Source organism: Physcomitrium patens, chromosome 6 (genome assembly GCF_059467195.1).
Source record: "Physcomitrium patens ecotype Gransden chromosome 6, ASM5946719v1, whole genome shotgun sequence".
NCBI lineage: Eukaryota > Viridiplantae > Streptophyta > Bryopsida > Funariales > Funariaceae > Physcomitrium > Physcomitrium patens.
In genome coordinates this window covers 14,746,439-14,815,302 of record NC_143415.1, presented here as the reverse complement: position 1 = coordinate 14,815,302, position 68,864 = coordinate 14,746,439, and the positions used below count along the sequence as shown (strand labels likewise).

Genomic DNA, 68,864 nt, shown 5'->3' with positions numbered 1-68,864 from the left:
TGACATATTGACTTCTTTGGCAACCTTGCCCCTCATTTTTTGATCACATTACTTCTTTTGATAACGTTGAATAATATGTTTAGCTTATCCATAATATAAGTACAAATCCATTTGATGATGTTAAGTCTTTTTTTGCTTAATGAAAGATTTAATACATATTATATGAATTAGTATTGCTTTTGATCTTAATGAATAAATTTCTAAAAGCTTAAGAGTTGAAATTATTACTTAACTTATTTCTCTCCAATCACATCTTTATTATTGATGTCTTTCAAGTAGTCAATTGTCACATGCAATGGCTTGAGCAATAAATTGTTCTAAAGAATTTATTTTTGGCATTATTAATAATAAATCTTTGATGTTATCCTTCAACCTATATCAAATTTATTGATAAGAACTTTATCATTCTAATCCACATTACAAGCAAGGTTTTAGAATTCACCAATATATATCGTAATTGATTGTGGTCCTTATTTTAAAGATAAGAATTTGATCTTTGCTACTTTTTCTTGATTGTTTTTTCTAAATGTGGCTGTAAATGCTTCTAAGGATGAATTCAAATCATAAAATAATTTTAAATTATTTTCTATCAAAGATAAAAATTAAGACAAAGTACTTCTAAAAAAAATACATTATAAATCCAACTTGAGTAAATCTATCAATGTATTAGAAAAGATGCAACCTTAAATAGAGCTTAACTTATTGTAAAAATCCTCAAAATTTTGATCTTGTTCTATCAAACTTCTTAAGCATACTAATCTTTGCCTTCCTTATGCTTGTAGAAGCAAGGTTTTTTGAATTTGGTTTAAAAGCTGATCTATTTGTATTTCTCAATTGTACAACTTTTTGGTATAGATTCTTAATTTTTTCTATAAGTATAAAATAGTACTTTCATGATTGGCATTAATGATGTATAAAATTTCTACCTTAAGAGTGTTAAGAAGCTTGTAATATTTGAAATAGTTACAAATTTATTCTTACTTCCACTAAGTATAGCATCCATGATTTTTTCATATATTTCAAACAACTTAGTAGATTGACAAGTCAAATTAGAGAAAAATAATCCACAACTTCTAATATTAAATGAAAATTTTTATAAAGTAGGGTGATCTATTTTTTTAAAGAAAAAATCAGCTTTAGAAAACTAAATGATTTGTTTAAATGTGGATAGTCTATAACCTTCAAAACATAACAATAGAAGTGAAATAATCCACTCACTTCTAAAACAAGACAAGAAGAATGAGTTAGTACTCTTGTCAAATTATGAAGGACATAAAACTTGAAGAGTCGAAAGATCATGGCACTCTTATGTCACTCAAAAAGACTAAATAATTATTTAAAATTGATATAATGTTAAACTAGAATTATTATTGCTTAAGATAAGAAGACTAAAAAGTCTTGAAATAAGATTAAAGATAGAAAGTTGTTGACAAGAATGAAGAAGGCTTCATTCTTACCTCCATATATACTACCTAACTAGGAGTTATATGGCAATATTCTATAGGACCTCCAATATGTGTTGGCTTTGCTAGATACATGTCTTAAATTACAAGGTAAGTTTTTCATATGTGTACCACATAGTTAGCTTGTTTTACAAGCTATCAATACATATGATACATGGTTTATTTTTTGTCCAAGTTTTTAACCCATGAATTAACTACAAACACTTATAAAGTCAAAACACCATCTATGAAGCTTCTAGGAAGATTTTCTATAAGATATTATAAAATTAATCTATTTTTACTTACTTCTATGTATTCATATAAGTAATTATTGAAATAAATATGTGTATCTATGACATCTATTTTATTTAGATGGATGCTTATATATTCTAGAAAGCAAAGTACAATTACGTTTTTTTCAAGCTCGTGATAACTTCTTTGTAGCAAATTATTTCAAATATATCAAGTCTTTGAAGCTAATATCTAAAGATTTTTAGTGGCTTTAAATATGGAAGGCAATTAAAGACTTTGTACAATCATATGACATTCATTCAAGATCAAAAACTCCTTGTCAACAATTATATGGACTTTTTCAATCATTACCTATTTTAAAACAATCATTGTCATTTATTCCTATAAATTTTATTACAAAACTTTTCATCTCAGGTTTTTATGATTCTATATTTATAACAAAAGATTATTTCACCAAAATGGCATATTTTTTATTATATATAAGATCTATCATAGGTGAAGAAATAGCTAAGTTTTTTCTTACCAATATCTATTATTATTATAGATTGTTCAAAGATATCATTTTGAATATGAAGACTCAATTTGTATTAAGATTTTGAAGACCTCTTTTTAAAATTCTTAAGGTAGATACAAAAATATCTCCAACTTTTTGTTCTCAAATTGCTAAACACACAAAATACATAAATTAAATTTTGGAGCAATATTTAATTTATACTATCAACTATCAATAAAATGATTGAACAACTCTTTTGCCATTGATAATATTTTCTTATAATAATATGATACATTCTTTTATGTAACAAATATCTTTTTAATAATTATAGTTATCATTCACAACTTAATGATTTTGACTTTTCAAAAGTTAATAATCCTATAGTGAAAGATTTGGCAATTTGTTTATTTGAGCTACATACAACAATGAAGACACATTTAAAAGAAACTCAAGAATAATAAAATACTAATGCGGATGCTTATTGCAAAGAGCAACTTCAATTCTATGTTGGCAATAAGGTGTCGTTACTTTGTCATAATATTAAGACTAGTTGTCTTTGTAATAAGTTAGATTATCATAGATTTGGACCATTTCTTATTTGTAAATAAGTCGATTCTATTGCTTATTGATTACATCTATCAAAATCTATGAAGATCCATCATTTATTTCACGTAGTCATATTTCGTGAAGCCTTGCTTAAGAATGCACCAAGCACCTAATTATCAAAGGTAGAAAGAGTATTGCAACAATAAGATTCTAATTTTAATAGAATCCTAAAAAATTCTAACTTAACCTTAATAATGTCAATCAAGCTTTAACCAAATTCAAAAAATCTTAAAAGAAATTATAAAAGAAGCATTAAAAAATCCTAAAGAAATTCAAATGAAGTATCAAAATAAAACCTTAAATATATTTTAAATAAATTCCAACTGAATCTTAATTTAATCTTAGTTAAAAATCTAATAATCCTTACTTAAATCCTAAGTTAAATTCTAATTAAATCCTAAAAAATCTTAAATACTAAACAAAACTTAAATCCTAACTAATTTCTAAATTCTAAATCAAATCCTAATCAAATTAACTTATTTCTAAGGTAGTTTAGAATCTCAATCTTTATCAATTATACCATTGATTTTGCTTAAGATTTTACACATCTCTTAATAATTTAGTTGGCAACAAGCACACAAATTTTGAAGAAGATCAAACTTAATAAATAGACGATCAAACCTAAATTTTATTTGGGTATTCGACGGCTTCCTATTCCAATCTGAATGTTGAACTTCTAGTACCAATATTTCTTTTTTGAACCATTGAATTGCCTTCAAAATATACTTAAATTATTAGAAGTCAAGTCTAATCTCTATGTAAAATCATTTTACTTTAATCCATTAACTGATTATTAAAGATCTTAAAAATACTCACTAACCCTTAAATTCCAATTTTTAAGACCTCAACCTACAAAAACCTTTAGACACTTTGATCTAATTGTTTGATTGACCTCAAAATTTGCATACATAATAAAAAAAAATTAAACACTAATACATTGCCCAAAATTCACTTATATATTCATTACAAAACTCAAGATATCTTTAATTTTGTAAATATAATTTTATTTTTAAGAATCTAATCCAATCAAGAACATTATTAATTTTGAAAATCTATCAAAAATTAAACATCATCTTGATTGATATGAAACTAATGCTCAAAAATCTCTTTAAAAGTTTTTTCTCAATTTTTGTTGTTAGATCTATCAAATATCTCTAAAATTATTGTAGGTATGTAATTTTATTCCTTGATTTTGATTTTAATCCATATTAATAATTGGTCCTCTTCAAATATCAATATTTGATAATTTGAGGTAATTTTTACTTGAATCTATTGGTAATTCTATTTTAAATATGTCTATATTAACTACTTATCTCATTTACTTTAATTTGAGGCTTTTATGTCCCTACAAAGGAAATAAAAGCCTCTTCTCTAAAGCACAGCATTAAAGCTAAACTTTTTATTACCTTCCTATCATTTATCTTTATTTTTCTATCACATCTTTCTACTCGGCTCTTCTATAACAACATCCATGTTTCTATTTTTTGCCATATAATTGTATTACTATAAGACAATGTATTTTTTTTGAGCCATATAAGACTAGGAATACCTTAAGAAGAAGAAAAATGCTACTTCTTCCTATATAAGTATATAATAACCAAGAATTTGAACTGGAAGAAGTCTTAGATTCAAGGCGTATCAAAATAAATTGAAATATCTTATTCAATGGTATAGATATGATATTAAAGAACATACATGAGAGCTAACAAAGAATCTTGTAAACGCAACAAAGAAAGTTGAGGCTTTTCATTGATGATATCTATTAGAACCAAAATGAAGAATAGAAAAATCCATGAAAGATGATGACCACTACTCATGGAATTCATTTCTAAAAGAAAAAATAATATCATAAACATATATATTTATTTTAATAATTATTTATGTGATTAGATAGAAATAGATAAAAACAGATTAATTTTATAATATCTTTTAGAGAAGCTTCTTAAAAGCTTCATAGACACAATTTTGACTTTACACGTATTTGTAGTTAATTGATAGATTAAAAACTTGGTCAACAAATTAATTATGTATTATACATATTGTTACTTATAGAACAAGCTAATTATATGACACACATATAGAAAGCTTGCCTTCCAAATTAAAATATGTCTTACAGAGTTAATATGTTGTCGTGTTCTAACACGACTATATGGTGAAAGTTGATAATATGGATCTTATTATAGAAGAGCCAAGTTAGAAGAAAAGGTAGAAAAATATGGATAAAAGATAGGAAGTTAGTAAAACTTTTAGTAGTAATGCTGCCCTTTTAGAAAAAATAGCTTCTACTTACTTTGTAGGACCAAAAATAAGGCAAAATAAGATAGATTAGAAAAATAAATGATATAGTTATCTTTAGAAAGAAGTTAAGAGTAAATTCTAGTAAAGATTACTTAAAAAAAACTAGATGTTGATATCCGGAGAGGGCCGGTTATGAACTAGGGTCGAAATCAGACCCTGATGCACAAAACCGAGTCTTGATGACGACTCCAGGACTCTTTGGTACATCGAAGAGTGGGATTTGATAGCAGATTGGATAGGGTTTCTGTAGGCATTGATTTTAGATGATTTGGAGTTGTTATGACTTTGAAAGAGCTTTGCAAAATCAAGGTTTGTTTTGGATGACTTGGGTTTTATAAAAGAAAATAGGGTTTATGTTTTGGGTGATTTCGAAAGTTTTGTAGCAAATCTATGGGTGAAATTTTGTAGATATATGGTTATAGTTGTGTTCAATATGTGTTGTGAATTTGAGTTCGATCTAACGGTTGAATTGAAGGATATTGAGGTTTAAGTGGGTCAAGGTCTCAGAAAGTCGAATTTTAGGTCTAGTGAGGGATTTTAAGATTTCTTGCAATCTACTTGTTGAATTGGAGTGAAACTTATGTGAGAAGATATTAGACTTATTTTCTTATGTGCATGAGAATTTTGAGATCAATCGAATGGTGCAAAGGAGAGATATTGGCTTTGGAAGATTGGCATCAAGATTGGAGAAGGAGGCCTGCCAATACCCGAGCATATTTTTGAAGTTAACATCAATTTGGTGAATCCGATCCTTTTAAATTTTTTTGTGCTTGTTTTTAATTTAATTTTTAAGAAGTGCACAAAATTTGAGTTAAGATCAACGGTTTATTCATTAGTTATTGAGGTTTAAATCTATTATAGGAATTACTAGGATTTTATTAGAGTTTGGTTTAGGATTTAGGATTTAGATTAGGGTTTGATTTAGGGTTTAGGATTTGGTTTAGGATTTAGGGTTTGGTTAGGATTTGGTTTAGGATTTAGGTTTTAGTTAGGATTTGGTTTAGGATTTAGGGTTTATATTAGGATTTGGTTTAGGATTTGGTTAGGATTTGATTTAGGTTTTAGGATTAGATTTAGGATTTGGTTAGGATTTGGTTTAGGATTTGGTTGGGGTTTGGTTTAAGATTTGTTTAGGATTTGATTTAGGATTTGGTTTAGGGATTGGTTAGGATTTTATTTAAGTTTTGGTTTAGGGTTTAGAATTTGGATTAGGATTTGGTTAGGATTTGATTTAGGGTTTAGGGTTTGGTTTAGGATTTGGTTAGGGTTTGGTTAGGATTTGGTTTAGGATTTGATTGGAGTTTGGTTTAAGGTTTGTCTAGGGTTTGATTTAGGGTTTAGGATTTTATTAGGATTTAAGATTTAATTAGATTTGGCCTAAAGTTTGAATGAAGTTCAATAAGATTTTAACTAGAATTAAATTAGGATTGAATTGAGATGTATTTGAGTGATATTTGTGATCCTTTTAATATTTCTTTAAGAATTCTTATTGTTTGTTTGAAATTTCTTGAGGTTTTTTTGAATTTGATTGAAGCTTACTTAGCATTATTATGATCTAATTAGAGTTTAATTAGTATTCTATTAGAATCAAGATTTTTTTGTTGCAATTTCCATTCTTCTTTCTACAGCCACGTACCTAGAGCATTCTCAAGCAAGACTTCACATATTACGACAACGTGTTAGAGATCTTATAGAACATCACCATATAGCTTTTAGTTAGATAGTATATATAGAAGCAAGAATAAAACCTTCTTCACTCTTATGACTGCCTTTTTAGTCTTTAGTCTTGTTTCAAGTCTTTCTAATATTTTTGTCTTAAGCTATAGCAATTTTAATTCAATATATTATCATCTTTGATTGATTTTGTAGTCTTTTTGAATGACATAGGATGTATTGAGATCCTTTTTTTTTAAGATTCATATCTTTGACACATATATATTTACTTCAATAATTACTTAGATAATATAAATAGGTAGAAATAAGTAAAAGTATATTAATTTGATAATAACTTATAAAAAAACTTCTTAGAAGCTACATAGATGCAGTCTCTCATCTTCTTCTCTCATCTTCAAATTAAATAAATAATGCATCAAATGTATTTTATTAGAGGCACAAGGCTTTTTATACATGTTAGATAGCATTGTTATGAAATTTATTATAATCTTCTTGTTGATAATGTTGAATGCAATATTTAAGAAATGTATGTTAAAATAAAGAATTATCTATAAATAAAAAATACTTATAAAAAAATCACACATTTTTAAATGTTATTTTATATTAGAATTTAATTTAAGTTATAAGTCTAAAATTATAATATTTCTAAAATATAGCATGAAAAATAAAATAAATATGACATAGTATCAAATTTTGTAATATTGTATTTATAACATATTCTATATTAAATACAAAAATACAAAAAAAAAAAAAAAAAAAAAAAAACTACCCTTATATATCTTTGCTATCAATAATACTAATTTTTTTTTACTTGGATAATTTGAAGTTAAAAACCATTGTAGATTCAATAATCTTAGATGTGAATAATTTTAATTTTGTTATATTAAAAAATACATTTAAATATATTTATATTTTTTAATTATTTGCTAAATAATCAATTTAATCATTCAAAAAATATAAAGTATAAGTACTAAATATAAATATTTTAAAAATAAACTATTAAAGAATATATAAAATTAGTGTTCATACTTAAATCTAAAAAGATGAAATTAATATAATAATTAAGCTTTTTAGACTATATATATATATATATATATATATATATATATATAAGTCATTAGGAGGTTAAAATTTTGAATAATAAGTTGGCCACATGTCACATATTTTAGCCACTTGTATTAGAAATTGGTATTATCAAATTACCAATACTAATGAAAATAAGAAGATTTAGATAGAAGTAAGTATATTTAATGATATCTTATAGAGAAGCCTCTTAAAAGCTTTATATATATGAATTTGACTTTATAAATTTTTATAGATGATTGATTGGATGAAAATTTAGCTAATAAATTGGCGGTATGTTTCATATATTGAAAACTTATTGAGCAAGTTAGCTATGTGGCGTAAATATTAGAAATTAGCTTTAGAAGTTAGAAACATGTTGTATATATTGACCATATATAAGATGATCCATAGAACATTGCCACATAGCTTCTTATTTAGGTAATATATATCTATGCAATTATGAGACCTTCATTGCTTTTTTCAATATTTTTTTTGTATTCCATTCATACTCTAAAAATTTCCAATTTATTTTTATTTAACAATAGCTATTTTAATATCTGTCTTATATCTATCTTTGATTTGTCTATATTATTTTTTAAGTATTACAAGAATGCATTATTTTTTTAAGAATTTTATTATACTTCATATCCTTAATAATTTCACAAGAATATTAATTTATTATACTTGTTTTGATTTTAGAAGTGAGTAGAATATTTTACTATTTATTAGTATATTTAATAGATTGTAGACTATCTACTTTTGAACTAATGGTTTTGTTTTCTAACATTAATTTTTTTTTTAAATGAACTACTTTTCTTTATAGACATTTTTATTTCATATTAGAGATTGCACATTACTCTCTTCTAATTTGACTTGTAAATTTGCTAAATTTTTCCATTGTCAAAAAAAAAAATAAAAAAATAAAAAAAATAACTTTAGATACTACATCTTATAGAAGTAAGAATAGACTTGCAACCATTTCAAATCTTCACAAACTTGTTAACATTCTTAAATCAAAATTTTTATGTATTACCAAAGTAAATTATCAAAGTATTATTTCTATGGCTATAGAAGAAGAAAACAATGAAATTTAATGCCTATGCCAAGAAGTTATCCAATTGAAAAAATCAAGTAGATCCATCTCATAAGAAAATTCAAAAATATTCCTACTGCAAATATCAAGGAGATAAAGATTAGTATGCCAAAGAATTTTAATAGAATAAAATTTAATTTCAACAATTTCCTCAACAAGTCAAGTCTTATTTAAAATTATATCTTTCTCAATAATCTAGTAGACTTATTCAAGTTAGATTTATAGCACTTTTATTTGAAAATGCTCTCTTTTAGTTTGTAAATTTAATAGAAAATGGTTCATAATTCTTATATAATCTAAATTCATTCTTGGAAGTATTTATGACCACATGTGGAGAATGGGATTGAAAAATGATAAAAAAAAAAAAAAAAAAAAATCTATATTTTTATGACATGAATCACAATTAATTATTATATATATTGCTAAATTTTAAAGACTTACTTGCAATGCCAACTAGAATAATAAGGTCCTTATAAATCAATTTTAATATGATTTAAAAGATAATATCAAAAATTTATTATTAATAATATTGGAAGAAAATTCATTAAAATAATCTATTCTTTAAGCTATTACATGTAAAAATTGACTCTTTGAAAAGTACCAAAAATAAAAAACTTCTTAGAAGAAAATAAATCAAGTCTTGAAAAAAGCTCTTAAATTTTTAGAAACTTATTTATCAAAACTAGAATCTATGCAAGTTATTGCAACATGTTTTAAATCTCTTATTAAGCAAGAAAAGACTAAAAATCAAGAAAAAGGATTGTGTTTATATTAAAAAAAATCTAAATATATTATTTAATATTATCCAAAAAAGTAAGACAACTACAAAATAAAAAAGTATGGCTATCAATATGAATAATGTTTGGGAAAAAAATCTTAGTTGGCCATTTTAAGAATCAATCTAATATAAAAACTATCAAGACATAATTAAGAAGAAAATTCAGGTATTCTTTGAAAACATTATTCTTATGATTGCTCAATTTATCTTTAAGAAGAAGCTCAACCATCATTTAGATCAAACTATAGCTTATTACAAAATAAGTTAGCTTCATTTAAAAAATACGTTATAGAAAATTTAGCCATAAATCTCATATACCATTCAAAATCTCCAACAAGAGCTCATATTTTGTTTGTGAAGTAAAAAGACAAATCACTACAAATGTGTGTGAATTATTAAGGAACCAAAAAAATTATTATAAAATTAAGTAACTTCTACCTTTAATATCAAGACTTCTTGATCAAATAAATCAAACAAATATCTATTCAAAAATAGATCTACAAGAAGCATTTAATTTATTATATATTAAAAAATGACATAAATAGAGGACTTTATCTTTAATTAAGAATGAATATTTTTAATATAATTTTACATCTTTTGGACCTATAAATGTACTAGTTGCTTTTAACATCTAATAAATGATTTTTTAAGGATTTTTTAGATGATTTTATTAATTATTATATATATAATATTTAAATCTATTTTAAAAACAAAAAAGAATATAAATTTCATATTCATTGTATGCTATAAAAACTTAAATGTGTAAGACTTTATGCCAATATGGAAAAGTATATATTTCATATAATTAAGGTTAATTTCTTAGGATATGTTATTTGAAATGATAGTCTTATGATAAATCATAAGAAATTTTAAAATATCATGGATTAGACGATTTTTAAGATAATAAAAGATATTTAATATTTTTTTAGAATTTACTAATTTCTATAAGATTAACAATAAGTTTTTTTTTCAAGTTGCAACTTTATTTACACGTTTGACTTATAAAGACAAATTTGAATGGAATAAAAAAGCTAAAGAAAAATTTAAAGCTTTAAAGATAGGTTTTACAATATCACTAAACTTGCATCATATTTATTTATATAAGATATTTTTTTATCAAAACAAAAGTATTGGACTTTTTTATAGATGTAGTATTATTACAAATAGAAGTGGATAATAAATTTTAAGTACTTTATGTTAATATGCATTTAAAATCATTGCCAAGCTTGATAGAGTATTTTTTTTGTCAAGAATCATATTCAATATCATTTAATGGCAAAAATAATAAAAAAAAAGGTTTATTAAATGTTCTTTAAAAAAATTCTTATCTTATACCAAAAAAAAAATCTAAGTATTGATTAATAATAAATTATTCTTTTGAAATAAGAGTAATTTTATGTTTAAAAAATAAATTTAATATTAATTTTTAGATCAATATTTTTTTAAATAAGTTTAATTTAATATATCATTAAATTTTTTTTATATAAGATACTAAGAATAAACCTTTTGAATCTCATAAAAAATTTAAGCTGATTTTAAAATATATATATATATATATTTCAAGAAATACATTGTATTTTTTTAAAAATGAAATAAAATTAAGTATTCTTTAAGCTTGTCACAATTTTCTAAGTGAAGTACATTTTGAATATATTAAGGTATTGAAGATAATCTCGAGAGATTTTTGGTTTTTGAAAATGTGAAAGGAAGTTTTAGACTTTGTACCATTATATGGTACAAAAACTATGTTTAAGATCAAAAACTCCTCATCACAAATTTTATTAACTTTTCTAACTACTATGTGTCACAAACATACATATTTATTCTAATATTTATCTATATGATTAAGTAGAAATAGATAAAATTAGTTTCTTTTCATAATATTTTCTAAAAAAGATTATTAGAAATTTTATAGACATTACTTTGACTTTACATGTGTTTGTAGTTGATTGATAGGCTAAAAACTTGATCGACAAGTTAACCATGTGTATTATATGACATTGCCACATAGCTCTTAGTTAAGAGTATATATGGAGGCAAGAATGAAGCCTTCTCTACTCTTCTCAATGCCTTTCTAGTCTATACTCTTCTGTTAAGACTTTTTAGTCTTTTTGTCTTTTGCAATAATCATTTTAGTTTAATACTATATCATCTTTGATTGATTTTCTAATCCTTCTGAGTGATATAAAAATGTATTAAGGATTTCTTTCTTTGAGATTCATGTCCTTGATACTATGTATATCAAAAAAACCATGATTATTTATTTCTATGAATTTTATTATAAATTTTTTAATCTTAAATTTTTTTATAATTTATAATTATAATCATACATCAATTCACTAAGATAATACATTTTGTATAATGTATAAAACTATTATAGGTAAAGAAAGAGCTAGACTCTTTCTTAAAAATATTTATTATTATAATCAATTGCCATGAGATATTATGTATAAATTTAGTTACATATTAATTACACCTATTATAATTTATGAAGATCTATATTGTGATCTATGTCTCTCTTCTTGAGCCATATAAGATAGTAGATATATCAAGAAGAAGACAAATACCACCTCTTTTTATAGAAATTGACTATAATCAAGAAATTAAAATAGAAGATGTTTTAAACTCAAGGCGGCATTAAAATATGTTGGAATATCTTATTTATTAGCACAAATATGATAATAGTGAATGCATATGAGATTCATCTATAAATCTTACAAATACAACAAAAAAGTTGATGCTTTTTATCAATAATATATATATAAAAATCTATATGAAGAGTCAAAAAATTCTTTGTTATAAAAAAAAAAATATGTACAATAAAAATTTCATTCTATCTTCTATCTTGTATTTGAAAGCTTTGACAATCTCAATGGCTTATTTAAAATTCTTAATTTGAATCTTCATATCTTGAAAATAATATGTTTTTACTTAAATAGATAGAAGACACAATATGATTGATATAAAAACCTTAAAAGAGACTCTTGATGTTTAATGATATAATTGGAGGTTAAAACCATTCTTGATGATATTTCATATATTTTATTTGAGGAATATTATAACGGCCTAAAAAATGATCAAATTATAAGGTAATCTTCTTATTATAATATAAGACACTATTGGTGGTTGAGAAGACCTATCAACTACTTTTGAGGAGAATAAAGATCATTGTCTTTTACAAATGTAGTTTGTTGCTTTTTGGAATTTGTCAACATGTGATTACTTTTCCTCATAAAACTCATAACTAAAAGGTTCTAATTTCACAAACATACCAATATTAATGAAAATAAGAAGAGTTACATAGAAGTAAATAAAAGTAAGTAATTTTTATAAGATCTTGTAATAAAGCTTTTTAGAAGCTTTTTAGATACAAATTTGATTTAATAAGAGTTTGTAGGTAATTAATAGATTAAAAACTTGACTAAAAAATTGGCTATATGTTACACATATTGACCCTTGCTTTACAAGTTGGCCATATAGTGCATATGTTAGAAACATGTCTTATATATTAGACACATATTAAATAATATGTAGAATGTTATCACATACTTTCTTAATTAGATATTATATATCAATATAAGAGTGAGGCCTTCTTTGCTTTTATAAATACCTTGTTTGTGTTCTAGTCTTAATCTAAAAATTTCTAATCTCATTATATTTAGTAATAGCTATCTAATTTCTATTTTATATTTATCTTTGGTTTGTCTATTTTTTCTCTTTTAGTAATTCAAAAGTGTATTTTTTTTTTTCAAAATTGTGTTAAGGTTTATATCCTTGACATTATTAACTATGGTTAAAGATTATAAAACTAAATTTATAATAAAAAAATAAAAAAGATTATTTTTTATATACTTTTATAAGAATATTTTGTATATTTATTAATTTTAATTATCAATTAAATTTATCAACATAAAATCATATAAAATGGTTATTTTGCATAAAATTTTGATATATTTTTGGATTTCAAACATATTTTTAAAAAATATTATGATATATAGAAATAAAATTTATATTGTATCTAGATACAATTCTAGCTATAGGAATTATATTTGTGATTGTATTTACATCCACTTTGCATTTAGAAGCTCTTAAATAAATCCTTAGAGATATTTTCTTCATTGTTTAGGAAAATCAACCAACAATCTCTAATAAGAGAAGTTAAAAAAAGATCCTAATTACAAAATATTATTAATTGAAAAAAGCAACAACTTCAATATATTTTATACATTGTAATGAGGCTTTGAAGAAGTATGCCTCTTCTTATATCTAATAATAAGTATTAGCTGATTGTTGTAGGTTAATAATTAAACGACATAGGTGCAAATAAAATTATTAAATTATTCTATCAAAATTTGAGAATTGTGAAGAAATCTTGCTTAAGGAGCCTATGTAAGAATTTATCTTAAAAGAAATTTTCTACTTTAAGTAGATCCATAATAAGAGTTTATTCAACAAAAGGATTTCTAGTACAATTCTATGTATCGATTTTTTAAATTTCAGCTTTTAGGACTTGGCATTCTCTAAACTACAATTATCACTGTAGACAGTTTTTATCCAATTGTTTTATTTTATTTTATTTTGTAAAATTGTAAATTGTAATAATGTGTATCCAAATTTGGAGGCAATTTTTGGTAGACCTTATGACTTTCTAACTTTTAATAATTTTGTGTTGACATTCTCTACTAAAATTGCATTCATTTATTTGACGTCCTTAATAGAAGTCTATGATGGAGTTATCATTTGTCTGGGAATTAACATTAAAATCTTCATCGCTGTTTAAGCAGATGCACAGCCTACTGGGCCGAGAGACATTCGGACTCTCGGTTCCAGAATTTCTCGTAACTGTGAGACCGTCGCGCTAGCCAACTATGCCACCGCCTCTTCAACGAGATATTACGTTGAATATCAATATTTAAATTATCAATAAGCGCAGATGTTCTGTTTCCTGAACCAACGCAGGAAGAAAACTTTTAGTTTCCGCACACCACGGCATTTTTGTCAGTGTCGCTTGTCGTCTTTGCGGGGTCTGCTAGACTTTATCGAAAAGAAGGAAACTGTTTTGAATAATACTCCCTTGAACAGGACCTTTAGAATTAGCATCTACAAGGCAAGCATCAGAACCGTTTTCGGATATCAAAATTAACGTAGGAATCAAGGGAGTGCTATCATGGAGTACGATGGGTTTTGAAATTGGGAAGATCAGGTCTTTGATTTATTTCAGCTGAAAAATGTTTGCGAGGAGCATTAATCAGCATGCCCTCTCCGACTTCTGCATGCATTGCAATGCTCACAATTTGAGGAAATAAGGAAAGTGATAAACATATTTATATTTCAGAGTGTGACTCCCATGAACTGTCCGTAAAGAGTACTCATTTACTCTTCTGCAGCTACCCAATTCGTTCTACAACCAGCATGTAAGGTCCGACCCGCATGAACACACGATTACTTCAATACACTTGAACTGTGTGAGGCAACTAAGAAACAAAGTGCCTGAAGGTAAAGATACCGAATGGGTTAAGAGGTGACAACATCTTCCTTCCCTAAGCTTGTTTTGTTACTCCCTTTCTCTCTCACGGTGTCGCCAGCTCCTTTCACGGTTTCCCCTACTTTTTCCACCGTCTCGTTGTCTGTGGAGTCTGTAATTGCCTTGCCTGCATCCTTTATTTTCTCCCCAAATGCACCCATAGCTTGCTTGGCTTTCTCCTTCACTCCGGGCTCTGGTCCACCCTCGGGCTCCTCCAGTTCGTCTCTCACCCACGTATCAACATGCATCTCTTCACCAATATCCCCTGACGATGTTGTGGTCTTGACAGCTCCTGTCACGTCATCAGCACTGTCGGGTTGGTCTTTGGTGGTATAGCCTCGAGAATATCCTGCAAAAATCTCCTTTCAATGGTCCAATCGCCTAGAATTCTCACACATTTAGCAGGAGTATGTTCAAAGAAATTAACTGAGATTTAATCAATGAAATTCATTTTTCAACAATGGTGTGATCACATCAGAAACCTGATTCAGTATGGAGCTAGCGCAAGATAAAATAGAAAAATTAAACGGGTAATCAAACAACCAAACAGTCTTCCTGGGAATGATCAATTAGATTATCTGCATGAGCTCCATTGCCTGACTGCGAGACTTTTTATTTATACGACACATGCACAGACCACATCTATGACCGAATCCTCTCGAACCTTGGTATACACCAACTTAAATCACATCACAACGCAGTGTACGCAACAACCCTAAATTCACATGATTTCGTTCTTCCCGTGACTATGCAACGAGTTCTCAAGCATATTTACATGAATTATGTCTTTGAATCTATTGTCTCGCAACTTGCGAAACATTTGACGATCTTGATCTGGTCACATTAAATCGCAAGCATGTACTACAACATATATTTGAGAACACTTCTTTTCAGAGTAAAAGTATTGACAAGTACCATACCTGATACTGTGTCGCGGCACCATGCTGGATATATCACACCCAAATTCTGCCAAGACTTTCCTGCTGAAAATACACTTGAACTGGAGGTAATCTGCCCTCGGTCATACAGAGCTTGAGTAACAGTTCGAAACCCTGCAACATTGTTGTGCTGTCTGGCTGCACAAATCAGCATCATCCGAGTCCTCGTCGCCCGAGCTACTGCTGCCATTGTAAGAGCTTCTCAATTAACAGTGATTTAAAACAGGGCTCCAATCGGGTGAAATAATATTTTAAACGTCCAGAGACCCAAAATTGACCTCAAAAGCCCTTGAAACTCAAAAGTGTCATTAACTGACTAAAATCTTCTCTCAGCAATTCTTGTCAATAATGATTCCCAAACCACATCTACAACAAAGACCCTTCTTCGCAGAATTATCTCAATCACGAGGTCATCTAAATCTCGCAACTCTTACACTTACAGGACTAATGCTGCAACGAAACTTGGTAGAACTATAAACCCTGCAAAGAGTTTCAGAAACCTTCAGAATGAGACAACGTCCCATCGAGGAATGTGCTTTTCCTTCCATGGTCACCATCCCATGAGTCGAGGATCCATTTGCAGAAAAGCATCTTCATTCATGCAGTGAACACATGGATGTTGGCGAAGGAGCAACTAATAAGGAAATGAGTTCCGCGAGTCCTGCCAAGTGGCGGGTGAGGCGTGACAGATCATGCTACCCCTTCTGCCGATTCACCAACCTCATGCAATCCCTGCCAGCAAGCCCTATTCTACGGAAATTCCAACTAACTAATGCAAATCTTTCAGAATCAAATTTAAATTATTCACTCTCTACAAACATTAATTTACACAATCAAAATATGTGTTCCACACATTACAGTTCTAGGATTTTCTCAGAGTGATGCACAAATTAAGCATCTCTCACTTTTGATGGGGAGTTTATGATAGATCATATTGAGAAAAACCACAAGTGCAATTCAGAAGTGCTTTCTAAATATTCACATGTCCACACGATGTCTTATTACATGATGCCTCTACAACCTGAAGCTAACAGAATGGTAGTTCAAGATCTGGGCTGTAGCGTAATTGTTTGAGGAGTGGTTGCGGCACATATTCGCAACGTCTCGCTGAAGGCTCTCTGGGCCTGAAGCTAACACTCCAACATTCTCATTCGTATATCTTTCAAGTACTGCATCAAGAACTTCTGAAAGAATTGGCCGACCTTTACGTAAGGTCGTGTAAGATTGGTGGCAAAGTGTCCGAGCACCCAATTCCAGATCATCGCAACCTGGGAACTGATGAGGTTGATATAGTACATTTTCCTGCAATTGAAACTCTGTCTCATTGCTCACGACACTCGCACTTGAATTTCTTTTGTAGCGGAATGTTTTACTCCAACATGTGATGAGAAATCCTCCCATTCCACCTATTCCAATCGCCAAACTACAGAAGAAGAGACTCGCCTGTATCCATGAAGGAATTTTTTCTCCAAATCCATTCTTTTGTCTTTTGAGGGCATGGTGTTGTAGGATCGCAAACAAGGTGATGGAAATTAGAACTGTGCCGAGAATGAGACATGCCATGTGTAGATTGTGTCTAATGGACATAGTTTCTACCAATGAGGGTTCCACATCAGCTGAGTTTCTGGCAACTGATAAGCTTGGTTCAAACTCAGGACGAATTGCATTGTCTCTGGTCACATAAACATCCACCACAATCGTGAGATTGCTGGACTGTAACTGAGGAAAAATGGATGTTGGCGCCAGCTGTTGCAGAATGTGGAGGTCTGCGGATGTTGGCACAATCCAAGTGAAATGGACATGCTGTGGCAAATATGTGTGTGCCGCTTCATAGCGATGCAAAATATCCGAAATCATGGCCAAAAAGGGTGTGATACCGATTCCACCTGCTACAAGAAGCAATGTCTTATACCGCAAGAAAAAATTGGATTCATGTCCGTAAGGACCTTCCATGGAAAACTTTTGGGCAAATGGGCACCCGGACCCATTCTTCTTCGTCGATCTTGTGACCAAGGTGTGCAAGTGTTGGGTCCAGCTAGTGATGCCGAAAGGCTTTACGTAAAGGGTGATTGCTGTCTCATCCAAAGGACTTGACGCCACGCTGAATGGGTGCCATTCAAGAGGTGATATACTCGGAATGTTGATAAATATGAAGCTCAAAGCACTGTGCTCCATAGACGGTAGTTTTGGGATCTTTAACTCCACGACGTCATTCGAAAGAATCTTTGCACTTGAAATCAGCATCTTCTTCCTGGATTGATGAACCCGGAAGAATCTGTCAAGCAGATAGAGAAACACACCACCGATGTAGTATCCTGCCGTCGTCACCCCGACATGATACACCAGAAACGCGAAAAATAGTATATACAATTGGTGCGTATAGTAAAATGCATTGAAAAAACGTCTTCGTATGAGAGGGAGAGCTGTGATCCACATGAGTGATCCAGCAACGAAAGCAATTAATCCAGCTAGGTATGAGACTCCCGTAGGTGGCCATGTGACCAATTTCACCATATGGTGTTTATAGGCAAAGATTCCAATGAAGATGCTCACATGTCCCAAAAGCATAGCCATAGTCAGGTGCCCCAACCATATATGATACTTCACCGCTTGCTCAAAGGGGATGTCAATTGCGCGTAGAATTGGTGACGATCGCGAGACGGGAATGAGCAACAGGGAAATGGGCAAAACGGCCACTCGTCCCAATACAACCCCTATGGGCTTCCACTTCAACAAACCCGCCATAGGATTACCATGCAGCGAACGAAGTTGAGGCAAAAGCTCATTCAAAACCATCCACAGAACCACGAAAATGGTGCTAAGGATGACAAGAAGATCGAAACCGTTTAAAACGCCCAGGAATTCGTTCACCACCAACGGGCGAGTCCACAGTAACCTACAAAAGCGTCGAAACCACGACGCGCGAAGGTCTGATGGATACTGCTGCTTGATTGCTAAATAAGCTGTGGCGATGATCGTCAAAACAATGACGGGCATGGAATACAACACGAACATACCCAGAATGTCGCCGATTCTAGCGCCGACAAAGGTCGTGAACTGATACCCCCGGATTGTAGATGTGTAACACCACATAGTGACGTCGAAAACAATAACAACAATTGCAGTGATTATGAGTCCAATCTCCATAGTTTCCGCCACTAGCTTCCCCATCTTTGCTATAACGAATGCAAATCCTAATTATTCAGTGTACAGTACTCTAATCACTAGTTATTGCTCCCGAAACATTTGAGACCCCCTTGATGGAATAAGGTTTAGATTTGTGGTTTTATGTATAGACGATGTCAAGTTTATGTTGTAAGGATAACTTGAGAAAATAAGAACAGAAGACTGTAGTTGGAGGTCTAATTAACTTTAATTAACTCTAGTTTAATTTACTTTGGAACTATAAAAGCACAAATTGAATTTCTGATGGAGGTCCCCATGCAATAGATAAGAACCACGGGGATGGATGGATGGAAGTATTAATGTATGTATTAATGTATGGATGATGAAGTTTATGTCGGATTTCACGGCGACACAACAGAACCTGTCCGCGACCGATTCCAAATTGGAATTGTCCTCCAGTACGAACTCGGGATGATTTTCATTCGTCGGCGAATGTTCCTCTCGCAGTGTTTCCAAACGAATTCTGACAATGCGGGGGTAGGAGCGGGTAACCTATTACCGAGAGTATAAAGAACGGAGGTCGACGACGAGCCCGAGTCATTAGCTTGCGAAGGCTCTGTTGTAATTCATTTGCTTTGTTGTAAGGCATATTTTCGGCGTTGTTCGCAGCGGTAAACCTCGCGGTGTGTGTAATCGTTAAATCGACCATTGTATCTTGAGCCTCCGATCGCTGTTGTGCAGTCCTGGGGGCGATGGACGAGCGTAGTTTGATGGGGGCACCACGCGCGAGTAGCACTGTGGCTGTGCAGGCCACCAACGACGATGCCACGGCCAGTAAATTGTGGGTTTCATGATCCCTATTTAGGGTTCCCCCCCTTTTGCTACTTTGTTTTTTAATTCTGTCTTTCACTTGATTCTTCTGATTTTATTCTAGCTCGTAATTTAATTTTCCTCAATTGTGTCGTTGGCATGATTTTGAGATTTGAGGATGGGTTTGTTATTTATTTCTGCTTTTTCCGGTTGTTTTGCGTGAGTGTTGGTATAGAAAATTAATTCTGAAGTAGTTCAGTGTATGTGATTGAGATGGGCGTATCCATGGGTGTATTGAATCGGCCGAATGGTTCAATTCTTTTCATCAGCAGTTTATATGATTTCTTTTGTCATGGCAACTCACATTCTCGTGATGTTAGTTGAGTCTGACTTTACTGTACTTGCAGTGACAACACGTACTGTGGTCTTTAGAGAATTTGTGGTTTTATACGTACTGTCTCTACCCTTAAGGTTTACATGTAGAATGCGGCAATGCGTCCATCGTGATCCGCGTCATCTAACAAATCTTTGAAATCCGTGCAATTGTGGTTGGTGTAGGTCATGCGTGACTAAGGGTTACATACATGACGATTTTGTCCATATGTTTGTGAGGCGGTCTATCAAGCGAGCCCCTTTAATCAACCGTGGTATGTATCTACATTTGACCTGTATGTTGCCACTTGCACATTTGGTTCTATACATGTAGACTTCTGGAACGCCTTCAATGGTAATCCTATATGCTGTGATAAGCCCTACTTATGGTGTTATTCCGTCTGCATTTTGTCAAAGGTTGTGCTGCTGAATATTCTGTTAAGAAGACAGAAACTATAATTTTATTGTTCCCTGATTTTTTCATAATTATAACTTAAATTTGGGAATGAGGGTTTCAGAATTTGAGTGTTTCTGTCGCTTCTGTACAGGATACTGAAATAGTTGATATTGTGGACAAGGTTATTACGCTCGATGGGCCACTATGCGAATGCTATTAAAGCAATTCTTGGATTCCGGCATTCCAAATGGTAGTGGATTACCTCAAAAGAAACAGATTCTTTCTCTTGGTGCAGGCTTTGATACCACTTTCTTTCAGCTAGTGGTAATGCTCATGTTCATCAATGTTCTCATTTCAATAGGTTTCAAGGTGTAATCGAAGGTTTGAGTGGCTCAAATGAGTTACATTTGTAATTGAGCCAATCGAACCATGTGGTTCTTACAAGCTCACTTGTTTTTATTATTATTCAGCAGCCCTACGAAATGATCTCATTACTTTAGTCAAGTAAAAGAACGAATTAGTGACAGATTGCACGGTGCGTGTTCAGGTGGAAGAGCAATCTGTACACAAGTTCGTGGAGGTGGACTTCGCAGAGGTACTTTTGTTCCATGTATTACTTTTAGGTGTCATTGATTTACCATTTTGTGTAAGTGTTGTCATTGAGGCTGGGTTATGTCAATGGTGTGGTATTTTCAGGTGACAAAGAAGAAAACAATGTTGATAGCTACTAAAGAGGTTTTAGTTTCTAAACTGGGACCTACAAAGCCTGAAATTGATCCAGGTATTTACTCATTTGTGCTAATTTATCTCTGTGTTTATAATGCGTGCACAATTTACATACATGATCATTCTTATGCGTTTGTTATTTTCATGCACTTGCATTGTACTACGTCCAGAACATGATTGTGAATCGACTCTTTTACATGCAGGTAAAGGGGAGATCGTTAGCGAACATTACAGCCTCTTACCTTGTGACTTGAGGGATTTGAAAACTTTGGACGACGCTTTTACCAAAGCACAGCTGGATGCCAAGTGAGAACTTGCTTGGGTATTTCTAAGATTCTTGATATCTGATCCGCTGCTAAGCATGAACTTTTCATTTCCTTTTCTATTCTTATAATAGCTAGATCTTGCTCATGAACCTACCTTATAACCTTTCTTCTATTCCACCTCTGCACTGTTCGCTGGGTTTTCGTTGGACTTTCGCGGGATGTGAGATACAGGCGTATGTGTCAGCCATCTTTCTCGGATACATATTTGAGTTTCAAGGTGTTATTGTTGTCGTGCTGTTCAGTACCTGCGTAATAACCTTTATCCACGGTCAATCGTCGAATATTTTAATCATTTCGAGAGTGATGTGTAGGTTGCCGACGTTGATACTCGCGGAGTGTGTACTCATCTACCTTGAACCAACTGTTAGCCGTCAAGTCGTAAAATGGTGTGCGGAAAAGTTTGAAACAGCAGCATTTGTTACTTATGAGCAGGTTGTGCTCGCTCCGGTTCTCTTTTTGTAGAATTTTATGGAGCATTTGCACTGCAATAGAAGCTTAAAAGCGATAGGTCCTCCTTACCTCACATCTTTGTTGGTTGTTCAATTATAATATGATACCACTCCTCTAGTTCACATATAGCATTGTATGCCAATTGATAATTGATATTTAAGCGCCAGTTTTATAGCAGTAGGTTTTCGAGTGGATTTCATTGTTGCAGATCTAGCCATAGCAGTTTTCAGGGATTATCCAATTCATTGCTAGAGTAACTTCACATGTGGTGAATGATTAGTGGTCACGTGCCCTCGTCATTTGACATAGGATTTTCTGTTTCTGAAAGATTCAGGTAACGTGGGTGTGCAGATACACCCAGATGATGCTTTTGGTCAGCAGATGTTAAGAAACTTGGAGGTATCATTATGATCTGTTCTTTGTAAACATCTTGCATCAGTGTCATGTTACTCTTTTACTTGCGCTTGGGAAGATCCTACTCCTATTAGATATTAATAAGGTTATTCTAATTTTGCTAGTTTTGATTTACAATGTGGTTTGTGTTGGCCTTGCAGAGCCGGGGCTGCCCTCTATTAGGACTTCATGATACTCCAACGCTAGAGTCAAAGGAGAGAAGGTTCACCGACCTTGGATGGCAGGTTGGTCTTTTAAGCTTCCCAAGTCATTCAGTAGCGTATATCATATCAAGAGCGTTGAATCGTACAAGTACTGTATGGGACCTGCAGGAGCTCAGTATGTTGGGGTTCAAGAACTCTTCTGGGTATATCCACATCTGCGTATAAGCATGTTCTTGTTGAAAAGCTGAATTCGCTCGTCCCTATCATATAGCTAATGGTCATAACTTTTGTCGAAGCTGTAGAGAGCACTTGCTATGGATATGGATGCCATATACCATCAGCAATTGGACCCCATCGATCGAGGAAGGTATGATGCTCCTCTGCTTTTTTCACCCAAATCCTTGTTCTGATACATAAGCTGTTCAACTACAGGTTCTTTTCTAATTGCTGTCATAATATTCTGATTAGTGACATGAATATCTGAATTTTAGACTGGCAGATGAGAACTATTCTTCTAGATCCTTCACACTGATTGTTTTATAATCGTGGTTGGGTGTCGGGAAAACACACAGGATTGAGCGCCTTGAGATCTTTGATGAATTTGAGGAATGGAACATTATGCAGGTAATTCATGTTTATTTCGTGTTCATGTTTTGGTGTCCCTTCACTAGATCTTTATCGTAATACCATTTCTTGAGAAGATTGGAGGTTGTGCCTTTTTTAGAGCTGTTCACGTCCAATGACAGATACCAGCTGAAATGCAGTACAGGTGTGCAAGCTTTTCGAATTCTTCTAAAGTTGTGAAGTAATTAAGACTTTTTGTGAACAGTATCATGTTGGTTCATAGCTCTCTCGTTTTTCTTCTTTTGGTTTGCTTTCGTTTTTGGTTTTTGTTTTGTAGAATGATTTCACTGTAGCGGTTTATCATAGCACCGGGGTTGCTCATCTGTGGACTGAGGGGTGTATGGACATGTTTGTGAAATATTTGTTGCAGGCACACTATTGTGTTGCTTACGGAGTTAAAGATGATACTGTGAGTATCGTTTTACCTTCTTCGCCCAAATGAACGTTTTTATACCACTTTTTTATCGCCGATCTTTTTGATAGCTCAAGACTATTCACTGTTCGTTTTGATCAGAATGGCAGACTTCAAGTTAGATGTGTATTTTTTTTCAAGTATAACATCTGGCTAAATACTGTGATGTCATCTCTGGCTTCAGGGTGTTTTTGAAAATTTTGGGTTCAGCGACAGAAAAGGCGCCAATATAGAAAAACCTGCCATACCTCCTATGATGTAAATATTGTAGCTCGATCGTGGATGCAAGCATTGAGGGACGGCGTGCTTTGGTTGCCACTTGACCAGCTGACGCACGTAATGTAACCAGCAGAGAAAGAGGACAGTTTTTTTCCAACACTTGGCACCAAACTGCCTGTATTTCGGCTTGTGCAGTGAAGTTGTTCATACATAAGACCATGATATAATGATGCATCATTATTATTATTATTATTTCAGTGTAACGAAAGTCTCCAAATTAGAAGTTTCTTCAAAACTTTCGCTTTCGAATTTTTTGCTTCACCTCCAATGTTTCATCCTCACATATGCAATCAGGTTTAGTGTGAATCATTTGTTGTTACACAAGATTCGGCTTCTCTTACAACTATGGTTGCCTCCACCTCGAGATTACTGCCAGCCTTTTAGGTCTAGCTCAGCACTGTTAGTTCTATGAAAAAAAAAAAAAAAAAAAAGGAGCCATGTCCGCATTGGTGCATCCTTCGCTTAGTAGAATCCCAGAGCCCCAACTAGTTTGCGAGGGGTTCCAAATGGAATATTCATCTACTCTTAAATGCCATGCGCTTGTGGCATGTTGGATTTTTACTCACTTTTGTTGACTTACTTTTTCTGCACTTTTTTATATACATTCTTAGATTTTGTAGCTATCGGTACAGGATAGAATTGTTGATTAGTATGATATTTTGATCAGTATGAAGTATTTCACTGCAAAAACGCTTTTTTAAAAGAAAAGTTCTTCACTGACTATTCCATTTGTTTTTTTACTTACATTTCACTCACCTTCATACTTCTTTAAATTCATCATCAGTGAAACTTGTGACAGAGCAGAGAAAGTGTTTTGCTAATGTAGCACCGAGTTCACAAGCGGATGGCCAGACTCTCAACGTTGTGTAAAACGAAGCACTGCGGCTGTTTCGGCAACAATGTGGGTGTTTCCGGAAGCATCTCCCCCCGTGAAGTGGTACTCTCAGCAAATTGACTCGCAGTATTGCTTTGGGGAGGATTTTCCCCTGCAGGATTTGCGGACGGGAGATTTACAGGATGTCGCACCGCCGTCAATCCCTGCACAGGATTTGCTCATGGAAGACTTGCTTCATGAAGCACCCTCAGGTACCGACTTGGAACTGTTAGTCGCTCGTTTTCTATCACATCCTTGGTCTTTCATCGATTGCTCGAATTCTTCCATTCTTGATCCTTCTTCATAGCACCCCTCTCACGTTCCTCAATAACGCGCTTGTGGCCCGCATCCGTCACACCCAAGTTGTGGAGCTCCTCCTCCAAAATCAAGGCCTTTCTCTCTAGTTCCTCGATTCGGGATTCTTGTTGACTGATCTTGGTCTTATAAGCCTCAATCCTGGTCACGTAACCTTCATCATTGTATCCAAGAGTCTTTGCCTCTTTTCTGGCTAGGTCTCGGTTCCTACGCAAGGTTCTCAGCTTGAAGCTCAATTCAGCGAAGCGATCAGTTTGCCTTTCCGGTATGTCATCCTTTTCGATCACCTCAGACGCCTTCTCAGAGAGTTTTTCGCGACCGCTCTCAATCTTCATGATCTCCTCTTCAAGTCTAGGTGAAAGAGAGTCGGCTTCAGAGGCTTTGTTTCTGACGGACTCCAATTCTTCTCCCAGTTCCCTTTGCTGTTTGGTCTTACCCTTTGATTTCTCAATCATCTCCTCTACTTTGGCAGACAGCTTGTGAGCCTCCTTAGCCTTTTTTCTTTGTCTCTGCGAGTTCCATAGACAATCTCGTCTCATTTTCGTGCATGTCCTTATCCGTCCTAGTCGTTTCTTCCAGTCTTGTCGAGAGAGACTCAGCTTCACAAGCTCTGCTTCTAGCAGTTTCCTAATATTCCCTTAAGATTTTCTGCTCCTCCGTCTTGCCCTGCAATTTCTTGTTTTGATCTTCGAGCGTGCGAGAAAAGTCTCGAGCTTCAACAGCATTGGTGCGTTCAAAGACTTTTGTGAGTTTCTTCACAGAATTATTCTTCAACTTCATCTGCTTCTCCTCCTTGCTTAATCTCTCGGATACGTCATCAGCTTCTGCGGCTCTGACCTTGTAGATATTGAAAACTTTCAGGAGGCCCACTTGAGAACATGTCAGTTTCCCCACCTTCTTCATCTCCTCCTCAAGCCCAGTGGATAGTTTGCGAGCCTCTGAAGCTTCTTGCCTGGCTTCGGCAATTTCCTTGGACAATCTATCCTCAGACTTGTGCATCTCTTCTACCTTCTTCATCTCCTCCTGTAGTCTGGCGGAGAGAAAATTGGCTTCAGTGGCTCTACTTCTTGCAAACTCCAATTCATCTCTCATGCTCCTCTGCTCTTCAGTCTTGTCCTCCGATTCTTTGATCCTTTGATTGTTCTCCTTCACCAGGCTTGTCAGCTTTCTGGTGGCAGCATAATGTTTTTCTTCGGCCTTATTTTTGGCATCATCGACGTCCTTTTTATCGTGAGCAATAGCATTGGCAGCTTCTTCCGCGGCTTTTAGAATCCTTTCAAGCTCTGCGATGCGGTCTTCCAACTCGCGCTCATGGCTTGTCTTGGCATTAAGTCTCTTTCTGAGCCTCTCATTTTCCATTTTAAGTGAAGTGGATCCGTCCTGCTCGTATGACAGCTGATCCTCGAGGTCACGAACGCGTGAGGACGACACGGCCAACTCTTTGTTGTATTTGACTAGGAATGCTTCAATCTGCTCCTTAACGATACCAACCTCTGAGAGCTCGGATTCCATGTCCTTGACCTTCTTCGACAGCTCTAATGACCTACGGTCAAGCTCTGCAGCTCTCTCTTCGTTGATACTGGCCTGTGATTTGTATTTCTCCGCCTGTGTAAAGACATGCTGGGTGATGAGTACATGCAATGTATTGGAATACATTTAAATCTTGAATGAACATATAAAGAAACACGCCACGAACAGAAACTATGGATCTGAAGACCAATGGAACCAATTGTTTGGAGCGGAATTCCAACACAGAACATCGAAACATTGAAATTGTCAAATGAAACACTGAAGCATACTCTGTCTGAAAGAATTTTGATCGTATCTTGATTTTCTTCAATAATAGTGTGTCCACTTATTGCCGACTTCGCTTCGGATTGCTGGGCTCGATAAGTTGTGAGTTCTCTCTCCAGCTCAGCGGCCCGAAACTTTTCACGCTGGAGCTCTACTTCAGCCTGGTAGAGACGACCATCCAACTCCACAACTTTGGCCTTAGCGCCGCGGGCTACTTTGTTAGCCTTATCAGTCTCATCGTTGGCCATACCAAGCGCATGCTCGCAATCCTCGAGAGTCTTTGACATGCCCAATAGCCTGTCCACCTCAGATTCCAAGCAGGCGATTCTCTGCCCATGATACGAAAGCAGCAGGCATCACCCGCGGACACACAATATGGCAACCCAGTCTGCAAATCAGTAAGTGCCTTTAGTAATGTTTTTAGAGAGATTTAGTTGTTCCTCGTAATACAATATATTTGCCTATCCTCTCAATTAAGGCAGGTTAGGATGATGACCGTTGCTTACCTCTCTTGCCTTCCACCCGACTTCTAAAGGCACGACAACCTGGGCAGCCATGACAGACGCATTCTTAGGAGCTATGCCCTTGTCGTGAGTTCCCTTCGCTACAATCTCACGCCTTGCTAAGTTCAACACATGCTCCTGCCCGGCAGCCTCCATGGTGACAAATCTCGGTGTGTAATACACCCTAACACAATTCAACTTTCAATGCAACAGTTGAGTACTCTCTAGATAGTCATGAACATGATTCGACGCAGATCAACCTCAAGTCAACACCGAAAAAACTCAGCTCACAAAACTCAACTATAGCAGTTTTCTAAATCCAGCTGGTAGGCATGAATCTAGACTTTCTAGACTATAGCCCATTGCAAATGTGCATACCATTCTCAACCCTGGCCATTAGAAACTCCTTTGATCGGAAAAAAATTAACTACTAGACAAGGGGGATGATGATGATGCAGTGATCACCATGAACGTGTTGGGCGTGTGCAGAGAGAAACATGGTGAGCTTGCCAAGTCCCCTGCCACTTGGGTTTGCATTGAACAAACAAAAGTTTTCTTTTTTTGTGGCGGATTGTCATTGCCCAGTAATGGCAAAAGCTCCAGCTTGGGATTTTGATTTTCTGGTGTTTTTCGGGGACCATAGCTTGCTCAGACATTGGCAATAATGTGTTTGGAGACTGAGTGATAGCAAATTAATAGGGTCATGTAATGACCATAAGAGTTGAATACGAGAGGTTACAATGATCAGCATAGGCTATTACTATTGAGAAAGGGATGTGTCATTTCACTTTAGAAGAATATTTGACTTGTTTTTGCTTTTATGTTAGATACTTATTGTTATTTTAACTTGTGCTTCAAGAAGGTGGTGTAAAATTGAGATTGAATATAGAAGTTGACTACTTGGAGGTTGTATCAATAAGGTATTAAGAGAATTTATTTTATTCAGTTATCTATGATGTATGTATTTATGACTATTTTCAAACATGTCCAATTTATGTACTATCAATAAAAATGTGTACAATTTTGGAGTATTCAAATCAAAATGAATCTTAATAAAATATTGTTATTGGAATTTGTCAATGGATCATTAAAAATTCTAGCATAAGTAATGATATTGTTTGTATTTTATGAAAAATAAATAATTAAAAATTAGAACCAAATTATTTAATAAATCTTGAGAAATAGACATTGTAATAAATGTATATTATTTCAAAGTCTAAAACTACTTTTTAAGAGCTAAAAAATTAATTTTAAATTTTAAAAATTATTTAATTTTTTTGGCATAATTATCTTTAAAACAGTTTACTGATATGGAAATCAGGTTTCTCAGATAAATTTTTATTTTAAAAGTATGACGATTTGTGCTTAAAGAAGCTACCATAGAAACTCCATCTAACTCACTCACAACAAGGCATGATACTATTCTTAGTTTTTCCTTATAAATAAATTTTATTAATAATTACCTCTGTATTTTTTAATGTTAAGTTTTCACTGTTTTAATAGATAAAGTACGATATTTAATGTTAAGTTTTCACTGTTTTAGTATAAAAAACTTTACAAAATTTATGGTATTAAATAAAAATTATCCTACATATAAGAATAAAGATAAAAAAAATTAAGTATGATAAAAAATTAATTATTTTAAAATATTAGATAATAAAAATTAAAATAATAATTATTGTTAAAAACTTGCATGTCACACTAAACAAATGCACAAAAGTCTTTGAATCTTAGTCTTCTATTGACTTATATAAATAAAAATAATTATTATCAAACATATGCATTTAGTTAATATTTTTATACTAGTTCATTTGAATCAAACTCTTATAAAGTTATATAAACTACCATTGTTTTAGTCAATCTTAAGAACACATTTAAGCTTACCAAACTTAAAAATATATATCCAAAATTAATTATAAAAACAAAATAAAATTAGTATTGTAGTATTCTACTTTTAAAAAAAATATTAATAGATAATGACAAAACATAAAACATACAAACATTTAAAAATACTATATTTTATTTCTATACCTATGTAAACAAAGATAATATGCAATAATATATTTTAACTAGGTAATAAAATATTTAAATCATTAAATAAATTAATTATTTCAAACAAATTTATGATTTTTTAAGACTAAAAATTGAAATATTATTCTATTATTCTTTAGTGGTCTTCTTATAGTTAAAGCAATAAAAATCATAAATCAAAACATAACAATCTTAATATTAACAAAAGATTCAATCATATTATTATTAGTGACACTAAAATAATTAATAGACAGGTTTTTTTACTATTGAATGCATTTTTTTGTAAATATTAGACTATACTTAGAATTACTTAGTTAATATTATTGAATTTAGGGACATTTCAATCCCTAAAGCTCCGTAAAAGCCAAAAAAATGTTTGGTTGTTAAAGGCATTCTACATGAAGTATCTAACTTTGGAATTTTTATCAAAAAAATTAATTATAAGTAGAGAATATTATTAAATTTGTGCCTGGAAAAAATAAATAAATAAACTTGTTATTTAAAAAAAGAAAATGTATGATGTTTAGTAGATTTGGACCCCAATTGGGACAATTTGGATAGGGATATATATCAATCTAATAACAGCTATAATTATGAGTAATTTTGGAGATTGTATGGTCCACAGCAATTGATCCAATATTCATCCAATACAAAGTTGCCTAGTGCATTTTAGAGCTTATGGTCATGTAAAACCTTCTAAAATCCATATCAATTTAGTTTTTAACATTTTTTTTTTCTTTTAAATTTTTGTTTGTTTGTTTGTTTTTGCTTAATTTTTTTTTTTTTTCCTTCTTCCTCTAAAAGATATAAAGGTACTTCTACCCACCATTTTTTCTTTTAATAAAGTTTTTTATAAAAAAATTATATGATTTTTTGAAAAAAAATCCTTGTTACTAGTTTTTTAAATACCTAATTCTTGAAAAAACAATTAGTTGAAGGTGATACACATATCTCCTTGCTCTAAGATTTTATATACATGTGCTCAATTTGAGGATATTTTTTAAAAAATAGTTCTCCTAAAAACTTTAGAGTCCTAAGTGGGAATTGTGCTTAGCACATGTCTCTTTATGTCTTTCAAACATCAAAAAAACTTTTTTCTTTCTACTTTGAATATTATGATTTCTCACATGCAATGACTTGAATGTCTAAGATATAGTAGACTAACCCTAATATGAGCTAGAAATAAGATATTCCAATTGAAAGTGTTAAAAATACCAAAATAAAGATTTAAATGTCTAATAATCTAAAAATACCTATGTGTTTAAAAACTAATGTTGGAACTAATTATAATAGTACAATATTTGGATGCATATTAAATGCTATGATTGCAAGATAAACTTAGATATGAGTTGTTATATACATTTTTTCTATTAAAATTTAATATTGTATTAGTTAAGTTTTATTTTTTATTTTTTTAAGATTATTTTTTAATTAAATAAATTTATCTAGATTCAATATCTTGTTTAGATTCTCATTCAAATTTCTAATAATTTTTTTAAAGTTTCAGATATATATATATATATATATATATATATATATATATATATATATAAAATAGATATTCTAAAAATAAAAAATTCATTTATGTGTTTTTGTATATAATATAGGCTTTAATGTACTTGAAGTGTAGTGTTATAACTTTACTAAAAAATCAAAATAGTACAAAAAAAATTAAATTAAATTAAATTAGGCCATTAAGGAAAACATCAGTGATAAAAAATAATCAAATGTCTTGTTTATCAAAGAATCATATGTTTGTTTGTATGAAATCCATTAAAAGACTCTAAATGTGTAATTTTCTTCTTAGTTTATCTTGAAAATGAAAAAAATAGTTGGTTGTACATATTGCATAGCCATTACTTATAGATGAATGCAAATTGAAGGAAGCTGTTTTGATTTTCTTGTAGTGTATTGTCTAATAAGAGATTTTTTGAAACATTTGTTGACCTTGTTCTGACTTTCATTGTGGTGTATTACTTCATTTTTGTTTTTAAAATATTATCTCACAGAATAGAATTCAAAATTGTTAGAACCCATTTGGTGGTACAAACTTTTATGTATAAACACTTGTTTTGAAGATTGGATTTAGAAGGGGAAAAAAAAAACAAACAAACAAGTACAATTACTAAATTACAACAATCAACCATTTTAATCAATTTGTGGACATGGTTTTCCACTTCCTGCATCCAACTGGTGAATGCAAAAACCGAGTTGGTGGCATGTCATTGTGGATCTGATCATTGGAAAGAGAAATAAGCAGTAGAGTGTCCGGAGCGGAACCAAGACGTTAAGAACCCACAACATCTCCATCCACGAGCTTGATGATCTCGATTCCAGGCGCGTTCGTCGTCTGGATATCTGCACCCAGGTCCGAATATCTACTCTTTCTGGCAATCTGGGCACGCGAGGTCATGATTCGGACTTGCATCAATGCTCAAGTGATTTATTGATTCCTGGAAGCGTTTGTAACAAGGACGGGCTTACCCAATTGTGCCATCTGGGCTGCTGTCGCAGTCATTATGCTCAAAATCCCACGAATCTTTGATCAAGAAAGCCAAGCACTGCGAAATTGAATTTCTGTTGTTGCATACTGAGAGCCGGCTGCTGAACTTCTTGGCACAGACATGGGCTTGGAAGAATTCACATGGCACTGTGCGTCCCAGACTTCCATTGCCATAAATCTAGGTGCCTGGGAGCGTCCGAAGGAGCGTGAGAGGGGAACCCTTGATATGGTTTTGGATTGAGGTAAATGTAGAATACACAGAGCATTGAGGATTAGTAGCTAAAAACAAAACCAGATAGTACCTTGTAAGTTGAATTGTTTTTTTTATGGTTTTTTTGTCTTTGGTATTTTTGGTTTTGTTGCCGCAGGGTTTGTATGATCTTTGAGATCCTCTAGAGAATTTGCTTGAGTTTCCGTCTCCTGATATGTGAGAATGATGTGCTACAACTTTTCTTCGCAGCAAGAGGGCTGATAATACGTCCTTGAGGACATGTATGTGGGTGAACGACAGTTTGGTTTGGGGTGTACAAAGGAGAGGAATTTGTTTGGTTGAGTTTGAAAGTAGATCCTGTTCTTAAAAGAAATGCTACTCTCGAAGCGTCCTAGGAGATGCAACAAATCTACTTTCAGGATGGGTTTTCGAGAGGGTGTAACCTTCATGAATTCATTGATGCTTTTAAGCATGTGCATCATGATGCTGGCGGCAATGGTTGTGGCCGGACCTCATGCCAAGTCACCAGCAGTTTACGTGGTGCGTGTGAAGGGCTCTCCCTTGTCTACTTTCAGAGGTTCTCCGGATTTGCAATTCACCTCCACTGCGCACCCTGTACAGGGTACCAACAGACCCGACTTCTCAAGGTCTGCTTTCATTTCGCCCGTCAATTGTGAAACACCGAACTCCAAATTTTTTGTGTAGTCATTCTAATGTAAAGTATCAGTACTGTTGAACAACTTTTCACATGCCTCCGTTGCAGCGTGCGGAATCTTCCGTCGCAGCTTGCCATGTTCACAGTAGAAAATGACTCCATCCCTTTTCTTGTGCATGATGAAGTGAAGCAGCTCACGCCTATGCAAACCATTTGAGCGGTCGCCACGATATGGTGCTGGAGGAATCATTGAAAAGTGGGAGTTTCCAGAAGATTTACAGCTACACAACGGTCCTCAACGCCTTCACTGTGAAGCTTACAGACCATGAGCAGGTCTCATCCATCATCTTTGCAAATATATTCTTTTAAGAATTTCATGTCACCATATCAACCAGCTAAATATTCTTCCATGGGATAATGGAACAGAGTTCTGCCATGCCCTTGAAGATAGAGCATTCTGTGTAAAATGGACCTAATGAACTTAGGCACCTTACGTCATCCTTCGATCCATGCAGGCCAAATTACTCGAATCTCATCCTCATGTGGTGTCTGTGGAGCGAGATCAACTACTACAGAAATCAACTACACATACACCTCAATTTCTGAACCTCCCCAAGGGTGCTTGGCCTGTGTTGAATGGACCCGAGAACGCAGGGGAAGGTATGGTGATTGGCATGCTTGACACGGGGATTGATCCTGCACATGTGAGCTTTAGAGACAAAAAGCTTTGGTCAAAGCCATATGGTCACTTAAACAAGTGGAAAGGAGGTTGTGAAGTTGTCGAAGAAAACTTTCCAGCCGGTTCGTGCAATGGAAAAGTCATCGGAGCTAAGTACTTCGCCAGGGGAATCATGGCTGCGGATATGTTTAATGAAACCTATGACTTCGCGTCACCCTTCGATGGAGACGGGCACGGCACGTCAGTTTCACATATCTCTTAGCCATATGAAAATTTGTAAATTAGCTCTTGAAGAAAAGCCTTACATCTCTACAAGATAACCAAAGATTCTAGATATGTCAAAGAAGTTGATCTAGTTGAAGCAGGTTAATTTAAATGTAGGTAACCGAAACAAACATATTCCAGCACATCAAGCCAAATTCGTTATTCTCTGCGCAATGTAAATAACCATGAGTATCTTGCAGACATACAAGCTCAATAGCGGCTGGTAGCAGCGGAGTTCCTGTTGTGGTGAAAGGTTATAACTACGGTACAGCCAGTGGAATTGCTCCACGTGCTAGGTAAATCAAGAGTTTCGATGGCAGTGTGTTTAGTTAGTTAAAAGGAATCTCAAATTTAAAATGAACAATTTTCACGTTCAAGGTGGTCCATCATGGTGCAGGATTGCGGTATACAAAGTAATATACCGAGATGGCGGATTTCTGTCTGATGTGCTGGCTGGCTTGGATCAGGTCCTGACTAAGCCTTGTTAACTCACATTTCCTATTGTGATGTTCTGCTTTGTAACTTGCTACACTTGGATGCTGAAAAAAACACACAAGTCCCATGAGATTTTGCCTCGTTACATTATGAGGTTCGTATACCGGAAGCTTACCATGTAGGCATCGGATTCGTGTGCAGGCTACTCATGATGGTGTAGATGTTGTGAGTATATCACTGGGCTCCACCAATAGCGCCTCGGGTGTACCCTGTCTGAATAGCTTCGATGTGGCTCTTCTCTTTGCTGTCTCAACAGGCATCGTTGTAGTCCATGCAGCAGGAAATTCAGGACCATATCCGTCCACCATGAATTCTTATGGTCCATGGATTATCTCTGTGGGAGCCAGCATCAGTGACAGGACTTACGAGAATCACGTCATTACAAGGAATAATCATGATTATATCGGGACGGGATTCTCCGGTAAAAGGGCAAGAAATTGAATCTGCTTTTCGAATGCGTATAATTTGACAGAGAGAAGAATGATTACCCGTATGAAACCTGAATAGAGAACAAGTAACAATCTACAAACTGCACACAAGTGCAGTGAATTTTAACCAGTCGGTTTCTTTGCAAACAAACATCTTTTTTTAGCATTTTGTGTTAAGATTTCAGTTGGGCGTCAGAAATGACAGTGTTAGTCACCAGAGCTTGATTACATTCGTGTTTCGATTTTGGAACACTACAATGGGGTTATGTGTGGAGTAAAACTAAATGCTGTTGCTCATTCCACCTCTCTCCCTGCAGCTGGAACTCGACCGCCTATCTGGTACCACCTTATTTATGCCGAAGATGCATTAAATAACGACACCGAAGACTTGGATGCTGAGTTTTACTCGTACTGCCAGAATCTAGCACCGTTCAACGCCACCCTTGTCCGAAACAAAGTTTTGATGTGCAACTTCGTGGAGTACTCTGGAAACAGCGCAGCAGCCGAGTTTGAGAATGCAGTCAAAGTAGCAACGAGCTTGAATGCTGCAGGACTCATCATGCTCAACAAAGCTTCGTCATTGAGTATGAAGCTACAGCGAGTTTCTATGGACCCAGTTCCTTATTCCCTCCCGACTGCCTTTATACCAGACTCCGATGGTGCATCCGTAAGTTTCCACACTAAGCTCTGAGCCACTTCCTAGAACCTCTTTTCTTGCTCCGATTAGGGACATAAGTTGCAATTCAGGTTCTTAATGCTTTTGTAACTGCAACGTGATCCCCTAGAATACATAGAGATCACGAGCAGGACTCTTAGAACTTGACATTCTACCGCCTAGGGGTTAGGCGAAATACTCCATTCATATACCATAGCGCATTCTTTGATGACATTTGGTAAGGTCTTTTTAACCAGATAGATCTCAACACATAGATAACAGATAAACAGAGACAGTAATTCAGGACAAAACCTGAATGTAATCATCAATGAATCAAGTTCTGCTTTGCTTAATACGAAGAAGTGAGTTCTAAATAATGATTTCACTTGAAATTGCAGGAACTCCTGAACTTCTACAACACTAGAACGAAGCGAGATTCCCAGGGAAACATTGTTCGGTTTAAAGCCCGAGTGAAGATGAATGATTCAAGACAAGCTTTGTTCAAGCTTGAAGCACCACGTGTTACTTCATTTTCTTCGAGAGGACCTGTCTATGCAAACACCATCACATCAGTTGTGGCAGACCTCCTGAAACCGGACTTGGTGGCACCTGGTAACGAAATTTGGGGCGCGTGGGCTCAAAATGGTATAGATGTCACGGGCTTTGTTGGTAAGTCCTCCCTTCATTCCATAACCTCTGAGTTGATTCACTAATTCATGTCTCGACATTCTCAGCAGAGGGAATTTGGACGTCAGTTAGATGAGATAACAGTTCACTACCTTTACAACAGCTGAGTCTCCAACGGCACCTACAATGTTGCAAGTTTCTTCTGTTAATTTTGACCACCGTGGCCCGACCTTTACTAGCTCCGCCATGTCAGGAGATGCCTCAAAGGAACAAATTATTGGAACTTGAAAAACACTGAGGTAAGGTTATCTTAACTCAACTGCCAATCTGATGAGAGCTGTTGACACAATCCTTTTATAGGGGAAAGCTTTGCGATGATATCTGGGACGAGTATGGCAACGCCACACATAGCCGGTGTCGTCGCTCTCGTCAAACAGAAGCACCCGACATGGAGCACATCCGCTATTCACTCTGCACTTCTAACGACTGCAAGCACCGTCGACAAATGGAACAAAACAATACTGGCGGAACAGCCATCGGCAAGCCCAACGACCACAGCTCTGGGACCCGCTTCCCCATTCGACGTAGGAAGCGGAGCTGTGAACGTCACCGCTTCCATGGACCCCGGGCTCGTATTCGAGACAGGTGAATCGCCTTCATGTGTTTTAATTTAAACAATGATGACAATTCATCATCTATCGCTTACACCGCACCTTGAGTCACCTGAAATTCAGACATAGATGTGACCTGACAACCCCTCCATATTTCGCAGACTTCCAGGACTACGTAAATTTTTTGTGCACGCTCCCCGGCGTGGATGCCAACACCGTCCAAGACTCCACCGGCGCCACATGCAACGTAGTGGCGGGAGCCCGCTCGTCCGACCTCAACGTTCCCTCCATCACTATCGCCAACCTCGTCGGCAAGAGAGAGGTGAAACGGACGGTGAAGAACGTCTTCGATGGAGCCGAGAAATACACCGTCGCCGTCACGGAGCCGACTGGGGTGGCTGTGAATGTGCACCCCACATCGTTCACTCTTCGCGCGTCTGAGTCCATCGCGGTCTCCGTGAGCCTGCAAGCCACGGGGACGAACGGCGCCTTCACATTTGGATCGCTAGTGTGGACCGGGGACAGAGGTCATTCCGTCAGAATTCCTGTGTCTGTGCTGGTCGGCGAGGTATTGTGAGTTAATTGCTTTAGCACGGCCTGCGACTATAGAATTCGAGCTCGATTTACCGATGCACAAGCTTCACTAATTCATGTGCATCCTCTCGGAGTCTCCGTGCCTCGACTTCTCGGTATGTGCCCCTGTATAATACCGGGGGGGAGGTTTGCTTCATCATGTGCCACGAACGATTTGACCGTGGTATCGCAAGGATTCTATGACCATGGTGTTGTTAGGACGATATGACCGTGAAGCGTAGCCTCACGTTTGATTTTGCTATTTTAATTCTTGTTGCAATTATGTAAATCCTCCGTTAAAGTGATAATTATGATATTTTTTAAATAATAAAAAAAATACTTGTACCCCTTGTAAATATTAATGATGACTTTACAATGTGGTTATGTGAAGCTTATGAACAACACTAAGATTATGCCACGGTGGTCAAAATTAACAGAAGAAACTTGCAACATTTATTTCTCGGTATTAAATGTTGCAACTATGAGCTCGAATTCTATAGTCGCAGGCCGTGCTAAAGCAATTAACTTCATATGACCATTACATAGAAGTTTAATCTGAGTTTAGTATTGAAGAGGAAACTCGTCTTTTACATTTTAACATGTGCCCATCTGAAAATTAAATTATTGAGAGTGAATTTTATTAACGGTGCATTAATTGAATTGTGTGTGTAGTGTATAGAACATTTCTTGCAACAATCATAATATATATGCATCTCATACAATTTGAAAATAAACACGTTTTATTGTAATATTAAAAACTATATATATACATATATACATATATATCCCAACAAACAAACCAATTCCCTACTTGTTCTATGTTGTGGTTGAAGTGAATGCTTAGTTATTTTTTTAACAGATATATTTTAATGCATGACCAATATACAGTGTTCTGTAAATTAAGAATGCTATTGCATTTAAAGACATCCACAAATATTTGGATTTTGAGTGAATGGTCTGATCTCTATTATTTGAATGAGTACTATGCACAGTTATTTTGAGTTTAAATCTTACTTTAAGTAACCCTTTAATGCCATTTGAAAAAAGCAATGCTGACACATTTATCAGTATTATTTGGTTACATGAATTTATAAAAAAACAATTAATAAGTTTTTGTCTACATTTTGCAGCTGTTTCTATATTTTGTATATCCAAGAACATATATATATATATATATATATACACGCACACATGAACACAAATAATTAGATATCAGAATCACTTGCTGATATACTTGTATGTAGCACAAAATGAGTTTACAAAAATCAATTTTCAAGGATAAAATGATAATGAAATGTAAAAATATAATCTAAAGAACAATGAACAGAATTTCTAATTAAGAAGCTTCACAACACGATGAACTAATCGGTGATAAAAATATATAAATAAATAAGTAATTTCTAATAGTTTAAGGTAGGAAAACCTAACTTTTAAAAGTTGTACGCTTGATTAGGTAGTAAACTTTTTGAATTAGAAAAATCAAGCAACCTTTAAAGGTTTCGTATCCTTAGAGACCCGCGAGGTTGGACGGTCATAGGGATAGGGCAACTATGAACGGATGACCTCATCTACGAACCCGAAACATCATTCATCCAAACCGTCGTGGAAACAGAGCTTCGAGCTATTCATCAACATTAGATTGTTTCACAAGCCTTCTGGAAGCGTTTGATTGTCGACGATTGATTGAGTGCGGATCAATTACGCGCTGTTGGAAGTTTTCGTGACCCTGTTTTATTCGTGTGCGATTTGTCTCACGTATCGCCGGCAAGATGGTGCTCGAGGTGAGTAATCGAATGAGCTTCTCGCCGCAATTTTTTATGGTTAGGGTTGAGGATCGTTGTTATTTTTGTGTGCCGAGCGAGTGTCGGATGGGTCGGTGTAACGGATTGATTTCCTTGGGTATCGAAGCACTAAGGACATGTGTGTTATTTTAGGAGAGGAGGATTGGGAATAAAGGATGATCTTGATTGTTTGAGTGCTTCTTTGATGGAGTCCGGTGGTCATCACTGCGATGATGCCGTGTAAGTGGAACATGGGACGTAGTGTATTAGGGTTATTTGTAGGTGCGAATTGGTTTCTTAGGATTCAGTGATAGTCTGCCGATCTTGAATTTCTGGTTTGTTTTTTTCGTTACTGAGTTGATTGAGGGAGCACTGTGCGTGCATTTTTGGTGGGTAGAGTTGGAAGCTGTTGAACGTTATATGGGTGTTTTACAGGCGACCATGGTCTGCATGGACAACTCAGAGTGGATGCGGAACGGCGATTATTCACCTACTAGGTTTCAAGCTCAAGCTGATGCTATAAACCTGATTTGCGGCGCTAAAACTCAGGTAACATTGCAGGATCCTCTGATAATGACAACAATGATCTAAAAGCTCAGCTACAAGGAAACATGATGGTAAACCTGGAACAATGTTAATGATAATTGATTCTTATGGAATTAGGGCTGTGTGACAACCCTGAGGTGTAACGTCATGTTCGTCAAGTCACATGGTTCAGTGAATCACTGACCTCCTCGTTAGCGCCTTGTACGTGCACTCGCAGCAGCAGTGCTGAGCAGTATGCTTTCTAGGTTATTTAGGATCCATACAAGAGTGTACGAATGTTTGGGACATTCTCTGAAGAAGTTTCATGGCTTTGGACATATCTTTTTGAATGTTGATTAATTTACGGTTTCTGCTTGTGCAGTCGAATCCAGAGAATACTGTCGGTGTTCTGACAATGGCAGGTAAAGGCCCACGAGTTCTTATCACTCCAACCAACGACTTGGGAAAGATCCTCCAAGCTCTTCATGGTATGCCATCTCTTGAATTGCATATGGCCTTACTTTTGGGTGCTCTATTGTCATTCTTTTTAGTACTTTTTTTTTCCAATCATTTGCAATGGACGTATGTGGACTGGGTGGAGTATCTGAAGAGGCTGGTGTACACTTCATTCTTTCTTGATATATGGTGTTTTACTAGGTTTGGAAGTTGGGGGCGAGATGCGTATGACATCGGGAGTTCAAGTTGCTCAGCTAGCGTTGAAGCATCGCCAGAACAAGCATCAGCGACAGAGAATTGTTCTTTTCGCGGGCAGGTAAGTCGGATATTTTGCAGACAATTCGTCTAAATTGAAGACTTGATTGTGGCACTCGGATTGTTGTGGCACCAGTGCTCTTTGTTTACATTTTGTCAGATCAGCAATATTTTTTGACTTTTAAATGAACTGTTGCATTGTTATCCGCAGTCCTGTTCTGGCAGATAAGGCGGTCCTGGAGGGAATGGGAAAGAAGTTGAAAAAGAACAACGTGGCTTTGGACATAGTGAGTTTCGGTGAAGATGATGGTGAGAAAGTTGAAAAGCTTGAAGCATTATTGAATGCAGTCAACAATGGTGATAATAGCCACATCGTACATATTCCAGGAGGAGAAAGAGTACTTTCTGACGTATTGATCAGGTAAAATTGGGTTTTCCACAGTTTACTCTCGACGGGTTGAGTTTGTAATTTACAGGTTTTAAGTTATTGGGGATCTATTCCAGTGTTTCAAGCAAGCTCGCGTTAAAAATTTGGCGAGTAACTTATGTTTTCCAACACGATGTAAATGTAGATGTCAAACCAACCATTTCGGAAGACCAATGATCTTACTTTGAATTCTGATGGTTTGTACTGGCCTCTTGGTAAATGATATGTTTTGGTATCACCAGTCTCTCTCTAATTTATGGTTACTCCACGCAGTTCTTCTATCTTTACTGGTGATGGAGAAGGTGGAAGTGGATTTGCTGCAGCTGCTGCCGCATCTGCTGCCGCGGCTGCCGTTGGTGGTGGAGGTGGTGCATATGACTTTGGTGTGGATCCAAATCTGGATCCCGAGCTTGCCCTTGCCTTGAGGGTTTCCATGGAGGAAGAACGAGCTCGTCAAGAAGCTGCCATGAAGCGATCCGCTGAAGACTCAACAGCCAAGGGGCAACAAGCTGGGGAGAGCTCCAGCGCTCCTGATGTGGCCATGTCAGATGTTGGTCTTGTAGATACTACGGACAAAAGTAAAGATATGATGATTGTAAGTGGTGGTTCCATCATGCAAAAAACAGAGTACTCTTTCCAATTGCAAAGCTGATCTTCTGCATGTCTGCACATGTTTATAGTTGAATAGTCGAAATTTTTGGTTCAACCAATCAATTAGCAGAATATCATACGAGGGTACATCTCCGCTAATATTACTCTTCTAATTGCAGGATGATGATACTGCTCTTTTACAACAAGCTATCGCTATGTCCATGGCTCAGGCTGCGCAGGCAGCAGCGGCTGCAGGTGGTGGGCCTGCTACTACTGATACTTCTATGGAAGAATCAGGCGGAGACGACCAAGACCTTGCATATGGTTGGTTGTTTCTGGGATTTTTTGAAATTTCTTTTTCTGTTATCTGCTCGTGTAGACTGCCTCTAAAATTATGTTTCTGTCAGTAACAATTCCGACAGTTAGGTTTTGTACTACGTTCATATCAGTTTCCGAGACCAGACTTCAGTAGTTCTAGTCATTAGTTCTACCTGCACTCTAGGTCTAAATTCCATAAAATTCCTGAGAAGAAGCAGTGGTACGTGTATGTATCGCCGCGTAGTCTATTCACAACTTCAAATCTTACTTGATTATTACAAGGTTGTTGTTTTTTGACAATAGGTAACTGACATCCTGATGGCTTGTTGAAATTCAGCTCTGCAGATGTCGATGCAACAAGCAGCTGCTGCAGCATCCGCAGCACAGGGGAGTGCCGATGTGAACCAGGTTCTGGGTGATCAGAGCTTTGTTTCTTCTGTGCTTTCATCGGTAAGAACCTTCCGTACATCCAGAAAGTACTAGTTCATAACTACACGATGATTGAAAGGGAGTCAGTTTGGTCATTGACGTATTTTGATGCAAGTAACAGATTATTTCCTGCTTCTTACATTTACATTGTTAGACATACAATATAAGTACCGACAGTGGGGAAGTACATAAGATGTCATTTATCATGTATATTTTGCCTCTTCATCAGTTCGTATTGTACTAGTTTTCTAGATGCTTCACTTGCCAATGATTTCTAATTGGATCCTGGTACATGTGCAATTGGTTGAAAATGACAGCTCCCTGGAGTAGATCCAAATGACCCAAATGTTCGGGATGTTTTAGCTTCTCTGCAGACAGACGAGGTAAATTGCCTACTCCTTACGTGAGATCGTTTTTGATATTGTGAATTTTTTTTACTGAGATTATGGGATACCTTTGGTTTCAACTACAAGCGACTTTTAAATACCGATGTTTTGGTAGCTCTATTTATGCGCATTTATTTGATTCTGTAGTTTTTACATGTCCTTTGGTGTGTGCCCACCTCGGTGTTCCATCTGAGCATCTCTTCTAACCATGGCTAAACATGATTGATTCAATAGGGGAAGAACGATGATCAAGCAACAAAGGATAAGAGCAAATGAGTATGGAATTAAAGTTGGAAGTTCTAGAGGACACAGGACCCTTTCTTAAGGGTTCGTCTTTTAGTTGCTCTTAATTAATGTCCAGATGGAAGCTCCCAATGCATGCTTCTCAGTTTGCCTCCTCAGCTAGGGTTCCTGAGTTGAGCTGCGTGTACTGCGAAGTGACTCTGTAAGTACAAAGACGAAATTGCTGAAGGCCCCCTGTTGCCAGGAAATCAATTAATTTTATGAAGATTTACTGAACAGATTTGTACCTGGATGTGGCAATGAAGGAATGTAGGAAATCTGGCTAGGAGGCAATTTGCTTCAGGATATCTAGGGCAAATCACCTCTAACGCGCTTTTGCTCAATCCCTTCTTGACTTTTTGAAATCCGTGCCAGTTGCGTCGTACTTCTGATTGAAATCTTCTCGCTCAATGTCGTCGATTTATGAACTATAAATCTTTTTATCACTTAAATGCTGCAGCTCAGTTACAATGAAGTCTTACTAAATCTTTTGGGTCCTTTTAATTGTCCTTATCAGCTCTTGTGATCCGGAGTGTAGGTGACAACTCTCGTATGATGGTAGTCCAGGCTTCTTATTTACATCCACATAATTTTCAGAGTTGAAAGTAGCCTAGAGTTCATTGGATTAATTTTTAGGGGGCTTTGGTTTGGTTTGTAGCGAAAAATAAAGGTTTTGAGGGAGCAAATGAAAGAGTTTGTACAGAAATGGTTGTACTATATAAAAAGTTCACAATATATCTTCGAAATATGTATTTTATGTTAAATGGTTTTAAGTGGACTATGTTGATAACATTAAAAAAAACTTATCTGACGAGAAATCAAATCCTACTGTTCAAGATTTCCATAATCAAATTTCTTGGTTAAAACACTGAAAGGATAGAGAATGGTCGCCAAAACAACATTGATAATCATATTTCTTTATCAGTTCAATTTACTTTTGTAAGTTTCGCAAATATTACGAACAATCTATTCAGTTTTGCTCTCAGGAAAGTTTGCAAACTATGCATACAAGAACTAGTTTAATGAACTTTCTTACGTTTTGCTTACAACTGAACTTTTTAGCTATTAAAAGTTACCATCACTGTTGCATTTTGGTTGATACATTTTAATGAAAATAAGACCAAACATGTTAATGGATAAAAGCAACTCACACGATATCTCAATCAAAACGACTAAAATGAACCGAAGTGTTTAATGTTTTGATAGAAAATTACCAAGAAAGTCATTGTTAACTGAATGTTACAAGGCTCTTCTTAATTTTATAAATTGCATGTGGATTTGTTTGTAATTATTGATTTGATACGAAACCCACTTCGATCCATGTTTATAATTGTGTGATTTGCCAAGTTTTGATATTCATATAAGAAATTATCTTATGTTGAAAGATTCTCTAATTTATTTTATTAGCACTCTAATTTAAATTAACATAAAGTAATTAGTATGTTTAAGATATTTGCTGATTGAAAGTATGTTGATTATGTAATAAACTGAAAATCAGAATGTAACTAAACCTGTAGAGTCAAATGGCCAGCACACAAACATTTCAAGAGATAGAATATTATGCTACAGTTGTTTGAACATTTAAAAGTATCTTTAAAACATATCAACTAACCGAATGGAATTATTATGCACTGCTACACATCCACAATTGAAAACAGTGTATGGATTCGCCAGTGAGAAATTAACTTTAACTTGGTAACCAGTAAAAAGCCTTTTTAATCAGGAAATTTAAAATTCTAAAATCTAAACCAAAACACATTAGCACATATATATATATATATATATATATATGATTAAAATTTTCACAACGTGTTCAAATTACAGTCTAATTTTAGCTTTTGAGTTAAGAAAAAAGAATACAAATTAGATATACACACATATACACGTGTATGTGTGTTTTTTGAAAGCCATCTGCAAAAATCAAAAGCAGTATTTGAGTGAATTCAAAAAACTACTGTGGGTTGACAAAGTAGAAGAAAAGGACAAGTAGAAAATGATCACAATCGTATCCAAATTCGTCAGTTTAAACAAAGAATGTTGACATTTTTAATTTTAGGTAAGCCACAGGAAAAACTTCTAGAAACAAAGAAAATTACATCTTGAGATTGAATTGTTTACAAAAAAAAATGACCTTCTAAACAAGAATTTTAAAGCTAAGGTTCTAATCCAACAATTTTCTTAAAGTGAATCAAGTATTTACGAAATCAACCCACCCATCCTAATCATCAAAAAAATCTCTACTACTTGATCTGCATTGATCAAAAACCAAGGAAAAAATGGTTGGATCCTCAACCAATGATGCTGGGTGGGTTTATTTAGTAATATATATATATATATATATATATATATTTCTAAAGGTCAAATATGTTACCACATGAAGTACCATTCTTATTTGTAAACCAAACAATATAGCATGCTTTGTATGTGTTCTTTAATTGTGAAACCTTAAAAAAAATAACTATAAAAAGTACCCTATTCCCTTGGCATTGATTACTTCTTTGATAGGTTGGTAGTCACTAAGCAAATTTATTCAAATTGATTTAGAATGGTACAGTATCCAATATTGATTGCAGTTGAGAAAGTAGAGAGGATTACTTATTGAAAATTATTGAATTTTTATTAGTTCTTGGTAACATTATTGAATTTTTATGTCTATATATACATGTACATAAATATTAATAATAAATAATAAATTGTAATAGTCCATTACAAATATATTTTGGTCTACTTACAAATCAAGAAAGATTGCATAAACCACAACAATTTAATGCTTAGAAAACTAAGGAGGAACCAAATTTACATCAGTGACAAGAAACAAACATAACAAAACAGAAGAGGAAGAGAAAAGCTTGAATAAAATTCTCGAGGCATATTATAATATCAGGTATATATCACAGGATGATACAAATAATGATAATAATAATAAATTTCATGTTTCTTTGCAATTTTTGTAAGGTTTTGGAATCATTGTCTAACTTTGAATCTTGAAGCTGATATTAAAAAAATAATTTCAATCAAGATTGATGAGATTCAATGTTTGTTTATTTGTTTATTTATTTATTATTGAATATCTTAACTATAACTATCTCTTTTTTACTATAAATTTGTTGACTTTTTTACTTATTTATTTGTTTCACATGAAGAACTCAGCAGCCCAGAAATCCAAATGGTTAAAGTTAGTAAACATTTTAAGTTCCTGGTTTAAAAAACCAAAGATTTTATATATATACATATATATATATATATATATATACAACACTGTGACTGTTGAGCATATATGTATTTATAAAAAAAAACTATCGACATTTGTGGTAAGATAGTTTCATCGACCAAGTACAAAAGAAGATGTGCTTGACTTTTTAATGACATGTGCAAAGTATCAATCTAAAAAAAATTATTTCAATTTTCTTTTAGACAACCCAAAATTTCTACAATCTTCACAAGTTCTACAAAGTAATGGTTTTAAAAATAAGTTTTAAAAAAGAAAAAAGAAAGAAAAAGAAGTGCCCACAAGCCACAACTTTTAACGATGTCCAGGCCGTTCTAGATAAACATCCATCCATCCATCCTTTTTGTAAGTTCATAACTTTCTACTCACAATTCCAAACACGACAATTCTAAGCATTCTAAACTCGCATATAAATTGTATAAAAATTGTGAGTTTAGAATGCAATTTTATCTTATGTATAAATCTCTCTTGTTATTTTGGGCACATTTGCGGATTGCACAGCACATGGAAGTCAACCTCATTTTTCATTTTGATTTTGATTACTCTATTCGATATTCTTTGTTTTTTTTCTATATTGCTTCTCAGGGCAAGTCAGATTCTACTTCTGAAACAGAGTTGCAATTTTTACAGCCTTCGAGGTCTGTTTGTCTTTAGTCTAATTTACTTGGTTGCACCCAAACTGGAGCCACCAATGACATCTGACTTGAGTGCGAATCCTTTACCGATTTCATGGGGGATTGTTGCTCACACAAGAAACATACAAAATTTTAAATCAAATGTATAATAAATAATGCCTTCTCTTCTATATATATATATATATATATATATTCAGTTCCAGTTTTATTTATTTATTTTGATTTGATGGAAAAGATGCAGCCAATTGTGACATGTGTGGAATCTTATTGAACAGGGATGGGCAGAGCTTTTTGTCAAATTTTTCTGTACTTTATCAGTATGTGATAATGCTGGCACAATCGTGAACCACCTCACAGAGACTAAGTTATGCTTCTTCTGCATCAGGACTGGCAGCATCAGATGAAATTGTGCTCCACGAGGAATAAATATATTTACAACAACAAATTGTGCGTTATATATATATATATATATATATATATTTACACAATTGTTCTTGTGGAATTTGTTTTCCTTGTTGATTAATCTTAAAACTCAACTCTGTTTTGAATGTGCAAAAGTGTGGGTCACTGCTTTTGCTGTAGTTCCTTTGATATTGAAAGTGAAAAAAAAGTAATAAAGATATTTAAAATTTGAAATTTAAAATTAATATTTTTATAATCTTAAAATGTCATTTGATTTTTTTGATTTTTTTTTGCATATAAATAATTCTCTACAAAATCATTAAAATTTATCATAACGTAGAACAACAAAGATATTTTCTATAGTTAGATTTATGCTTTGAAAAATTAGTTGAGATGTTATGAAAGGAAAAAAAGTAAGGAGATAAAATGCATTTTCTTTCTAAACACTCTAAACATTCCAATAATCAAAATTTCAATTTTGTTTTGTAACTGTAAAAATTATGACTTCCACATTTAAAATCATAATAATAAGATGATATGATATATTTCACGGCCTCTCCTCACTTTGTGTTATCCCTAAAAGCCAAGACTTCTTTAAAACAACCTTGCTTTACAAAATTAAAGAACTTCACAAGGTTTTAGGATCATGAATTTTCAAAAAAGGGCTTTAAAAACATAAAGATTCATTAAAGACACATACAAGAACAGCCATAATAATTCCCACCCACTCAAATCAAAAGACTTCCTTCCTTTCATTTATCTCCTTCACATAAATCCCTTCTTTGTCCCCATGTAATAAATAGATGCACAACAACTACAGACTTTAGGGTTTAGGGTCAGCTACTTCTGAAGCTCTGTTCGATTCTCACTCTTCATTTTCGCTCTTTTATTGTCCCCCTTTTCCATGCATTCAAATGCATTCAGTAGTAAGACAAAGCAACAAAAAACAACAACAGCAACAAAAAAAAACATTGTCAGAGAACAAGCATTGACCCTTATGATTGATTGAGCACTCTCTTACCCCACCTTGCACTCTCATAGAATTCTAGTAAAAACAAAATCAAGGGTGCCATTAATGCTGCCTTCACTAATCAGGAACTTTGAAGAGAGAAGAGAAGAAAAGAAGAAAAACACATGAATATATCAAAACAAAAACAAAAACAAAAAAACAATTATTTTTTTTAGAAAATAATATAATTATTTTGGATATAATTGTTTTGTTATATTATGTACAAAAAAAGTGTATATTCTAAATATTGATGTAAGCGACAGTTTCCAGTTTGTTTTCAATTTACAGTGTCGCAACAACATTCAGGAAACAGCCCAATGATTCATAAGACTTAAGACAGGTTTAATGTTATTTAAAAAGTGAAATTTACTAATGAGTGACTGCAGAAAACCTTAAGTCTCCCTCCTCCTCACAAAAGGGGCAAATGAATGCCACTAATTGAACTCAGGGATTGATTGGATCTGGAGGGTCTACTGAATGGGGTGAGTGATATCAGCATGGGAAGGAGTGCAACAACAAGCAGCACCATCAAACTAACAAACATTACCACCACAAATCAAGGCCCATACAAAACTCTTGTTCTGTTTCCGAAACCCTAATTGGCAACATGCAAACCCTAACTTCTGCGTGTGTGTGGGTGTGTGTTTCTGGAATTGTACGGACCCACTAATGCAAACGCAACATGGACACTTCGAATGGGCCATGTTCACATGTTGCACTCTCACCCACGAGTTGCAAAGCTGGTCACGTTTCTGTGTCATCTCCCTGGGGCATGATCAACGCTCTGTGTTGGGTCGCCCTCTCCCCCTCTGTTGAGACGTAGAGTAAGGTGTTGCGTATGAAGACGAATGTTGTGTTCGTATGTTATCGTCGGAGTTAATTCAGCGTAATACGCGCTGGGTTATTTGAATGACAAGGAATTGGACCTGGCTTGAAGTAGAAATCGAAGTCGAGGAAGAAGAAGCTAAAAGTGGGTCGTCAATCTCGTGTAATTGGGGTGTTTTTGTAAGGGTAGTATTCTTCTTTTTACCCTGTTGTTGTTGTTGTTGATGTTGTTGATGTTGTTTTTGTTTTTTTTTTGTTTTGTTTTTTTTTTTTTTAGGTTTTCTTTGTTGGGTAATTTTGGGTTGTGTACTTCTATTTTGGAAAAAATGGGTTCTGGGTGTGGTGCGGGGATGGAGGTGGCACAAGACACTGGCACTTTACTGTGGGATCTTTTCGTCCCCTCATTACCTCTTCTTCTGCTGGTTCAGCTTGTGTCACATTTGTACCAGTCCTTCACTACTTTTAGAATCATCCGATTCTATGCCTTTCGATGTGTATACTGCTGCTGCGATGCGTTGCACAATCATGGCGCGAATTGAAGGCGAGCAGGAGGGCTTGCCGGTGTGCAGACTAACTGGGTAGGACCCTTTTGAGTTCCCCTGTCTTTCTGGGCGCATTTGCAAGGAAGGGTTTCGTGTTGCCTTGAAGATTTTGGTTGTTGGGTGGCTTGTTGTTTGCCTTCGTCGGGTCTCGAGGTGGGTAACTTGACATAGTGGTGGTATTGTAGTGAATCTCGAAGCGTCGTTATTAGATTTGAGATTTCTCACACTCGGGATGCGTTTGGGAGTTGGATCGTTTTTTTTGATTACAATTCTTGGATCCAGTGAGGGAAGCAGGGGGAGTATCATTGAAAGTTTTGAAGTGCTGTTGAAGTGTGTAAAGGGCAGATGGTGCCCGAGGCAGGGTGTATTTGAACCCAGTAGCCACGGATCCAGGCCACCGGATGAGTGTGGGAATTGCTTCCTGGAGCAACCGTGTAGGAAGTTTTGAATAAAGTCGTTCTAGTTCGTCTTATCGACAGCAAGGTGCTTTGATGAGGCGTAACGGCAACGGAACTTGTGAAGCATTTATTCCAGGAATCAGGAATGTGCTTCACTGGATCCCTCACCACAGGTTTGGAGCACCAACGTAATGTACAAACGTAAGGTTGAACGCAGTTTAGGGACTGAACGTGATTATTGTATGGTTTTCAATGCTCTTCTTACTCTCTGTTGCAATGGGCGTGTCTAGAGGAGCTTACGTTGGAGAAGTTTTAGGAAGTGTTCAATGTTTGGAATGATCTCACTTCATTTACTCTTGGTTGGAAGAATTATGGTCGAACTAACTTCTTTACAGCGGCCGTTATTAGGATACGTCAACACCAATGCTTTCCGCTTAAAGCCCCAGTTGTTCAAAAATCGCTGGCAGAAGTGCATATTCCCTGAAGTCGTCGAATGTCTTGTGCATCAAGTGAGGGCAGTTGGAGATGAGGGGCGCGTGAAAGCATGACAGTCTAGGGCGATTAATCATGCTTATCAATCCGGAATTGGGGCGATATATGTAGGTTGCGAGGTTCGTGGAGATTTCGACCTGGGAAGAGAGACGACTCTAAAGAGGGTAAGGCAGATGGCGAGTGTGATCTGCTAAGGGTCTTCAAATCTTCTCCACAGTGATACATCAGATGGCCATTCGCTTTATCAGGTTCACAGGTGTTGAATTTTCAGTTTATGGTCGCTCATTGACCAGAAAAGGTGGATAGTCAGTGTGGAGATGGAAAAGGCAGAACTCATGAGTGTAAAGTTTAATCGAAAAGCAATGTAAAGCTGTAGTAGTCGAAGTGCGGATGTCGGAGTCTGGAAGGTTGTAAACCTTTGGAAAGAGCAGAAAAGATTCATTGAGGTAATTCCAGGAAGATATGGAGGCGACAAGTCATCCTGCAGTGCACCCTGTGGCTGTTCCTCCACAGTTCCAAGGTGCAGGACCCCCTGCAATTCAGATGAAGGATTTCCCTGGGTCACCAGGCACAGCGGGAGGATTAGCATTGCGGTTCACGCAGTTCGGGTTTTCCCTTATTTCGCTGTGTATCATGGTTTCAATTGCCGGATTCTCCTCGGTAACAGCTTTCTGGTGCGAATCTTTTACTATAGGGATTTAGCATACGTTGTGGATTATGTTTTCCTTACTCTTCTTTCCATGACGAAGTTGCGTTATAACGTTGTCCAAATTGTTTGTATTTTGGGGTTGATAAGCCTCGATGTTCATTTCCCTGTCCTTGTTTGGAACGTGACTGGTGCCCAACTTGTGGTGCAGTTTTCTTGTGGCAACGATGGTATTTCAATGCATTTGGAGCCTGTGTTTAGGGGCTTTGGACATCTATGCATTGCTTACACAACGAAGTTTTCGAAATCCATTGATAGTGAGCCTTTTTGTCGTGGGTGACTGGGTAAGTAGCTCCGAGTCTTAGGCTCCGTGCTTGTGATATTTGTTTTGTTTCATTTCAACGTTTGTATTCATGATGTTGCTTTATTGTTCTTGTAAAAATATTTTGTTATTTGATTGCTTCACACATATTTTTCGTCCGGTGTCTGAATGAGATACCCGCTCTCTATTATGCGGGCATCCTTGCATGAAAGATGTCTTCCTCGTATTGTCTCTAAGCGATCACGTCTTTTGTGGTATATCTGAATCGTTTGAGAAATTGCAAACAGGTCACTTCAACAATGACGTTTGCTGGAGCTTGCGCAGCTGCTGGAATCACTGTGCTGATAGATAATGATCTCGAACAGTGTGGGCCGAACCACTGCGGTAGGTTTGAGGCAGCTGCTGCCATGGCTTTTATGAGCTGGACCGCAACAACGCTTTCTTTCTGCTTATCTTTTTGGCTCTTGGCTTCCTGTAGATAGTAGCTCCGGGTATAGTATGTCTTTCCTTGTAAATTACACGCTCCTGTTTTGGTAACGCTGGAACCCTATGCTAGTGACAAACGTAACGAACCTCCAATGATGAGATCTTCTGGAAGGATTTCGAGTTGGTCGCTGCCCGCCTACGTTTGTATTGGCTTTTGGCCATAGTACTTGGTTCACAAAAACCTTAAGGACTTTCAAACAGTACGTTAGTTAAACAACTCAGTAACCTTGTTGAGTTAGCTTTCAGCTTATATGTAGGCTTGGACGATTGCCCAAGTGGATAGCAAAAGTCAGACACATTACTTCAGTGTAGATCGTCATGAAATCATACATTCTCATCATGTACTTTTTCCAAAGTCTCACTGCAATATCAGGAAGATGCCGTTGCACATGCTATCAGCCTTCAAACTCCTAACATGAGAATCTTGCTATGATTAGTTCGACTTTTTTACGTCAGTGCTTGAGTTCATCAATGTAAGTGTCTGCGGTAGTAGAATGTGTACCAGTTCGACGTTCGTTTCAGCGTGTGTTTTGTGCTTTGATTTCTGTATTTAGCTGGGCAACCATAAACCGGATATTCTCAAGAACCGGTTTATAGTTGGTCTCCCGTTCCTTCAGATCCACCTCTGTTTTCAAGGGGTTGAGTCATGGTTAATTGTAGAGCTCAAGTATTGATGAGATAGCATCAACAGAATAGGAAAAAACTTCAAAGCCTACAGGCTTTGATTTTGTCAAAGAAGCCAATCTCGGTGATCTTTCTGTGGAGAAATATAAAATTTTCCCTTTGGTTTTTGACTTCCCATTTTCCAGCTGTGATCAGTAGTTTCTGCAAGAAATAATCCTGAGAACATTACCTTCCTGGAGTCTGATTCCCGATTGTTGGAGGCTACATAGTTTTTGCTTCAGTTCTTCGAGTCTTATATGCATTTTATTTGCGTTAAGAATTACTTGGATAGACTCTATTTTTGCCTCTCTCTCTTTAACCTGAGCTTGCAGAAGCCTTCTATTTTCATCTGCTATCCTCCTCTGCGCTTCTAGTTTCTACATCAGTTCAACCACAGCATCAAGTCTCAAGTTTCAAGGGTATTTTTTTGAACACTAGAATTCAAATTCATCTTCGACCCAGGCAGTCAACGATGTTAATGAGTATGGTGAATCACTTGATAAAGCCTAGCTGAGTGAAGAATAAATGCTCGTGAAAAACATTAAGATCAGTAGTAAAATTCCATTCATTTAGAAACCAAACCGTGCACTTGTCGTCCCATTGGGTCTTCAATTCATCTAGGTGTTCAAATTTTGAAATCTCTTCTTCCAGAGATGCAATCTTGTCTCGGTTAGTAGCTAACTCCTTTAGATTCTTGTCTTCGTCTTCCTTCAACTGATCCAATTCTTGTTGGCGCTCTTCAACCACTGTTCTCCGAAGCCATCCCGGCAACCTCAATTGATGTGAAAGAAGAGGAAAAAAGAAAAGTGAACAAGGTGCAGGTAAAACAGAATACTGCGTGATTAGAACTCGAAGACTCAGTAAGACTACTATTGTTTCATTAAGATGGAATTGGGGGAAATCCACCTATTAGGAGGTCATCAATATCGATTGCTGAACCACTGGGTTGAGAATTTTCGGAGTGAATATGGCCTTTCGTAATGTCCTCCATACTAGTACGCTCCTGAAATCACCCAAACATTTTAAACCTAACTACCCTGAGAATCTTTCAGTGGCCTCAGAAGAAAATGCACAGTACCTGATTGGTTTGTCTCAGCAGTTGCACGATGCGTTGGTGCACAAGCCGAGCTGCTTCTTCGTGTTCATGTTTCATTGTGTCAAAGCTGTCTATAAAAGCCTGCATCTTTCTCTCTTTTCGTTGCATCTCAAGAAACTTCTCAGCCCTTCCACCTATTCCCAAGTGAAAAAGAGGGTGTGGGTGTTAGCAAGAATAACTTGGCAATTCATACCAGGAGGTTCAAGGGAAGGAGGGGTGAATGAGACCTTTAAGCTCCGAAAGTGAATTGTCAGCCTCGGCAATCTTTTCCTCATAGTTTTTCACCTCGTCCTCCACCTGCTTAATCTTCTCTTCAGCCTTGGCTATTTCTGCATTGTTTTGCCGCATCTGCAAGCATTGACAGTTCTGTTCAAATGTACTGGTCTCTGAAAGAATCAATTCTCTGCAAAGTTTAGAATCATGCATACCTGAGAGGACACCCAAGTATACATAGAGAGTGTACCTTAAGCAGCATAGCTCCTCTAGCTTCCTCAGGAGAGAGCTGAACATTGGGAACTTCTTCAGCCTTCAGTCGGTTCAACTCGACTTCAGCATTCAGTAACTGCTCTATAAGCATGACAGCTTTTTGCTTCGCTGGTGGAGCTGGCCGTAGGTCCTACGCATTCTCCAATTTTATCCTTTTGCATGTGTAAGGCATACATGCTCTGGAAGAGCTGATAAGTATGTGCGTCTGACACGCACGTAAATGCCTAACTTCAGTTGCTAGAAAATGTTGCTTTTAGCCCACCTGCTCTAAAGCATGAGAAGACCCGGTGATGTCTTGAGTTTCCAACTCCAACCTTTCTACTTCTGCGGCAACCCTGCATGCATCCTCTTGAAGTTCAACATACCGTGCCTTGATCTCAGGAGCCTATAAAACATACACAGGATTCGGCATCAGCCTTGTAAGAGGTAAGGAACCTTCTTGACGATAAAAACCAGTTATAATATCTTCACTTTAATCACAATCATAAAGGGGAAATGTATCACTTCGTCGTCAATTCGTCTCCGAATTTCAGCTTCTAAAAATTGAATTTTCTCCTCCGCTGCTTTGTAGCTTTGTTCTTTACTGCAAAATTCCAGAGCAGTACGTAAAACATCCTCCAAATATCGAAAAAATTGTAAACCCAAAGTTCAAAGCAAAACATTGGTGAATCACCGGGTACGATCGTTGAACAGTCGAGCAACTTTTTTCACTACAGCCTCATTTTTCTCCTTGGCAGACCTTAGCTCCTCCTTGAGCTCATCCAGTTCTACACCTGCTGCAACCTGGCCCTCAGAGGGAGACGTTTTGTTGTAGCTCACCTCATAGAAGAACTTCATCGCATGAAGTTCACAAGCTTTGGATTAAGATTATCTTATTGACCACATTTCCACTTCCAACAACTGTACCGACAGCCCTCATCTATATAAAAGCAAATGATATGAGTAGTAACCTTCTCCTTGACCACATTGTAGTCCGCCAGCAGTGATTTCAACGAGATTACCTCCTCGTTCAGAGAATTTTGTCTGCAGACATCCGCTAGAATACAATGTAATTTGATTCTTGTGTAGAGTTCCCTACTGTTTTGCAGTTAACTGTGAAGTAACCGTAACGGTGTATGGGTTATGACTTCTCACTTCTGCTCCAGATAAACATTTGCAGGTTCTCGTTTTTGAAGTCGATCAATCTCATCGTTCATGATATCAATTTCCGCCTGGAGCTCCTGCTTCCGGGTCCTCAATTTGGACAAATAATAAGACTTGTCCTGCACCTGTCGACCAGGTCCTGCTCACGCAGTTGAAAGGATTAAACAACCTCATGTGTCACGTGAATACTCACGAAGGTATTTAGCTTTCAGCGCACCCTGCTTCCCTGTAACTGGCTGCACACGAAGGATTGGGCACTGTTTGTGTATTCTAATGGATAACGGAAGAAAAATCAGCTTTAGTTCTGAAGTGTCAGAATAGAAAAAAGGCAAAACAAAGGAAGGAGGTACGATATCCTAATAAAAGTGACCGAAGATAGATGATACGGCTCTGCGCAGCTCTGCCGAGACTCATTGCGCCGCCCAAGCATTGCCCAGGGAAACCCGAGAGAAAGAGCGCAGCTAGGAATCGATTTCAGTGCTCATATGTGAGTGGTGATAAGATGGGATCAATATGAGAAGCCATGACCCACACAGCGTTGAGATTATTATCACAGCATTGGCCAAACACCTTGGCCATTCGATTTCAAAGTCATCAAGCCTTGTTGTGTCAACGGTCTGCTCTCCACAGTAATGTCAGAATTCAGTCCAAGCGACCCACCTACACACCACACATGAACCAACTGCATATCAATTGCGATGAATGCAAGCTTGTGTTTAGTTCAACTTAAGTTAATGTAGTTTTTTGTGGTTAATTAGGGCTTTAGGATTTATTCGAGAAAGGAGATTGGGATATGAAACAAGGCATGAGCTGCCACGCAGTTTTAGATGCTGTCTTGCAGAATGTGTACCAAGGCGAATGCTGCGTATGCTGCGAGACGTCGAGGGTCGGACAGAGCCTTGGGCCGAGGGAGGTCGTCCACCGTAGCTCAACGAGCTCATCTGTCTCGCGTGATGATCATGCGTGCTTCTGGGCGGCGAGTCTCCCCGTGAAGTTCCTGGTGTGGAGCCCATCGTCGACTTGCGACTGAACTCCATGCTTCCCTTGCTTCACTGTTTCCGGAATTCCCTTCCGTTGAAATGCTATTGAACAGGGTCGCAATTATTCTCGTAACCCTAACTTATTAATCCCAGCCTAAAGTTGAAGATCCCATGAGCTACCAATCGCAAACTGTCATTCCCTCAGGTTCGCACCCACCACTTCGTTTTGCATCTCCGAAATTGAACAAAAATATATCACAGAAAAAACGAACACATTAATTTTACGATGTAAACTTTGCCGCTGGGGCAGCATTTGAATTTTAGTGGTTGCCACCGCAAAAGGGAAATGGCTCCAACGATCCACCCAACAATGAGAATCAGTATTGTTTTGCAGTTCAAGTGCTTCACAAATTGGAGGACTGCAACACAATTCGTTGCTGGTCGAGATCGGACTAGTCCAGCACGCTTCACGATATCATAACAACTTCTCAAAAACAACCATTAGCCAGGTATCGATGCGACGACGGAAACAAAACTTGCCGCACCGACAATAACTTTAAGTATCGCGAAAAACAAAACGCATATCACAAAGCGCAATTTCATACTAAGTAGTAACTTTTGAAAATTTCTGACAACAGCCCCCGTAGCTCAGTTGGTTAGAGCATTGGTCTTATGAGCCAAAGGTCGTGGGTTCGAGCCCCCCCGGGAGCAAAGCAAGGTGCTTTACCATAATGGACCCAAGCAGAGTCGTGACGCCGCGATATTCCATCTTTGAAATCTTCTGGTAACCATGTCAAGGACACAAATGATCTTACGTAATTCTTTTTTCGACACTGAGAATCGCTGGAAGATGGGGTTACCTGCCAGGGAGTGACGGCGTTTGCTTCCTCGACAAAGGACAATGTCAAGGGAAGGTGTTTGGATACTGTCATTGAGATATGCCAAAGACGACACTGAAGTTTTCAGATGAAGAAAATATGAGTATTTTAGCAATGGAGACTCATCTTGCCCTGCTTGGTTTCACGAAAGGTGAGAGTTTGAAAACTGCGGTGAATAAGCGACCAGAAAACAAATGTTGTAAAGTTCCTCCTGAGAGAGAGGTCCCTGGGAAGAGTCTAGGTTGGAGGATTGGTCCTGCACACGGCAAGGTGCGGGAGTAGAGATGTCGATGGTTCGTTGTAGTGCACATGTTCCCCAAGATTGACCTGAAAACTTTGTTTAAATACGCCATCATTTCGAGAAGCACCACTACAGAGCGGAATCTGGAACGTCTCCTTGGACAAGAGGATTAACTGAAGAGTTTTTGTGTTCTTCAGACCTGACCACCTGGTCCTCAGCATCTTCACTAAGATTCATATTTGTTCCTGGATGCAGGGAAATTGCTATCCACCTCTCTATCATGTCTTGCGCAAATATAGGTTGATCGTAGGGCACCTACGCGACACATGCCACAGACGATTCTGTTGACATCAACGAAACATGCCGTCATCTTGTCAAACAGCAAAAACGCACTTGATCAAATTTACTGCTAAAACACTACAGCCCAAGTGGTGAATGGAAAGCTTGAATGTTGGTTGCTTTCTGTTAAAAACAAAGAGGAATCACCTGATGCCCAGCGCCCTGCACGACCACATGAGAGAGATTTTTCCAGCGACGCCAGTAACCTGCGAGTTTCCGACCGACTCTCCAGATCTCGCGCTCAGAAGCCCAGAACCCTTTGATGTGGTCCCATACTATAGCACGCATCCAAGCTTCATTGCAGGCTGGCCCATCCTTGACATCGTATACTCCTTGGTACAGCAACACAGGATACCCCGCTTTCAACACTGCTTCCACCATCCACTTCGTGCTTTTCATGACATCCTGGTGCAGTTTATGGGATCTGTTAGATGTGAATTTCAGGTGACACAATTGGTGCCAATATGACTGCATCGCATTGTATAAAATAGTAGCAAAGGAAGTAAACATGAGTATGAAAAAATGAACTTACTGGAGCCATGGCTTTTTTCACAGTGGGGCGGCTGCTACTCCATGGAGAGGACCCCTTCTCTATTTTCAGAGCAGCCTTTGTTGATGAACTGTTCAGAAACGGTGCCATGAACTCAATGCCATCCTGCAAAGGTACACAGATGACCGAGTTCAAATATATCTTCAGTCTTATCCCAAGGCATGAAGAAAGTTGATTTGTGTGTATCAAACTTCAACCACATGCGATGATTTTTGCAAAGTACACTTACGAAAATCGTTTACCCTTGAACACAACCTGCTGTAACTGAGGAAATCACTGACCTCCCGGTGATGGTATCTGGAAGTGCGACGGATGTCGAGCATTGTTGCAATTCCACTGGCTTTGTAAATGTACATGACCAGTTCAAGGTTCTTCAAGGTTGCCTCCAACCATTGTGCTCTACAACACAGTGGAGAAATTTAACTGTATCTGAATTTTGAGTTAGCCGTTACAGAAATATTGAAGTACTGCTATTTCTGTATGAGTAAATCTTCAATAAAAGTGTTGATCCTCACTTATCAATGAGTTCAACCAAATCACGAGCCATGGCCCGCACTGTAATACATTGCGCTTCATCGATCAAGCCAAAGTAAAATGCGGTGTCTGCAGCTTGAGCGATCTACAAAACATCTATTACTATCAGGGGCAGTCACTGTTTTCTTCATTCAATAAATAAAATATGAAATTCGACATTTTATGAGGTGCACAGGGAACGAAAATTCGAAATGAATCAATGGACAAAGAGTTGAGAGGAGAGACATGAGAGAGAATCCAATGCCCTGTCAATGGTCACAGCCCAAACGGTGACCCGAGCATGAATTATTATCTTTGCGATTAGTTCGGTTTCAACTTGGAATCGCAGAGTGAATGACCATACTTAGTTACCTGAATGATTGGATCTACAAGGCCATTGCCGATGGCCATGCCTGCAAATTGTGCAAAAGCATGTTCCTCTTGATTACGTGTGAGCATGTAGTACGCCAGTGCTGGAACATATTTGCCTGCATAGCTCTCGCCTGCCACAAAGATGGGTCGTTTCTGGAATCCCGGGTTCGACTGGCACCAAAACTGTAATGCGTAGAACAAATGATCTGCCACTGTATGTTCATCACTTGGAATTTCAGAAACGTGCGCAGCTATACTGAAACCAACTCCAATCGGTTGATCAATGAACAACAATCCGCACCTGTCATGGATTTGCACACAAGTTTCTCATCAATCTTCAAAAGACCAAACGTGACAACAACTCATAAAACAGGTGGCTAAGAAAGGCTAGATTTCAACAAAAACATTTGGCATGCTTTTATACACAAGGATGCTATGGTCCAAGCATGTCGAATTTCTCAATGTGCACAAGCAGGAGAGGCAAGTGCCTGCGATTCCAGGCGCCTTCGTTGCGGGAGAGTTTGAGCTTCTCATTGACGCGCCATGGCCCCAGCTCGTAAAAGCATCCAATCATGCTGCTGCATCCCGGCCCTCCGTTCAGCCACAGCATCACCGGCGTCTCACTCACCCGCCGACTGTTATGCGTCGCCTCGTAGAACACGTAGAACAGGCGCGACTTACTGTCCGAGCTGATGGGCAGGTACCCTGACATCGAAGGTGTGGCCTCGTTTGGGAAATCTGCATCCACCTGATCTAGCCCAAGCTGGGCAATCCCTTGCCATCAGCCTCCCCTTCGAGCTTAACTCTCGCGCTCTCACTCGCCTGAGTCTCCATTGACATTGAAACAAAATCATCGCAATAGAAATGCATCTTTGACATGAGGACGAGTTACTTACGTTGGACGCTGCTATGGGGGATGCCACCGGTGTTCTTGGCTGGCTTTTGGGGGCGATTTCGAGGGAAATCCGTCGCTGATTGCCATGGCGCGGCCTGCAGTTACAATTGCCCGCTACGTTGCGAGTATTGGGAGCTACACCAGGTGATTGGCTAGCGGGAAAAAATTTTCTGCCGCTTTCACCGATACAGAGACCGCCTATTGTGCGCAATCGTAGATACATTGTTTGCATTTCTCCACCAGTTGGTTATTTCTCTTTCCTTGTTCCTTACCCACAGAGCTCTGTTAGTGCCAACCGGCTTCCTGACCTTCAAACCCTCACCCTATTCTTGTCACTACAACGGCTCAATTATCTTTGTGAACTTGTGGTATGAGGTGTTTTTAAGCTTGTTCCCCTTCGCTGGCCTCCTTCCTGCTAACAGCTCGCGCTTGCAGGATCAAGACTGTAGAAAGATCGCTGCAGAACAAAGGCTATTCTTTCAGGGCTAACGATGCTGCTTCCCTCCAACTGTCTGTTCTTGATAATTCTTCGCTCCGCTTCAAGCTTAACCTACGACTGCTGTAGACTTGAAATTCAGTGCGGATTAGGAGTAACCCAATATGCGTAGATCAGTGTAGGCTGCGGTGGATGTAACCACGTGTCAGATTCGTTGCAAGCAGTTCGTCGGCACACCGTAACCATGATTTAACTACTGCTTGAGCTAATACTCCTCAGTGTTCGTTTTGCGAAGTGTATCGACTTCGAGTTACGGCTGCTTTGCGGAATTGGAGGTTGGACATGGTTACTGCATTTGTTCGGGTGTTCTTGGAGATTCCCTAGACGTCTACGTTCACAGAGACTGGTGCGGCCCTAAGCAGTAGTATCATAGCCAATTAGCTGGCTGGGGTGACCATGGGAGACCTGCGGACTACCGCGACAAAACTCGGCTTTCTCACCCAGATTGCACTGAATTATGCTCTCGGATCTCGATGGCGTCAGGTAGGCTTTGGATGCGGGAATGAGGGTACGGGCATTCACGCAAATATTTTGTCAAGCCAACAATCGTCATTGAGCTACAAGCTATTAGGAGTTTGACGGTCGATACTGGACAGTTCTCAACAGGCTTACATTATCACGATGCCTTGAAATTAAGCCACAGACTCATCAGGATTTGTGCTAATATTTGGGACTGCCTGGGACATTCATAGTGCTTCCAGCTTCACAAATCAATCCATTCAAGTTCACAATCATTCAAAGCCACATGGCATTGCTTCAAGCTCATTCGCTGATTCTACCCAAGCGGCTTGTGGTTTGTACATTGGATTCGGTCCCCTTGAACTCAAAATTCCAATTACACGATAGCAGTACTCTGTCCGCACCGACCAAGGGTCCTACCATCAACCTGTATACAGAACACACCAGGTTGGGTACATTCACATCTCAAACTACTGCGTGATGTAAAGTAAAACTTGGCTTCACGCGAAACAAAAACCTAAAAATCAATGAACGGGCATTCAAGCACAATCCTGATGCACCAGATTCTGCAATAGCTGAAAAGCAAACACGACAATTGGTGCAATGTTTGCTTTACTACACCTGAAAACGCTTTGAAGCACCGTGACTGGTAGCCAGACCGATAACATTCCTCAAGAAGATGAAACATGGATGCAGCTAAGTGTTGTATTACTTCATCTTCATAACCAACCTGCTACTCGTTACCTCACCTTCACAGTCTCTTAATCAGACTAAACATGCGGGATCTGTTGACAATGCGTACAGTTGCATTGAATAACAGTTTACCTTGTGACAGCGTCTAATACTAGGAATGATGCTAACCTACCGAAAACGTCAGGCATAAAAATAAAAAAAATCCAAAATTGGGATTGTGATTATTGAAAATTTTAATTAATTAAGTTGGTAATCTAGATCATCAAAGGCCCAAAGAGAAGGCTTGTGCAGGAACCACCTCTGTTTTCCCTTGAAGCTCCACGATAAGGTTCTGGATGTCAGCAAATACTTGATCTTTAGGACGGTTTCCGTCCACCTGAAAAAAGCACCAGTATGTTCAATCAAATCAAATAAAATCAAGCCTACAATTTAAATATCTGTATCTAGAACTAAGATTAATCATGAAGAATGCAAGAGAAAAGTTAATATTTGTCGGGAATTGCGTCCAATGTTCCCTGTTTTAGTCAAATGATTGATACTAGTCAGGCATGATTGCCACAGCCAATGCTACTTCTTGACATCTTAAATTACAGCACAGAATGGAAATAGAAACTTACAACTTTAATCACATCCTTGTAAGTATCAAGCACAGACTGTACATTGGAACTGTGTGTCTTCAGCCGAAGTTTCACCTGCAATGAACAGTAAATTAAGTACATAATTAAGTATTTTCGACATTGATCTAAAGCAGCGCATGTATAATGCGCACATAAAACCAATGTGTTCAGTCGAACGGAAAATTTCATTTTCCTATCATTAAGCAATACTGTATCTTCGTGAAAGAAAAGTTTGGAAAATCCACCTTCGCTTCCGTGTCGTCGTCTCGTTGTGTAAGACGAGCAGCTATTTCTGGTGTTTCTGGAGGAGAGTACATAAGATGATAAATCTTTCCAGTGACAGGATCAAGTCTCCTTCCTACTACCCTCTGTACCAAAATCTCTTCAGGCACCTGTACAAGTAGCACTCTTATTACTGAGAAGATAAGGGCTTATCATTTCTGCCAGATCATTAGAAAACTATTCTAAAAATGAACCATCAATAATGAAAAAAAGAAGTAAAGAAATAACAGGCAATTCAAAGATGATAAAGACATGCAACTGCTATTCAGATTTCAGTCTCTATCAGAGCACGTGGCAAATGGTGGCATGCAAAAGAAATACACTATAAAAAAGTAACGAGAGTAAGTATGTCCCTTAGTACGCTTTGGTAGGTAACACTTGCCTCTAGGAGGATAAAAATCTGTGGATGAATATCAAAAGCTTCCAGGGCTTCTGCTTGACTTAAGCTACGAGGGTAGCCATCCAAGAGCCATCCATTTGGTGCTATATCGAGCTTATTTTTCACCATCTACACAATTCGAAGAAGAGTATTATCATTACTAGCGAAGGCAATATTCAACAGAAAATTCAAATAGTTGCAAGAATCCAATATAGAATTATGTGACAAAAAACTTATAAGGCAAGCTTCTTACTGCAACGACAATCTCATTAGGAACAAGCTGACCCTTCTGCATGTACTCTTGTGCAAGCATCCCGGCCTCTGTCCCTGCTGCCACTTCTGCCCTCAGAAGATCACCTGTCGCTATGTGGGTCAAATTGAACTGTCACGCCGCAAATAAAGATCGGTTACATTAGTGTAGCTTACAGCCCGCAACATCATGCTATTCCGTAAATATCAATTCGGCACTAAACCATGCCAAGGAGAACTAATAATCTCCTTATATTATCAGGCAATTTAAAGGGAAATGGATCATGCAACGATTTCGACAGTGAATTATCCATATCACTGCTTCCGATGCTCTGCTTCAAGAAGAGGATCCTAAGGACCTGTAGCCAAGATACTATATACCGTTCATGCCTAGCGATTTCCGTATACCGATCTTATCTTTATCCGTGTATACAAGGATGGCTATCTCGACAAGTGAAGAAAACCAACCAAATGAATGCAAACAAAGAGAGGTCGTTCATGTACCACAAAATAGAATTGCAGCAGCAAAAATAGGAATGAATTTTACATCATCCGGTCCACACACAAGGATAATGTCACGGCAAATACCTGCTCTACAATCATTTCACATTGGGTACCTTTCCCAGATGCTGGAGCGCCAGAGATCATGACCCTCAGCGGAGCTAGCTCGCCCTGAACTGCCCGCGCCGGTGAGCACTACAACACAAGGGGACCAAATTTATTCACGTGTAGCGAAAAGAAACAATTGTGGTGGAACTAAGCAAACCTAATTGGTTCGTTGATTACAATTCTCCTGCAAGACCAAGCCCTAAAACACAAACAATGTCGCCTATAAAGAGGCAACCTCACGAAATTCAAGGTGTTAAGTTTCAAGGAGAAATGAGCAATGCGGGCATATTCTTTGCATGAAATATACTATACATTCATGTAGGAAAAAGGTCGTGCACCTTCAGAACTCGCGATGATTTCCTGCTCTCAATCAACCCATTGTCAAGTACGATAGAGGAGGGCAGAACTGCTCCTAACGAGTTCCGTCTCCCATAAAAATGACTGCCGAATGGCTGCTGCGCTACGAACGCGCAGGTCGTCGCCTTGAAGGAATGAACACGAACAGCAGAGAAGGAAGCGGAAACCGAAAAGGAAGAAGATGAAGAAGACGAGGGCTGGAAACGGGGAAGAGAAGCAGGAGAAGTCGCAGGCTGGGTCACAGGCGACAGGGCATATCCAACGCCCGCCATCCTTTCCAACCCCAAAATCCCAGCCTATAAAACAAAAACCACTCCTCTCTCACACACAAACATGCACCGCAGAGTCACAGTTCAAAAATCCAACAAATACTCCTCCTCGTCCGTCAGTGACCCAAACTCGTGAGGAGAAATTCACATTCTACCTGCGGCATCCCCACCACCTCTTGGCAATGAATGACGCATATCCATCGAAGCACGGGATTCTGCTTCATCCTCAGCCGCCCTCCCTCCCTCCCATTCCTTCCCCTCCCTTCTTGCATATTTTTTGTAAATTCTGCCAGGAACCCCATTTCCATCGCACATACACTTATATATATATATATATATATACACATACCTACATACATACACACAATAGTGCAAACCTGTGCAGTTGGCCATGGTGCAAAAGCTATAAAAGAAATCTTAACCAAGAAAAAAAAAGAAAAAGAAAAAAAGAGTATATGCATAAAAATTAAATCATTTATATTTCTTCATTATAATTGGAAAACATGATTTCTATTTATTACAAAAATTTAAATATCTATGTTAATTTTTTTTTTTGGAATAAACTACATTTATGGTGGTGTTTTTGTCTTCATTATTTTCAAGATGTATAATCTTGAACATGTTTGAAATAATGCATTATGAAAGAGCAACATACAACTATCTATATGCAAGCACAGGGGTTCTAAGATATATTCCTATGTTCTTTAATAATTATCCTTGAGATTTGTTAATTGTTATTTCAAATCTTATCTTTATTGGAAACTGCCTTTACAATAACTTAAACAAAATCTCTACAAATAATGGACATAACGTAATCATTGGAAGAAAAATTAATTGCACCTTGTAGAAAATTACCCTTCTTCAAATAAGAATATTGCTTCTATAACTTAATCAGTCAATTGCATAATGACCAAGTATAATCTATTTCAAAGTCTTTGATGCAAAGTAATGTTTTGCAATAACGTAACAAAACATTTGAGAGTTCACTTAGAACAATTCATTTAGAATAACATGAGCTCTATAAGTGCAACTTATATAGTTTTTATTACTTGTAAATATTATATTTTTGTACTTCCCAAGTTTGGAAGAATAAAAAGAATACAATACATGATATTGTAGAAATTATTTTTTTATTTTCTATCATGGTAAAAAATATGAATATTCATGAATTTTTTTATTTTATCATTGCTCTAGTGTATTGTTTTTGCCTCCCTAAACATGTTGTAGCCATAGAAATTTGAAGATGAATGCAAAGTTTGAAGGCATTCGAGAATAAACAATGATGATTGAGTTTTATTGACTAAAATCTCTACCTTATAGTTTGTTGACATGAATTATAGAAATAGATAGCATTCGCCATTCAAAGTCAAATATTTAAATGTTCATTTTTGTTCTTTGATGTATCAATTGGATTAATTTGAAAAAATTATATTTAGATATATAAGATAAAGATACTATATAAAAAGATGCAAGTGACTATAATCAATTCAAATTAGCAAATGAGTGCCAATTACATTTCTATTACTTGCTGTAATATATTAAATTACTAAAAGTAGAATAATCAAAATATTTGAATTACTTCGTAATATTTTAAAGAAACATTTTGGAGCATAGATTTTAGTTGCTTATCTTTATGAGATGTCAATTCTTTCTCATCTCAAAAAACTAATATTTACTTAGATAGGTAACAAATGCCAAAATAATATTGTTTGAATAAGTTACAACAAATGTAATCAAATGTTAAAAGTGTTTAAAAGGAGCAATGGCTCTAGCTACATCCTTGGATTTTAATTCATTGTCTAAATTTTAGTAACACAAAATCAATCATTTCATCTTTCCACGAAAATTAAAAAAAATTAAATGGATTTGTATTATCATATTTAATCATGAATTATTTTTTTCATATTCAAATTCAAACATTTAAAAAAATCACCCCTTCTAATTTGATAATGTTTGCTATGGTTTGGTGAGAGATCTTTCAAGAGAATTGACATGTGCATGTATACTCATAGCAAAGCTTTGAAACACCTCATAAAACTACAATGTTATCAAAACCTAGTTGACAATAGAACCATTTGAAAATAATCAAATTGATCTAGCCAATTTGGCTAGAACAAAGTGTATTTAATACTTACCAATTTTTTTTAATATATAATAAAAAACTACTAATAATATAATTTATGGAATACTAAACTAAAAAAATATAGAATAGAATATTAGAACAAAAAGCCATCTTTGGAAGAATTAATTTCTAAACAACCTAGTTGCAATTTTTGCATCAATTTCTTTATCAACCATTCGTTTGAATTCTACTTCACTCTTTTAATTAAGAAAACATTATCAAATAAAAGATTCTTACTATCTAATAAACTACCAAATGGTCTAAGATTGATAAAGCAATTATTCTTTCAAATGTAAAACTTTATAAATAATTCATTTCATATATAAACTTAAATACAAAATTTAAATCAATTACAACTCATTTTCAATCAATACCTTGTAATTAATTTTTATTTTTTTTTATATGCTTTGTTTTATTGATGCATTGATTCTTCTAATACTAGACAATCAAGAGTTATCCTACATGAGAAGTTTGATGGCATAAGATCCAAGTTTTGAGGATTTATCAATTAAGTATAACTTTTGATTAAACTTAAATCCCAAAGTTATCCAATTCTAAGATCACAAGTTAGATTCATTGGTATACTTCTTTCAAGTTTAGTATTACCATGGTTTTCATCTTTTTTTGAATGATAAGATCTAATATTAGATAATTATAGAGGCTTTTTTAGTAAAATTTTGATCTATATATAGAAAACATAATACAACTTATGTCACAACCAATAAGATCCATATTTTATGACAATACAATTGATCTGTAACATTATATACTTTACAATTTTAATAACTTACAACTGATATCAAGTGGGATGATGTTGCACTTATTAGTCAATTTTTCTATAGGTTACAATATGAGGTAAAGAAATTGATGTTCAACTTCCTAATCCTCAAATATTCAGTCAAGCAATTGACTTTTTTGTAAAGTGTGATAATTGACTTTTTGAATTTCAATCTAAAAGTTGGTTGAGTGGGCCTTAATATTATTATAATTCAATGGCAATAACAACGCCTCTTCAACATATACATTCAAAAATAGAAGATATACAAATTGATGCAATATGTTTCAAAACTCTTATTAAGCAAGAAAAGACTAGTCGCTGTCAGGAAGGATTGAACTTATATTGTGGAGAACTTAAGTATATTGCTCAATATCATCTAAAGAAACAATGCAATTATAAAATGAGGAGTACAAATGTCAAAGAAGATAATATATTCAAAAACAAGTTTGTTTAGCTATAATAGGAACTATGTGGCTAGAACCTTGTACAATATCTAATGAAGGTTCTATTCTCCTTAGAATCCTATCCTTGTTTTATATTGAATATTATTTTAGGACCTACACATTACAAAGCCTCTGCCTTGTTAGATTCAAGAGCCTCAACGTGTTTTTTAGATAAAGAATCTACTAAAAGACTTAACATATCTTTAATAAGGAAAACTAAACCTATTCACGTAGAAGTCATAGATGGTCATCTATTGTCTTCTAAAGATATTACTTACAAAATCCTTCCTATAGAAGTAATAACCAATGGTCATAATAGCTTTGTAGTATTTAATATCATTAGTTCTTCCTCTAATCCAATCATTTTATATTTATTGTGATTAAAAAAATATAATCTTTGAATATATTGGATTTCTAGTACTATCAAATTTTTTAAAAGTATAACTAAGGGTATAATTAATCAAGTAAAAAATTACAAATCTAGTACAATTAATCTTATGTTTGTAGGTACAAGAGCTTTTTTACATGCTGCAAAAAAAACATCACCCTGTGTAATTTATGCTACATCCATTTCTAATGGTGCAAAGATTTCAAGTGGCATTCCAAGCTAATTTCAAGATTTTAAAGATATATTTGAAAAAAAAAATGCAAATACTCTTCTAAAACATTGTTCCTATAAAACCCAATATTCATTATTTTGAGAGAATTCCAGTGAATTGAGAGCGTTGAGGAGGTTTAAAAACCAAAAGCATGAAGTAGAGGTCCTTCTGGAACATTGAAAATTGGTGGAGTACAATGAATTCAAATTGAAATGTAGAGAATTTTATTTCAAATAATCACCAAATATACATGTCGTGAGTGTAGAACTTACTAAATAATTTGCAAACTTAGAAAACCTCATCTACAACCTCAGAAATAATCAACTATGAGCCATGCAATGTACACTTTAGAGTTGTAATGGCTTATCGCAGTTGTACTCAGCGATTACACCCTATTGAAATTTATTGAAATTTGTATCAGTAGTCAAGTTGCTGTGCTCTACAAGATTTGAGCACAATA

General features: G+C 36.0%; 8 protein-coding genes, 1 long non-coding RNA gene and 1 other non-coding gene across 23 annotated transcripts; 6 read left to right on the top strand and 4 right to left on the bottom strand.

The window, feature by feature from the left end:
• Positions 1-14,994: 14,994 nt before the first annotated feature.
• LOC112283332 (uncharacterized) lies at positions 14,995-16,909 on the bottom strand. Of its 4 annotated transcripts, none has more exons than XM_073534531.2 (3): positions 16,664-16,909; positions 16,146-16,346; positions 14,995-15,574 (listed from the first exon to the last, which is right to left on the bottom strand). In XM_073534531.2, the coding sequence occupies exons 1-3, from the start codon at positions 16,758-16,760 to the stop codon at positions 15,216-15,218; spliced, it is 657 nt and encodes a 218-aa protein (XP_073390632.1). In that variant the 5' UTR covers positions 16,761-16,909; the 3' UTR covers positions 14,995-15,215. The 4 variants fall into 4 exon arrangements, with proteins under 4 accessions (XP_073390632.1, XP_024377671.2, XP_024377670.2 ...); XM_024521903.3 differs by having other exon boundaries at positions 16,146-16,343; XM_024521902.3 differs by having other exon boundaries at positions 16,146-16,343; positions 16,604-16,780.
• Positions 16,910-17,177: 268 nt separating this feature from the next.
• LOC141044366 (ferric reduction oxidase 6-like) lies at positions 17,178-19,334 on the bottom strand. The gene has a single exon (XM_073534530.2). The coding sequence runs from the start codon at positions 19,332-19,334 to the stop codon at positions 17,178-17,180; it is 2,157 nt and encodes a 718-aa protein (XP_073390631.1).
• Positions 19,335-19,928: 594 nt separating this feature from the next.
• On the top strand, positions 19,929-24,434 carry LOC112283989 (leucine carboxyl methyltransferase 1 homolog). 2 transcript variants are annotated; one of them, XM_024523426.3, is made up of 13 exons: positions 19,929-20,130; positions 20,658-20,746; positions 21,050-21,192; positions 21,416-21,463; positions 21,565-21,649; positions 21,798-21,900; positions 22,232-22,352; positions 22,722-22,769; positions 22,925-23,008; positions 23,230-23,294; positions 23,500-23,551; positions 23,922-23,960; positions 24,148-24,434. In XM_024523426.3, exons 1-13 carry the CDS (start codon positions 20,042-20,044, stop codon positions 24,223-24,225), a joined length of 1,044 nt encoding a protein of 347 aa, XP_024379194.1. In that variant the 5' UTR covers positions 19,929-20,041; the 3' UTR covers positions 24,226-24,434. The 2 variants fall into 2 exon arrangements, with proteins under 2 accessions (XP_024379194.1, XP_024379195.1); XM_024523427.3 differs by having other exon boundaries at positions 21,020-21,192.
• A 7,927-nt stretch (positions 24,435-32,361) lies between these two features.
• Positions 32,362-37,822, top strand: LOC112283708 (subtilisin-like protease SBT2.6). 2 transcript variants are annotated; one of them, XM_090251394.1, is made up of 11 exons: positions 32,362-32,567; positions 32,723-33,120; positions 33,314-33,461; positions 33,644-34,047; positions 34,272-34,367; positions 34,469-34,538; positions 34,708-34,987; positions 35,312-35,661; positions 36,048-36,318; positions 36,637-36,921; positions 37,049-37,822. In XM_090251394.1, exons 2-11 carry the CDS (start codon positions 32,846-32,848, stop codon positions 37,462-37,464), a joined length of 2,595 nt encoding a protein of 864 aa, XP_090107520.1. In that variant the 5' UTR covers positions 32,362-32,567; positions 32,723-32,845; the 3' UTR covers positions 37,465-37,822. The 2 variants fall into 2 exon arrangements, with proteins under 2 accessions (XP_090107520.1, XP_090107519.1); XM_090251393.1 differs by having other exon boundaries at positions 32,363-32,504.
• Positions 37,823-39,114: 1,292 nt separating this feature from the next.
• LOC112284083 (26S proteasome non-ATPase regulatory subunit 4 homolog) lies at positions 39,115-43,147 on the top strand. Of its 2 annotated transcripts, XM_090251391.1 has the most exons (11): positions 39,115-39,241; positions 39,395-39,481; positions 39,677-39,790; positions 40,149-40,254; positions 40,424-40,538; positions 40,689-40,898; positions 41,178-41,499; positions 41,675-41,819; positions 42,151-42,263; positions 42,560-42,625; positions 42,863-43,147. In XM_090251391.1, the coding sequence occupies exons 3-11, from the start codon at positions 39,683-39,685 to the stop codon at positions 42,902-42,904; spliced, it is 1,227 nt and encodes a 408-aa protein (XP_090107517.1). In that variant the 5' UTR covers positions 39,115-39,241; positions 39,395-39,481; positions 39,677-39,682; the 3' UTR covers positions 42,905-43,147. The 2 variants fall into 2 exon arrangements, with proteins under 2 accessions (XP_090107517.1, XP_024379373.1); XM_024523605.3 differs by lacking the exon at positions 39,395-39,481.
• Positions 43,148-49,983: 6,836 nt separating this feature from the next.
• LOC149989181 (uncharacterized) lies at positions 49,984-50,602 on the top strand. Its single transcript, XR_016503432.1, has 2 exons — positions 49,984-50,123; positions 50,359-50,602. It is a non-coding gene; the product is annotated as an uncharacterized LOC149989181 (long non-coding RNA).
• Positions 50,603-50,904: 302 nt separating this feature from the next.
• On the top strand, positions 50,905-52,289 carry LOC112283257 (CASP-like protein 5A2). Its single transcript, XM_024521751.3, has 3 exons — positions 50,905-51,116; positions 51,300-51,432; positions 51,698-52,289. The coding sequence occupies exons 1-3, from the start codon at positions 50,905-50,907 to the stop codon at positions 51,890-51,892; spliced, it is 540 nt and encodes a 179-aa protein (XP_024377519.1). The 3' UTR covers positions 51,893-52,289.
• LOC112283254 (uncharacterized) lies at positions 51,697-56,401 on the bottom strand. Of its 4 annotated transcripts, XM_024521730.3 has the most exons (15): positions 56,135-56,401; positions 55,855-55,944; positions 55,276-55,423; positions 55,092-55,164; positions 54,815-54,924; positions 54,646-54,724; positions 54,404-54,526; positions 54,119-54,271; positions 53,883-54,003; positions 53,638-53,789; positions 53,466-53,562; positions 53,142-53,305; positions 52,750-52,936; positions 52,399-52,521; positions 51,697-52,078 (listed from the first exon to the last, which is right to left on the bottom strand). In XM_024521730.3, the coding sequence occupies exons 1-14, from the start codon at positions 56,319-56,321 to the stop codon at positions 52,415-52,417; spliced, it is 1,791 nt and encodes a 596-aa protein (XP_024377498.1). In that variant the 5' UTR covers positions 56,322-56,401; the 3' UTR covers positions 51,697-52,078; positions 52,399-52,414. The 4 variants fall into 4 exon arrangements, 2 of the variants coding, with proteins under 2 accessions (XP_024377498.1, XP_024377499.1); XR_012217742.2 differs by lacking the exons at positions 51,697-52,078; positions 52,399-52,521 and having other exon boundaries at positions 52,796-52,936; positions 53,142-53,331; XR_012217743.2 differs by lacking the exons at positions 51,697-52,078; positions 52,399-52,521; positions 53,466-53,562 and having other exon boundaries at positions 52,796-52,936.
• A 500-nt stretch (positions 56,402-56,901) lies between these two features.
• On the top strand, positions 56,902-56,975 carry TRNAI-UAU (transfer RNA isoleucine (anticodon UAU)). The gene has a single exon. It is a non-coding gene; the product is annotated as a tRNA-Ile (tRNA).
• A 248-nt stretch (positions 56,976-57,223) lies between these two features.
• Positions 57,224-64,546, bottom strand: LOC112283256 (adenylate kinase, chloroplastic). 5 transcript variants are annotated; one of them, XM_024521734.3, is made up of 9 exons: positions 61,629-61,963; positions 60,054-61,434; positions 59,646-59,920; positions 59,158-59,458; positions 58,788-58,891; positions 58,554-58,671; positions 58,255-58,377; positions 57,870-58,127; positions 57,224-57,698 (listed from the first exon to the last, which is right to left on the bottom strand). In XM_024521734.3, exons 2-9 carry the CDS (start codon positions 60,282-60,284, stop codon positions 57,513-57,515), a joined length of 1,596 nt encoding a protein of 531 aa, XP_024377502.1. In that variant the 5' UTR covers positions 60,285-61,434; positions 61,629-61,963; the 3' UTR covers positions 57,224-57,512. The 5 variants fall into 5 exon arrangements, 4 of the variants coding, with proteins under 4 accessions (XP_024377502.1, XP_024377503.1, XP_024377504.1 ...); XM_024521735.3 differs by having other exon boundaries at positions 59,646-59,905; XM_024521736.3 differs by having other exon boundaries at positions 57,525-57,724.
• Between the last annotated feature and the right edge of the window lie 4,318 nt (positions 64,547-68,864).

Bases quoted from the DNA above. Each gene is read 5' to 3' on its own strand.
- LOC112283332 (XM_073534531.2), bottom strand. From the start codon at position 16,760: ATGAAGATGCTTTTCTGCAAATGGATCCTCGACTCATGGGATGGTGAC. The intron at 16,347-16,663 runs GTTTCTGAAACT...TTACAATGGCAG, and splicing joins GACGTTGTCTCATTCTGAAG to CAGTAGCTCGGGCGACGAGG. The intron at 15,575-16,145 runs GTATGGTACTTG...AGATTTTTGCAG, and splicing joins GTGCCGCGACACAGTATCAG to GATATTCTCGAGGCTATACC.
- LOC112283989 (XM_024523426.3), top strand. From the start codon at position 20,042: ATGGACGAGCGTAGTTTGATGGGGGCACCACGCGCGAGTAGCACTGTG. The intron at 21,901-22,231 runs GTGAGAACTTGC...AGTGATGTGTAG, and splicing joins AAAGCACAGCTGGATGCCAA to GTTGCCGACGTTGATACTCG. The intron at 23,552-23,921 runs GTAATTCATGTT...TATTTGTTGCAG, and splicing joins AGGAATGGAACATTATGCAG to GCACACTATTGTGTTGCTTA.
- LOC112284083 (XM_024523605.3), top strand. The intron at 40,899-41,177 runs GTAAAATTGGGT...TACTCCACGCAG, and splicing joins CTTTCTGACGTATTGATCAG to TTCTTCTATCTTTACTGGTG. The intron at 41,820-42,150 runs GTTGGTTGTTTC...GTTGAAATTCAG, and splicing joins CGACCAAGACCTTGCATATG to CTCTGCAGATGTCGATGCAA.
- LOC112283708 (XM_090251394.1), top strand. From the start codon at position 32,846: ATGCTACTCTCGAAGCGTCCTAGGAGATGCAACAAATCTACTTTCAGG. The intron at 33,121-33,313 runs GTCTGCTTTCAT...TGCATGATGAAG, and splicing joins AACAGACCCGACTTCTCAAG to TGAAGCAGCTCACGCCTATG. The intron at 33,462-33,643 runs GTCTCATCCATC...CGATCCATGCAG, and splicing joins AGCTTACAGACCATGAGCAG to GCCAAATTACTCGAATCTCA.
- LOC112283256 (XM_024521734.3), bottom strand. From the start codon at position 60,284: ATGCAAACAATGTATCTACGATTGCGCACAATAGGCGGTCTCTGTATC. The intron at 59,459-59,645 runs GCACTTGCCTCT...AATCCATGACAG, and splicing joins GAAGGCGCCTGGAATCGCAG to GTGCGGATTGTTGTTCATTG. The intron at 58,128-58,254 runs GTAAGTTCATTT...AAACTGCACCAG, and splicing joins TGAAAAAAGCCATGGCTCCA to GATGTCATGAAAAGCACGAA.
- LOC112283254 (XM_024521730.3), bottom strand. From the start codon at position 56,321: ATGGAGTTCAGTCGCAAGTCGACGATGGGCTCCACACCAGGAACTTCA. The intron at 55,945-56,134 runs GTACACATTCTG...TGTGGTGTGTAG, and splicing joins CATACGCAGCATTCGCCTTG to GTGGGTCGCTTGGACTGAAT. The intron at 52,937-53,141 runs GTTTGGTTTCTA...GAACTGATGTAG, and splicing joins AATGGGACGACAAGTGCACG to AAACTAGAAGCGCAGAGGAG.
- LOC112283257 (XM_024521751.3), top strand. From the start codon at position 50,905: ATGGAGGCGACAAGTCATCCTGCAGTGCACCCTGTGGCTGTTCCTCCA. The intron at 51,117-51,299 runs GTGCGAATCTTT...CTTGTGGTGCAG, and splicing joins TCCTCGGTAACAGCTTTCTG to TTTTCTTGTGGCAACGATGG. The intron at 51,433-51,697 runs GTAAGTAGCTCC...AATTGCAAACAG, and splicing joins TTTTTGTCGTGGGTGACTGG to GTCACTTCAACAATGACGTT.
- LOC141044366 (XM_073534530.2), bottom strand. From the start codon at position 19,334: ATGGGGAAGCTAGTGGCGGAAACTATGGAGATTGGACTCATAATCACT.